The 63,850-nt window shown below is 46.8% G+C and overlaps 3 protein-coding genes across 5 annotated transcripts; 1 reads left to right on the top strand and 2 right to left on the bottom strand.

Annotated features, from left to right (window-relative positions):
• Positions 1 to 3,567: 3,567 nt before the first annotated feature.
• On the bottom strand, positions 3,568 to 28,477 carry LOC120036099 (inversin-like; the record flags this gene model as incomplete). The annotated part of the gene is made up of 4 exons (XM_038982573.1): positions 28,282 to 28,477; positions 27,160 to 27,264; positions 3,805 to 3,904; positions 3,568 to 3,734 (listed from the first exon to the last, which is right to left on the bottom strand). Coding segments are annotated over exons 2-4 (270 nt in total), but the record flags the coding sequence as incomplete, so codon positions are not given.
• Positions 28,478 to 28,652: 175 nt separating this feature from the next.
• Positions 28,653 to 43,492, top strand: LOC120036096 (endoplasmic reticulum resident protein 44-like). Of its 3 annotated transcripts, XM_038982569.1 has the most exons (12): positions 28,653 to 28,791; positions 32,668 to 32,740; positions 33,052 to 33,091; positions 33,401 to 33,516; positions 37,682 to 37,866; positions 38,217 to 38,332; positions 38,459 to 38,633; positions 39,495 to 39,606; positions 39,854 to 39,995; positions 41,763 to 41,865; positions 41,975 to 42,103; positions 42,175 to 43,492. In XM_038982569.1, the coding sequence occupies exons 1-11, from the start codon at positions 28,735 to 28,737 to the stop codon at positions 42,077 to 42,079; spliced, it is 1,224 nt and encodes a 407-aa protein (XP_038838497.1). In that variant the 5' UTR covers positions 28,653 to 28,734; the 3' UTR covers positions 42,080 to 42,103; positions 42,175 to 43,492. The 3 variants fall into 3 exon arrangements, with proteins under 3 accessions (XP_038838497.1, XP_038838496.1, XP_038838498.1); XM_038982568.1 differs by having other exon boundaries at positions 41,975 to 43,492; XM_038982570.1 differs by lacking the exons at positions 28,653 to 28,791; positions 32,668 to 32,740 and adding an exon at positions 32,744 to 32,762 and having other exon boundaries at positions 41,975 to 43,492.
• A 58-nt stretch (positions 43,493 to 43,550) lies between these two features.
• On the bottom strand, positions 43,551 to 62,284 carry LOC120036097 (syntaxin-17-like). The gene is made up of 8 exons (XM_038982571.1): positions 62,122 to 62,284; positions 61,337 to 61,520; positions 61,131 to 61,196; positions 58,205 to 58,397; positions 57,887 to 58,005; positions 57,683 to 57,733; positions 49,366 to 49,452; positions 43,551 to 45,156 (listed from the first exon to the last, which is right to left on the bottom strand). Exons 2-8 carry the CDS (start codon positions 61,457 to 61,459, stop codon positions 44,908 to 44,910), a joined length of 888 nt encoding a protein of 295 aa, XP_038838499.1. The 5' UTR covers positions 61,460 to 61,520; positions 62,122 to 62,284; the 3' UTR covers positions 43,551 to 44,907.
• Between the last annotated feature and the right edge of the window lie 1,566 nt (positions 62,285 to 63,850).

The raw sequence follows: 63,850 nt of genomic DNA, 5'->3' as shown, positions 1-63,850 counted from the left end.
GTGTTTCCTTTAGTGTTCTACAGGTTAACTCAAGTGTTCTGATGGTTCCACTACATGTTCTAGTGTTGCTTTTAGTGTTCTACAGGTTAACTCAAGTGTTCTGATGGTTCCACTACTGTTCTAGTGTTTCCTTTAGTGTTCTACAGGTTAACTCAGTGTTCTGATGGTTCCACTACTGTTCTAGTGTTTCCTTTAGTGTTCTACAGGTTAACTCAGTGTTCTGATGGTTCCACTACTGTTCTAGTGTTTCCTTTAGTGTTCTACAGGTTAACTCAATGTTCTGATGGTTCCACTACTGTTCTAGTGTTTCCTTTAGTGTTCTACAGGTTAATCCAGTGTTCTGATGGTTCCACTACTGTTTAGTGTTTCCTTTAGTGTTCTACAGGTTAACTCAGTGTTCTGATGGTTCCACTACTGTTCTAGTGTTTCCTTTAGTGTTCTACAGGTTAACTCAGTGTTCTGATGGTTCCACTACTGTTCTAGTGTTTCCTTTAGTGTTCTACAGGTTAACTCAGTGTTCTGATGGTTCCACTACTGTTCTAGTGTTTCCTTTAGTGTTCTACAGGTTAACTCAGTGTTCTGATGGTTCCACTACTGTTCTAGTGTTTCCTTTAGTGTTCTACAGGTTAACTCAGTGTTCTGATGGTTCCACTACTGTTCTAGTGTTTCCTTTAGTGTTCTACAGGTTAACTCAGTGTTCTGATGGTTCCACTACTGTCCTAGTGTTTCCTTTAGTGTTCTACAGGTTAATTCAGTGTTCTGATGGTTCCACTACTGTTCTTGTGTTTCCTTTAGTGTTCTACAGGTTAACTCAGTGTTCTGATGGTTCCACTACTGTTCTAGTGTTTCCTTTAGTGTTCTACAGGTTAACTCAGTGTTCTGATGCTTCCACTACTGTTCTAGTGTTTCCTTTAGTGTTCTACAGGTTAACTCAATGTTCTGATGGTTCCACTACAGTTCTAGTGTTTGCTTTAGTGTTCTACAGGTTAACTCAGTGTTCTGATGGTTCCACTACTGTTCTAGTGTTTCCTTTAGTGTTCTACAGGTTGACTCAGTGTTCTGATGGTTCCACTACTGTTCTAGTGTTTCATTTAGTGTTCTACAGGTTAACTCAGTGTTCTGATGGTTCCACTACTTTTCTAGTGTTTCCTTTAGTGTTCTACAGGTTAACTCAGTGTTCTGATTGTTCCACTACTGTTCTAGTGTTTCATTTAGTGTTCTACAGGTTTACTCAATGTTCTGATGATTCCACTACTGTTCTAGTGTTTCCTTTAGTGTTCTACAGGTTAACTCAGTGTTCTGATGGTTCCACTACTGTTCTAGTGTTTCCTTTAGTTTTCTACAGGTTGACTCAGTGTTCTGATGGTTCCACTACTGTTCTAGTGTTTCCTTTAGTGTTCTACAGGTTAACTCAGTGTTCTGATGGTTCCACTACTGTTCTAGTGTTTCCTTTAGTGTTCTACAGGTTAACTCAGTGTTCTGATGGTTCCACTACTGTTCTAGTGTTTCCTTTAGTGTTCTACAGGTTAACTCAGTGTTCTGATGGTTCCACTACTGTTCTAGTGTTTCCTTTAGTGTTCTACAGGTTAACTCAGTGTTGTGATGGTTCCACTACTGTTCTAGTGTTTCCTTTAGTGTTCTACAGGTTAACTCAGTGTTCTGATGGTTCCACTACTGTTCTAGTGTTTCCTTTAGTGGTCTACAGGTTAACTCAATGTTCTGATGGTTCCACTACTGTTCTAGTGTTTCCTTTAGTGTTCTACAGGTTAACCCAACGTTCTGATGGTTCCACTACTGTTCTAGTGTTTCCTTTAGTGTTCTACAGGTTGATTCAGTGTTCTGATGGTTCCACTACTGTTCTAGTGTTTCCTTTAGTGTTCTACAGGTTAACTCAATGTTCTGATGGTTCCACTACTGTTCTAGTGTTTCCTTTAGTGTTCTACAGGTTAACTCAAAGTTCTGATGGTTCCACTACTGTTCTAGTGTTTCCTTTAGTGTTCTACAGGTTAACTCAGTGTTCTGATGGTTCCACTACTGTTCTAGTGTTTCCTTTAGTGTTCTACAGGTTAACTCAGTGTTCTGATGGTTCCACTACTGTTCTAGTGTTTCCTTTAGTGTTCTACAGGTTAACTCAGTGTTCTGATGGTTCCACTACTGTTCTAGTGTTTCCTTTAGTGTTCTACAGGTTAACTCAGTGTTCTGATGGTTCCACTACTGTTCTAGTGTTTCTTTTAGTGTTCTACAGGTTAACTCAGTGTTCTGATGGTTCCACTACTGTTGTAGTGTTTCCTTTAGTGTTCTACAGGTTAATTCAGTGTTCTGATGGTTCCACTACTGTTCTAGTGTTTCCTTTAGTGTTCTACAGGTTAACTCAGTGTTCTGATGGTTCCACTACTGTTCTAGTGTTTCCTTTAGTGTTCTACAGGTTAACTCAGTGTTCTGATGGTTCCACTACTGTTCTAGTGTTTCCTTTAGTGTTCTACAGGTTAACTCAGTGTTCTGATGGTTCCACTACTGTTCTAGTGTTTCCTTTAGTGTTCTACAGGTTAACTCAGTGTTCTGATGGTTCCACTACTGTTCTAGTGTTTCCTTTAGTGTTCTACAGGTTAACTCAGTGTTCTGATGGTTCCACTACTGTTCTAGTGTTTCTTTTAGTGTTCTACAGGTTAACTCAGTGTTCTGATGGTTCCACTACTGTTGTAGTGTTTCCTTTAGTGTTCTACAGGTTAACTCAGTGTTCTGATGGTTCCACTACTGTTCTAGTGTTTCCTTTAGTGTTCTACAGGTTAACTCAGTGTTCTGATGGTTCCACTACTGTCCTAGTGTTTCCTTTAGTGTTCTACAGGTTAATTCAGTGTTCTGATGGTTCCACTACTGTTCTAGTGTTTCCTTTAGTGTTCTACAGGTTGACTCAGTGTTCTGATGGTTCCACTACTGTTCTAGTGTTTCCTTTAGTGTTCTACAGGTTAACTCAGTGTTCTAGTGTTTCCTTTAGTGTTCTACAGGTTGACTCAGTGTTCTGATGGTTCCACTACTGTTCTAGTGTTTCATTTAGTGTTCTACAGGTTAACTCAGTGTTCTGATTGTTCCACTACTGTTCTAGTGTTTCATTTAGTGTTCTACAGGTTTACTCAATGTTCTGATGGTTCCACTACTGTTCTAGTGTTTCCTTTAGTTTTCTACAGGTTGACTCAGTGTTCTGATGGTTCCACTACTGTTCTAGTGTTTCCTTTAGTGTTCTACAGGTTAACTCAGTGTTCTGATGGTTCCACTACTGTTGTAGTGTTTCCTTTAGTGTTCTACAGGTTAATTCAGTGTTCTGATGGTTCCACTACTGTTCTTGTGTTTCCTTTAGTGTTCTACAGGTTAACTCAGTGTTCTGATGGTTCCACTACTGTTCTAGTGTTTCCTTTAGCGTTCTACAGGTTAACTCAGTGTTCTGATGGTTCCACTACTGTTCTAGTGTTTACTTTAGTGTTCTGCAGGTTAACTCAGTGTTCTGATGGTTCCACTACTGTTCTAGTGTTTCCTTTAGTGGTTCCAGGTTAACTCAGTGTTGTAGTGTACCTTCTGTGCTGCCAGGTGCAGCGCAGTACGTTGGCTATGGTCAGTCTTGTTAACAGAGGCTCCCGCCTTCAGCAGTGTCTCAGCACAGTCCAGACGGTCAGCCAGGACACAGTACATCAGTGGGGTACGCCCAAACTGGTCCTCACGGTCACGCAGGGAGGGATCCACTGCACACAGTGGGTCAGGGGTTAAAGGTCAGGGGTCAGGGGAAAGTGTGTGTGTATGTGTGTATAGTACCTGTGATGAGTCTGAGGAGGACGCTCCGGTCTCCGTTGACGGCGGCTGCGTGGACCTGGGAGCCCAGAGGGGCGGGGCTTGGGGGTGAAGGGTCAGATGCCTACAACACATATAGTCCAGTCAGAGCCAGACACACACCTGGCCATACAGGTAAACACACTTGCTGTGCATGTGTTAATACAGGCTGATAGTAGTGTGTGTGTGTGTGTGTGTGTGTGTGTGTCACGTTCCTGACCTGTTTTCTGTTTGGTATGTGTTTAATTGGTCAGGGCGTGAGTTTGGGTGGGTAGTCTATGTTATGTGTTTTCTATGTTGGGTTAATGGGTTGCCTGGTATGGCTCTCAATTAGAGGCAGGTGTTTGGCGTTTCCTCTGATTGAGAGTCATATTAAGGTAGGTTGTTCTCACTGTTTGTTTGTGGGTGATTGTTCCTGTGTCTGTGTAATCCACATGGGACTGTTTCGTTTGTTCGTTCGTTTTAGGTAGTCTGTTCCTGTTCTTGCGTCCTTCGTCTATATGTAAGTTCGTTTGTTTCAGGTCTGTTGCCTTCGTTTATTGTTTTGTAGTTTGTTCTAGTGTTTTGTCAGTGTTTTCGTCTGTTCATTAAAGTCAGTATGTATTCATCACCCGCTGCGCCTTGGTCCGTTAATACACCACCAGACGAACGTAACAGAATCACCCACCAAACCCGGATCAAGCAGCGGGTTAACGGACAGCGCACGAAGCAGGATTTCTGGTCTTGGGAGGAAATCATGGAAGGAAAAGGACCATGGGCTAAAGTTGGAGTGAATCGCCGCCCATGGGAACAGCTGGAGGCAGCTCGGAGAGCGGAGGAAACCGGAGAGAGGAACCGGCGTTATGAGGGGACGCATCTAGCACGGAAGCCCAAAAAGCCCGCAAGTACAACCCAAAAAATTCTTGGGGGGGGGCTAAGAGGTAGTGGGTCTAGGGCAGGTAGGAGACCTGCGCCCACTTCCCAGGCTAACCGTGGAGAGCGGGAGTACGGGCAGACACCGTGTTACGCAGTAGAGCGCACGGTGTCTCCTGTACGTGTGCATAGCCCGGTGCGGGTTATTCCACCTCCCCGCACTGGTAGGGCTAGATTGAGCATTGAGCCAAGTGCCATGAAGCCGGCTCTACATATCTGGCCACCAGTACGTCTCCTTGGGCCGGCTTACATGGCACCAGCCTTACGCATGGTGGCCCCGGTTCGCCTACATAGCCCGGTGCGGGTTATTCCACCTCCCCGCACTGGTCAGGCGACGGGGAGCATACAACCAGGTAAGGTTGGGCAGGTTCAGTGCTCAAGGGAGCCAGTACGCCTACACGGTCCGGTATATCCGGCGCCACCTTCCCGCCCCAGCTCAGTACCACCAGTGCCTACACCACGCACCAGGCTTCCAGTGCGTCTCCAGAGCCCTGTTCCTCCTCCACGCACTCTCCCTGTGGTGCGTGTCTCAAGCTCAGTGCCTCCAGTTTCGGCACCACGCATCAAGCCTCCTGTGCGTCTCCAGAGCCCTGTACGCACTGTTCCTTCTCCCCGCACTCGCCCTGAGGTGCGTCCCCTCAGCCCGGTACCTCCAGTTCCGGTACCACGCACCAGGCCTATAGTGCGCATCGAGAGTCCAGTGTGCCCTGTTCCTGCTCCCCGCACTAGCCTTGAGGTACGTGTCTCCAGTCCGGTACCACCAGTTCCGGCACCACGCACCAGGCCTACTGTGGGCCTCAGCAGGTCAGAGTCGGCTGTCTGCCCAACGCCGCCTGCACTGCTCGTCTGCCCAGCACCGTCTGAGCCATCTGTCTGCCCAGCACCGTCTGAGCCATCTGTCTGCCCAGCACCGTCTGAGCCATCTGTCTGCCCAGCACCGTCTGAGCCATCTGTCTGCCCAGCACCGTCTGAGCCATCTGTCTGCCCAGCACCGTCTGAGCCATCTGTCTGCCCAGCACCGTCTGAGCCATCTGTCTGCCCAGCGCCTTCTGAGCCATCCGTCTGCCCAGCGCCTTCTGAGCCATCCGTCTGCCCAGCGCCTTCTGAGCCATCCGTCTGTCCCGAGCCATTAGAGCCGCCCGTCTGTCCCGAGCCATTAGAGCCGCCCGTCTGTCAGGAGCCGCTATAGCCGTCCGTCAGTCAGGAGCTGCCAGAGCCGCCAGCCAGTCAGGAGCTGCCAGAACCGCCAGCCAGTCAGGAGCTGCCAGAGCCGCCAGCCAGTCAGGAGCTGCCAGAGCCGCCAGCCAGTCAGGAGCTGCCAGAGCCGCCAGCCAGTCAGGAGCTGCCAGAGCCGCCAGCCAGTCAGGAGCTGCCAGAGCCGCCAGCCAGTCAGGAGCTGCCAGAGCCGCCAGCCAGTCATGAGCTGCCAGCCAGTCATGAGCTGCCCTACAGTCATGAGCTGCCCTACAGTCATGAGCTGCCCTACAGTCATGAGCTGCCCTACAGTCATGAGCTGCCCTCCAGTCATGAGCTGCCCTCCAGTCATGAGCTGCCCTCCAGTCATGAGCTGCCCTCCAGTCATGAGCTGCCCTCCAGTCATGAGCTGCCACTCAGTCCGGAGCTGCCACTCAGTCCGGAGCTGCCACTCAGTCCGGAGCTGCCACTCAGTCCGGAGCTGCCACTCAGTCCGGAGCTGCCACTCAGTCCGGAGCTACCTCTTTGTCCTGAACTACCTCTCTGTCCTGAGTTGTCTCCTCTATTGTAGAGGGGCGTTGGTGAAGGTTCCTGGACCATGGTCGGGGGCGAGGGTCGCCACTCAAGGGACGCTAAGGAGGTGGACAAAGACAGTGGTGGAGTGGTGTCCTCGTCCACCGCCGGAGCCGCCACCGCGGACAGATGCCCACCCAGACCCTCCCCTTGAGTTTTAGGGGTGCGCCCGGAGTTCGCACCTTGAGGGGGGGGTTCTGTCACGTTCCTGACCTGTTTTCTGTTGTTTGGTATGTGTTTAATTGGTCAGGGCGTGAGTTTGGGTGGGTAGTCTATGTTATGTGTTTTCTATGTTGGGTTAATGGGTTGCCTGGTATGGCTCTCAATTAGAGGCAGGTGTTTGGCGTTTCCTCTGATTGAGAGTCATATTAAGGTAGGTTGTTCTCACTGTTTGTTTGTGGGTGATTGTTCCTGTGTCTGTGTAATCCACATGGGACTGTTTCGTTTGTTCGTTCGTTTTAGGTAGTCTGTTCCTGTTCTTGCGTCCTTCGTCTATATGTAAGTTCGTTTGTTTCAGGTCTGTTGCCTTCGTTTATTGTTTTGTAGTTTGTTCTAGTGTTTTGTCAGTGTTTTCGTCTGTTCATTAAAGTCAGTATGTATTCATCACCCGCTGCGCCTTGGTCCGTTAATACACCACCAGACGAACGTAACTGTGTGTGTGTGTGTGTGTGTGTGTGTGTGTGTGTGTGTGAGCCCCTGCAGTGGGAGTTAAATCTCTTCCTGCCCTCACTTAACCAGACAGGAAGCAGCTGGGGGGGATCCCCGACAGGGAGTGGGGGGTTCTCTGCTCATGCCTTTTCATAACTCATCAATACTGCAGAACGCCTGTGTGTGTGTGTGTGTTGGTTAGCCCAGGGGGCCCAAAGTACAAACTCTATTACTGCCCCTAACCGAGTCAATTCATAAACCATGAGAAGCCCATTCAAGGCAGGGATCATTAATGCTGGTTTGAAATGTAACAGTGCAGATATGCAGTCAAAGATCTGTTGCATTACAAACTGAACATTGAGGAAGTTGTCCGGACACTGTTTTCTACATCCTGCCAACCCTGGTCCTGGGAAGCTAGTGAGAGGCAGAGGTTGGGGGGGGTACTATGCCCCCTTCACCCCGTCATTGCACCCTCCTCGTAAAATGCAGACACTGCGTGCTGCACGGCAATTACCCATCATGTACAGTGCTTCTCACGCTCTGCCAAGTAGCCTTGCTCCGACACAGGGGGTAATAGAGGTTACTTACTGTGGAGGGTGTGTGTGAGAGATATGATGTGTATCTGCAGGTACTGTGTGTGTGTGTGTGTGTGTGTGTGTGTGTGTGTGTGTGTGTGTGTGTGTGTGTGTGTGTGTGTGTGTGTGTGTGTGTGTTAGCCATATTGTGGGAAGTGATTTTCCGTGACAGAGTTTTTATGGGGGCTTCACTGGGATCCACCACAAACTCCCATCATTTCCTAATTTCCAAGGATCAAACACACACACACACACACACACACAAAGTAGACTGACACAATGCATACGAACACAACACAGATACTTAATGAATGCTAATATGTAACACATGCTGTGGTCGTACAGATGCCATCTGGCAGCACCTTCAAACAAAACATTATATTAACAAGAGTAATATCCTTCTGTGACTGCTGCTAACTACCCCCCTCCACCCCCCTGCCCACTCCACACACACACACACACACACACATACACACACACTTCTGAAAAGGATGAGTTCCAACAAAGCATGACAGGAAAAACATGATGTTCTGTACAGAATTGAGGAAGTTATTAATTCAGCCATTCATCAGTGGTACTGAAGAGTCAACCTGTAGATTAGCATGCAGACAACACACGGTGGAATGCATCGACCAGGTTCACTCACACCGTCATTATTTAGGCCCAGTCTTTATTCAGTGTTATATTGGAGGATTTCAATGCAACAGAAACCCCCGCACAACCTTTCAGAGACACTGCGGGAGCATTAGACAGAGTACACACACACACACTCCTCCAAAAAACACACATACAGAAAATACACATATTCAGGAGAGACAGGGAACACACACCAGGTCTCTGCTGGGACAGAGTGAATAGCAACCGCTGAGACATACAGACAGAGACACGGAATCAAAGTGTGTGTGTGTGTGTGCGTGTGCGTGTGCGTGTGTGTACATGCGTGTGTAGGCGTCTGGTTTGATGGAGGACAGAGTTGAGGCATGCTGGGTAAGCAATGGGGGGCGGAGCCTGAAGCCTTTCTTGATGTTTTTCCTTTTTGGCGACACACACACACTTTGGCGACACACATACACACTTCGGCACACATTAGATTCTGAGGATCAAACTGTAATAAAACCACCCTACACCCATTCCTGAAATTGAAATGTAAGTTTTAAACTGAATGCAATATTTATTCAATTCAGTTTCAAATCAATGAATTCAATGATTCAATTTGAGCATTATATATTCAAAAATATTTAATTGAAATTCAATGTCTTAATACAAATGCGAAAATATTGAATTCAAATACAGTTTCAATCGCTCCATATTAAAGACCGACCCACCCACCTGTGTGTGTGTGTGTGTGTGTGTGATCTGATGGCAGGGCAGGCCTGAGGGACTTCTATGTAGTTTTGATAGACAGGTAAAGAGGCGGGAGGAGAGATAATATCAGCCAATAGGGACTCCCTGTCTCCTCGCACAGTCTCTGGGGCACTTCCTGGTTCCCCAGAGACCAATAAGCTGCTCTCACTCGGCTGGGGGTCGGGCCTTGGGGCGCAACACAGCCAATCAGCAGGGAGAGAGAGCTGAGTGACACATAGTACCCATGGTGCACCCTGACAAATGAGCCCCCAGGGCCGGGAGCCAATCACAAGGGAGGGTAATGCAATTAGGTGGGACTACAGCTGTCAATCAGACCACTACTGGGGTCAGAGAGTTACGCCTGTGGCTAACACACCACAGCACGGGGTTACACAGATGCGCACACTCGCGGGTGCGTGCACGCACACACACAGATTCGAGAGCCTTCTCAAGGGGATTCTCAACATTAGACATCCTGAGGCATAGAGACTGTGCATAAAAAAGTGTGTGTGTGTGTGTGTGTGTGTGTGTGTGTGTGTGTGTGTGTGTGTGTGTGTGTGTGTGTGTGTGTGTGTGTGTGTGTGTGTGTGTGTGTGTGTGTGTGTGTGTGTGTGTGCGTGCGTGTGAGGGGGTCGTTTCACTCTATCTCTCCAGAGGTGTGAGGAGGGGGAGAGAGGGAGAGAGGTGAGTGGTGTATGTGAGACCATCTAGGGACATTGATATTGACTGTGTTGTCTCTAAGGGCTTACACCTGAGAGTGAATGTACATGTATGTGTGTGTGTGTTCTGAGTGCTGGTATCCATTGGGGGGTCGGTGTTGTTTGTGCTTCTAGCCTGAGAGCTCAGAGAGGGAGGGGGTGGAAATGTAGAGGTTTGGAGGGGGGGAGGAGTGTAGAGGTTTGGAGGGGGGAGGAAAAGGAGGGGGTGTAGAGGTTTGGAGGGGGGAGGAAAAGGAGAGGGGTGTAGAGGTTTTGAGGGGGGGAAAGGAGAGGGGTGTAGAGGTTTGGAGGGGGGAGGAAAAGGAGAGGGGTGTAGAGGTTTTGAGGGGGGGAAAGGAGAGGCTGTAGAGGTTTGGAGGGGGGGAGGAAAAGGAGGGGGGGGTGTAGAGGTTTGGAGGGGGGAGGAAAAGGAGGGGGTGTAGAGGTTTGGAGGGGGGAGGAAAAGGAGGGGGTGTAGAGGTTTGGAGGGGGGGAGGAAAAGGAGAGGGGTGTAGAGGTTTGGAGGGGGGAGGAAAAGGAGGGGGTGTAGAGGTTTGAAGGGGGGGAGGAAAAGGAGAGGGGTGTAGAGGTTTTGAGGGGGGGAAAGGAGAGGCTGTAGAGGTTTGGAGGGGGGGAGGAAAAGGAGGGGGTGTAGAGGTTTGGAGGGGGGGAAAGGAGAGGGGTGTAGAGGTTTGGAGGGGGGGAGGAAAAGGAGGGGGGGTGTAGAGGTTTTGGAGGGGGGAGGAAAAGGAGGGGGGTGTAGAGGTTTTGGAGGGGGGAGGAAAAGGAGAGGGGTGTAGAGGTTTGGAGGGGGGGAGGAAAAGGAGGGGGGGTGTAGAGGTTTTGGAGGGGGGAGGAAAAGGAGGGGGGTGTAGAGGTTTGGGTGGGTGTAGAGGTTTGGAGGGAGGGTGGGGTGTAGAGGTTTGGAGGGAGGGGAGGGGGGGTGTAGAGGTTTGGAGGGAGGGGGAGGTGTAGAGGTTTGGGTGGGTGTAGAGGTTTGGAGGGAGGGTGGGGTGTAGAGGTTTGGAGGGAGGGGGGGGGTGTAGAGGTTTGGGTGGGTGTAGAGGTTTGGAGGGAGGGTGGGGTGTAGAGGTTTGGAGGGAGGGGGGGGGTGTAGAGGTTTGGAGGGAGGGGGAGGTGTAGAGGTTTGGGTGGGTGTAGAGGTTTGGAGGGAGGGGGAGGGGGGGGGGGTGTAGAGGTTTGGGGGGGGGGGGGGGAAAGGAGGGTGGGGGGGTGATACACTGGCTCACATCACACTATACAAAAACACACTGCTCTCCTCTGAGGAACTCATCAAACACAACCACCATCATCACCTCCACCATCACCATCATCACACAGACTTAGTTTGTAGAAATAGGTGTGATTGGTGCAGTTTCAGGCCATGTGGAGTAGAGTGAAGCGGGCGCTGGAGATGGGGGTGTGAGTAGGTGGGTCTGGGCAGGTGTGATTGGTGCAGTTTCAGGCCATGTGGAGTAGAGTGATGCGGGCGCTGGAGATGGGGGTGTGAGTAGGTGGGTCTGGGCAGGTGTGATTGGTGCAGTTTCAGGCCATGTGGAGTAGAGTGATGCGGGTGCTGGAGATGGGGGTGTGAGTAGGTGGGTCTGGGCAGGTGTGATCTCCTTGATGTTTGTATGCATCTGTATGCTGTCATTTGTATGTGGATGTTTTGTATTGTTAAAAAATATATAATCGTACAAAAAAGAAATAGGTGTGATTTTGACTGGCATGTTATGGAGCCTCTGGTGATATCTGGTGATATCTGATCTGTTGTTTGTGTTTCTAAAGGCTTATCTCTGCCTCATTAGCTAGTGATATTATACCAGAACATTCCACTGAGTCAATACCATTCTGCACCACAAGACACTAACCTCACACTCTGTGTGTGTTGATGTGTGATTATGTGGTTGGGGTGTGTGTCTGTGTGACTAATCTACATGTCTGTGAGCAGGTCGATGTCTCACTGACTGGCAGTCTGTCAGCTGTATTGAAGATTAATCAGAGCCATCGACAGCAATAACACCCCGGCTGTGTCTCATATCACACCCTGGTTATTCCACATGTAGTGCACTACTTTTAACAAGAGCAAGAAGTGGAGCCTGAATTAGCAGACTGTATGTGAAATATGGTAGTTTTGTATTACATTGTTATTGATTATTGCATTGTTGTTGTTGTTAGAACTTGCAAGAAAGGCATTTTGACTGTACTTGTGTATGTGACATTAAACCTCTAAACTTGGTATTATTTGACTATCAGATCAGGGCCCCCCCCCCCCCCCCCCCCCCATGGCTTACTAATAGTGAGGTCTTAGCCCTGGCACTAGGTCTGTGGGTGGTACCACTCAGGGAGTAACACAGGGGGAGGGTTGCTGTGACAATCACCCGTTATATCACTAATGAGACAGACCCTGGAGAGAGAGAGAAGCGAGAGAAAGAAAAAGAGAGAAGAGAGAGACAGAGAGAGAGAGAGAGAGACAGACAGACAGAGAGAGCGTGAGAGAGACAGAGACAGAGAGAGAGTGAGAGAGAGAGAGAGAGAGACAGACAGAGAGACAGAGAGAGAGCGTGAGAGAGACAGAGACAGAGAGAGAGCGAGAGAGAGAGTGAGACAGAGAGACAGAGAGAGAGAGAGAGAGAGAGAGAGAGAGAGAGAGAGAGAGAGAGAGAGAGAGACAGAGAGAGCGAGAGCATGACAGAGACAGAGACAGAGAGAGAGAGAGAAAGAGAGAGACAGACAGAGCGTGAGAGAGAGAGCGAGAGTGAGAGAGAGAGTGAGAGAGAGAGAGAGCTCGATCTCCCTTTCCCCTTTGGCCCCTCTACTCTCCTCCTCCCCCTCAGAGTCTAATTGGCTAAAACTGTGATCTAATTAAATGTCCAATTAGAGTGCAGAGAGCCGCGCCCGCCGGCGAATCAGAGCACAGGGACATAATCAGCTGGAAAAACAAACAAAAAATCAATGAGAGAAAAAATAGATTGAGAAAGATGGAGAGATGGAATGAAGAGAACAGCATGTGACAGGGATGACTCTGAGCATACAGAGAGTTGGTATAGACTAAGGTTTAATATTATCCCAGTATTTTACAAATGTTCCATCCCGAGAATAAATCACCTTTCTCCCGGGTAACCCGGTATTTCCCGCCAAAACCAGAAGTGTCATTCTAAAGCATATAAAACCATCGGACAGAATGATGTGCTATTCTAAAGGTCAAATTATATACAGCCGAGTCTGACAACAATCAGATTAGTTTCCAACACCTCCAGGATCAACTCATCAAAAAGTACCTAGCCGGTGGGGATTCCGGTGGGGTGCCCCCACCCAGGCAGTGGCAGTGCTGGCAACACTAGCTGCAGTAACCCATGGGGAGGGGGTCACACTCAGACATTCAGAGAGGTGGTATATTATTGTGACCCTGGTGGCACAAAATCAAAGTCTGACTGCATGGAGATGCTTGGGAATATGGTCAATACGGGTGACCGTATTGCGGGTGTTTCAGGGAAAAGGTGTACATTTGACCTCCATCATCTAGGACGTGACAATGCTTATAAAATCTCTCAATTTCTGCCCATTTTTTGCACGGTCTTGCAGGCCTTCTCATGCAGCTGCAACTGTAAGTGCATTTGTAAAAGACCTATCTTGAGTAGGGCTCTGGGATGGTGCAATTGTTGAGAATGTGAGCTTATGGTTGTGTGGGGGTAAGGGTTGAGTGTGTGTGGGTGGGTGTATGTGTGTATCCCACAACTGTTGCGAAGGAGTAAAATATGTTAGGGACAATAGAGGATGATCCACAGCTATATATAATACAAATCGAGGTGAGGGCGATGGAAATGCATTTGGCAGTTGATCTACTTCAAATCGGTAAATGGCACTGTGTGCTCTTTTCAAAGGATGGATCCCAGTCTTTTCAGGGCTATAGGATACGGGGGTCAGGGGTGGTCTGCCGGGCATTGGGATGACAACCCAACTCGGGATGAGGAGGGCTTTTAGCGGGTGGAATAGTAGGCACCAATTGGAGGTTTACTTAGTAGCAATGCAATATCATGGTACAGCTATATAGACACTCAATCATCATGTTACTTTTTAATGGTACGTTTACAAACATATATTTTGATAAAAATAATTAAAAGTTGTGTCTCATTATGATAAGTGGTGAAATAAGTATAGCCAGTTACAATTGTAATGGCTTAGCAGATAATAAGAAAAGACGATCAGTATTTACCTGGCTAAAAGAGAAGGAATATGATATCTATTGTTTACAGGAAACCCATTCAACAGTTTTAGAAGAAGTTTTGTGGAAAAAGAACTGGGGGGCGAAATATATTTCTCCCATGGGCAAAGAAATTCAAAAGGGGTGATGGTTTTAATTAACAATAATTTTGATCCAAATGTGCAAATTGTCCAAACAGATCCTCAAGGTAGATGGATTATTTTAAATATGTTATTGGACAATAAACAGATATGGCTTATTAACCTATACGGTCCGAATAATGATGATCCAAGCTTCTTTGTAAATATATATAAGAATTTATCAACTCTACAAGCAACACTAGACTCTATTATTAAGGTGGGAGATTTTAATACGGTCTTAAATACCTCTATGGACCGGAAAGGAAATCACACTACAAACTATCACCCTCAGGCACTTAAGGAAATCATGAATGTGTCACGATCGTCGTATGAGTGAGACCAAGGCGCAGCGTGGTATGCGTACATTCTCTTTTAATGAATGAAACACTAAACAAAACAACAAAATCAATGAACGAAACGTGAAGCTATACAAATAGTGCAGACAGGCAACTAAACATAGACAAGATTCCACAAACACAAAAGGGAAATGGCTGCCTAAATATGATCCCCAATCAGAGACAACGATAAACAGCTGCCTCTGATTGGGAACCTTATCAGGCCACCATAGACATACAAATACACCTAGATAACCCACCCAAGTCACCATCACGACCCAACCAACACAGAGAAAAACAGCTTACTATGTTCAGGGCATGACAGTACCCCCCCCCCCCCCAAAGGTGCGGACTCCGATGGATGGATGACGCAGGGCGTCGGGGGCGGCTCCGGCGCGGGGCGCATCACCCGAAACTCTGGACCGTGGGTCGTCGCCGGAGGCACCGGACCGTGGATCATTGCCAGAGGCTCCGGACCGTGGATCGTCGCCGGAGGAACTGGACCGTAGATCGTCGCAGGAGGCTCTGGACTGAGAACTCCTGCTGAAGGTTCTGGACTGCCGACCGTCGCTGGAGGCTTCGAACCGCCGACCGTCGCTGGAGGCTCCGAACCGCCGACCGTAGCTGGAGGCTCCGGACCGCGGACCGTCGCTGGAGACTCCGGACTGTAGACCGTCTCAGGAGGTTCCGGACTGTAGACCGTCTCAGGAGGTTCCGGACTGTAGACCGTCTCAGGAGGTTCCGGACTGTGGACCGTCGTTGGAGGTTCCGGCCTGTGGCCCGTCGTTGGAGGTTCCGGACTGTGAAACGTCGCCGGAAGCTCTGGACTGGGAACTGTCGCCGGAAGCTCTGGACTGGGAACTGTCGCCGGATGCTCTGGACTGTGGAGGTGCACTGGAGGCCTGATGCGTGGGACCGGTACAGGTGGCACCGGGCTGATGACACGCACCTCAGGGCGAGTGCGGGGAAGAGGCACAGGACGTACTGGACTGTGGATGCGCACTGGAGACCTGATGCGTGGGACCGGTACAGGTGGCACCGGGCTGATGACACGCACCTCAGGGCGAGTGCGGAGAGGAGGCACAGGACGTACTGGAGACCTGATGCGTGGGACCAGTATAGGTGGCACCGGGCTGATGACACGCACCTCAGGGCGAGTGCGGAGAGGAGGCACAGGACGTACTGGACTGTGGAGGCGCACTGGAGACCTGATGCATGGGACCAGTACAGGTGGCACCGGGCTGATGACACGCACCTCAGGGCGAGTGCGGAGAGGAGGCACAGGACGTACAGGACTGTGGAGGCGTACTGGAGGTCTAGAGCGCAGAGCTGGCACAACCCTTCCTGACTGGATGCTCACTCCAGCCCAGCAAGTGCGGGAAGCTAGTACAGGACGCACTGGGCTGTGAAGGCGCACTGGAGACCTGATGCGTGGGACCGGTACTGGTGGCACCGGGCTGATGACACGCACCTCAGCACGCCCGCTCTGCAGCGCTCTCAATGCCAGCACCTCTCTCCGGAATTTTGCGTCAAACTCCTCACTCGACTCCCTGACTGGCTCTGGTTCACTCCGCGGCTCCGCCGACTACTCCATGTTGCCCCCCCAAAAACATTTCTTGGGGTTGCCTCTCGTGCTTGCTCCGTTGAGCTATCTCCTCGTATCGTCGCCGTTCCGCTTTCGCTGCCTCTATCTCCTCCTCAGGACGGCGATACTCCCCGGCCTGCGTCCAGGGTCCTTTTCTATCCAGGATCTCCTCCCTAGTCCACTCCTCCTGTACACGCTGCTTGGTCCGTTTTTGGTGGGATCTTCTGTCACGATCGTCGTATGAGTGAGACCAAGGCACAGCGTGGTATGCATACATTCTCTTTTAATGAATGAAACACTAAACAAAACAACAAAATCAATGAACGAAACGTGAAGCTATACAAATAGTGCAGACAGGCAACTAAACATAGACAAGATCCCACAAACACAAAATGAAAATGGCTGCCTAAATATGATCCCCAATCAGAGACAGCGATAAACAGCTGCCTCTGATTGGGAACCGTATCAGGCCACCATAGACATACAAATACACCTAGATAACCCACCTAAGTCATCATCACGCCCCAACCAACACAGAGAAAAACAGCTTACTATGTTCAGGGCGTGACAGAATGTCATGGATATATTGGAATTAGTGGATATATGGAGACTTAAATACCCTGACCTAGTGAGATACACATGGCGGAGGCTTAATCAAGCTAGTCGTCTTAACTAATTTCTTATGCCATTCTCTCTGGCACCAAAAGTTTAAAAAGTGTTGATAGGGGCCTCCCGGGTGGCGCAGTGGTCTAGGGCACTGCATCGCAGTGCTAGCTGCGCCACCAGAGTCTCTGGGTTCGCGCCCAGGCTCTGTCGCAGCCGGCCGCGACCGGGAGGTCCGTGGGGCGACGCACAATTGGGCTAGCGTCGTCCGGGTTAGGGAGGGTTTGGCCGGTAGGGATATCCTTGTCTCATCGCGCTCCAGCGACTCCTGTGGCGGGCCGGGCGCAGTGCGCGCTAACCAAGGGGGCCAGGTGCACGGTGTTTCCTCCGACACATTGGTGCGGCTGGCTTCCGGGTTGGAGGCGCGCTGTGTTAAGAAGCAGTGCGGCTTGGTTGGGTTGTGCTTCGGAGGACGCGTGGCTTTCGACCTTCGTCTCTCCCGAGCCCGTACGGGAGTTGTAGCGATGAGACAAGATAGTAATTACTAGCGATTGGATACCACGAAAATTGGGGAGAAAAGGGGTTAAATAAAAATTAAAAAAAAAATTAAAAAAAAGTGTTGATAGGGGACAGAATGCGGTCGGATCATCACATAATTGGCATATATATTACTCTTACAGAATTTCCACGTGGGCGAGGATATTGGAAATTTAATCAAAGCCTACTAGATGATAAATTGTTTAGAACTAGGACAGAAGAATTTATAACTGACTTTTTCAGACCTAACATAGCAGATCCCCGTATTGTATGGGACACTTTTAAGTGTGCCTTTAGAGGCCATGCAATTCAGTACTCATCTATAAAACAAAAGTAATTTAGATCAAAAGAGTCCATATTAACAAAGGAAAGTGAAGGACTAACAGTACAGTTAGATAGCAATAAAAATGGTACCATAGAGGCACAGAATAAGTTAGAGGAAAAACAAAAAGAAATGGAGGAACTTATTCAAGAAAGATCCAGTGTAATATATTATAAAAATAAAGCGAAATGGATGGAATATGGGGAAAAATGCACCAAATTCTTTTTCAATCTTCAATATAGAAATGCTACCAAAAAAAAGTATTAAAACTTGTTACAAATGATGGAGTCACACATGATTCACCAAATTATATTTTGAAAGAGGAAGTAAAGTACTTTAAGAATATGTTTTCGTTTCAGGCTCCTCCATCTCCACTAACTGAAACTAATTGTATGGATTTTTTCCCTAATAATAATGTAAAATTAACATCTGTACAGAAAGACTCATGTGAAGGCCAAATTACAGAGGAGGAACTGCTTGATGCAATTGGGGCCTTTAAGGATGGGAAAACTCCAGGGCTGGATGGCATACCAGTGGAAGTATACAAAACTTTTTTGGATATACTCAAAGGACCATTATTAGCATGTTTTAACCACTCCTATATAAATGGTAGATTATCAGACACGCAACAAGAAGGTCTGATATCATTATTACTGAAACAGGACCCAAGTGGTATATATAAAGATCCAGTCCATTTAAAAAATTGAGGACCTCTTACACTTCAGTGTTGTGATGCAAAAATCCTCGCAAAATGCTTGGCGCATAGAATTAAAAAAGTATTGTCAGATATTATTCATCCTAATCAGACAGGTTTTTTGCATGGACGATACATTGGAGATAATATAAGACAAGTACTGGAAACAATAGAATACTGTAACGATTGTCGTTTGGAGAAGGAGAGGAGGACCAAGGTGCAGCGTGGTAAGTGGTCATATTTTTTCATAAAATACGAAAACACTTGACGAACAACAAAAACGACAAACGAACAGTCCTGAAAGGTGAAACAAAACACTAAACAGGAAACAACCACCCACAAACAAAAGTGGGAAAACAGGCTACCTAAATATGTCTCCCAATCAGAGACAACGATAGACAGCTGCCTCTGATTGGGAACCACACCAGGCCAAACACACAGAAACAGAAAACCTAGACTTACAACATAGAATACCCAGACATAGAATACCCACCCACATCACACCCTGACCAAACTAAAAATAGAAACATACAAAGCAATCTATGGTCAGGGCGTGACAGTACCACCCCCCCCCCCAAAGGTGCGGACTCCGGCCGCAAAACCTGAACCAATAGGGGAGGGTCTGGGTGGGCATTTCACCGCAGTGGCGGCCCTTACCGCCAACCCCGTACCGGGGACCCTCACAGCGGGCCCCGGACAGGAGGGAGACTCTGGCTGCTCCGGACAGGAGGGAGACTCTGGCTGCTCCGGACAGGAGGGAGACTCTGGATGCTCCGGAGAGGAGGGAGACTCTGGATGCTCCGGAGAGGAGGGAGACTCTGGCTGCTCCGGACAGGAGGGAGACTCTGGCTGCTCCGGACAGGAGGGAGACTCTGGCTGCTCCGGACAGGAGGGAGACTGGCTGCTCCGGACAGGAGGGAGACTCTGGCTGCTCCGGACAGGAGGGAGACTCTGGCTGCTCCTGACTGAAGCCCGTCGCTGGAGGCTCCGGACTAAAGGGCATCGCTGGAGGTTTCCCGGACTAGAGGACGTCGCTGGAGGCTCCGGATTAGAGGGCGACGCTGAAGGCTCCGGACTAGAGGACGTCGCTGGAGGCTCCGGACTAGAGGGAGACGCTGGAGGCTCCGGACTAGAGGGCGTTGCTGGAGGCTCCGGACTGACGTCCTTCGTTGGAGGCCTCGTGCCATAACTCCTCACTGGAGGTTTCGTGCCATGGATCCTCACCGGAGGCTTCGTGCCATACAACATAGAATACCCAGACATAGAATACCCACCCACATCACACCCTGACCAAACTAAAAATAGAAACATACAAAGCAATCTACGGTCAGGGCGTGACAAATACTATGAAATATCGGGGACACCAGGCCTGGTTTTCATAGCTGATTTTGAAAAGGCTTTTGATAAAGTACGACTGGAGTTTATATATAAATGCCTAGAATATTTCAGTTTTGGGGAATCTCTTGTAAAATGGGTTAATGTTATGTATAGTAACCCTAGGTGTAAAATAGTAAATAATGGCTACATCTCAGAAAGTTTTAAACTATCTAGAGGAGTAAAACAAGGTTGTCCACTATCGGCATATCTATTTATTATTGTCATCGAAATGTTAGCTGTTAAGATTAGATCAAACAATAATATTAAGGGATTAGAAATCCGTGGCTTAAAAACTAAGGTGTCATTGTACGCTCATGATTCATGTTTTCTTTTAAAACCACAATTAGAGTCTCTCCACGGCCTCATAGAGGATCTAGATACTTTTGCTATCCTCTCTGGATTAAAACCAAATTATGATAAATGGATATTATTGGATCACAAAAAAATGCTAATTTTACATTACCATGTAGTTTACCAATTAAATGGTCTGACGGAGATGTGGACATACTCGGTATACAAATCCCAAAAGAAATAAATGATCTCACTCCAATAAATTTTTATCGAAAGTTAGCAAAAATAGATAAGATCTTGCTACCATGGAAAGGAAAATACAAAAGTTATACTTAAATCCAAACTGGTTCTCTAGTAAATTGGTACGAATGTCTCATCCTATGTTCAAGAAGGGCCTTTTTCCCTTTATTCAGATTACACCTGCTCACTTCGGTTGTTTGAAAAGGAAATAATCTCCAAAATATCTTTATTTTTTAAACAAGCCTTAAAAAGTTGGTTGCGATTTAAGTTTAATCCACCTGAAAAGGCTGAACAAATAATACAACAAATATTGTGGTTAAATTCAAATATACTAATTGATTAAAAAAACTGTATTTTTCGAAGACATTTAAAAAAAAAAAAAGGTATAATTTTAGTGAATGATATCATAAATAGGACTGGTGGAGTTATGTCACACATGCAGCTAACACAGACATATGGAAATGTCTGCTCTACCCAAAATTACAACCAATTAATTGCAGCACTACCACAAAAATGGAAGAGGCAAGTAGAAGGGGGAAAAAGTAAGGAACTTGTATGTCGGCCCTGTATTAAAGAACATAAATGGTTAAAGAAAAGTGTGATAAATAAAAACATATACCAATTTCATTTAAGGACCAAAAAACTGACAGCTGTGCCATATAAATTGCAAAATAGTTGGGAAGAGATTTTCCATGTACCCATTCCATGGCACATGGTTTATGAATTGATACGCAAAACAACGCCGGATACAAAACTTGGAATTTTTCCATTTAAATTACTATACAAAATTCTTGCAACTAATAGAATGTTATATATATGGGGGATACAATCTTCCCAGCTCTGCAGATTCTGCTGTGAGGAGGCAGAGTCATTAGATCATTTATTTTGTTATTGTCTGTATGTAGCTCGTTTTTGGTCACAGGTCCAGGAATGGCTGAAGAATTGCAACATTTGCCTAGAACTAACGCTATAGATAGCAATACTGGGGGATTTGAAAAGCCATAGTCAATCAATCAATAATATAATAATTATTTTAGCAAAAATGTTTATTTTTAATTTACAATCTGTAGAAGCTATGAGAATAGAAAGGTTCAATTATTTTGTGAAGCATCACAGCACAGTTGAAAAATATATGGCAAATAGAAATCCGAAATGGATGATGTTGAGAGATAGATGGGAGGGGTTGAATGGAGCTGAAGGTGGGACTAATAACAAGATAAACAATGTAAAACATACGAGATCAGTAAAATGTATATAGGTTCGGAACTTTTGTGAAATAGCACAGTTACAAATAGAAATCAAACTGGATGGACATCAGAAATAGAGGAAGGACTAAGAACAAACAAGAGAGAACTATTGTAAAGTAGACTGTGTCTGTAAAATGTGTATAAGATGTATAAATTGAAGGTAAAAGCCGAAGTGTTTATTAGTTTACTCCAATTGGGGGATCGGTGGTAGGGTTTGCGGGGAATAATAATAAAGGTATATTCTTTAAAAAAGTATGTATGTCTATATAGGTATGTGTATGTATATATGTGTATATGTATGCATGCATGTATGGATATATTTACCCCAAAATATATGGGGGATTGGAAATGATGCAGACAATTACATTGATGGAAACAACATTCTTTCCGCAATATTAAGCTGATCCCTTAAAGAAAAAAGAAAAACTCATCAAAAAGCCCCCACCCCATGGCCCAACAATTAAAATAAGTCAGATGTGCTCCTGATAGCACACAGGGTAAAAAAGGAGCAGGGCCCAGGGGGCAGGACATCTTAAATATACAGTATCTGGATTAGCTTGGATCCGCATGAATATTCAAGCTAGATGCTACCTGAACAAGACGAGCCTTACATTAAAGAAATGTTATGAGTCCTACACTAAAGACCTTTTATGAGCCCAAGCCCAAAAAAGCCCAAATGATTATGCCTTTATCCAATACATATGATAGGCTATACCGCACATTACACTCTACAGAAAAACAGAAAAGCACATAGATGTATGCTCTCTTTGTCACGTTCCTGACCTGTTTTCTGTTGTTTTGTATGTGTTTAGTTGGTCAGGGCGTGAGTTGGGGTGGGTATTCTATGTTGTGTGTCTAGTTCGTCTGTTTCTGTGTTCAGCCTAATATGGTTCTCAATCAGAGACAGCTGTCAATCGTTGTCCCTGATTGAGAATCATATAAAGGTGGCTTGTTTTGTGTTGGGGATTGTGGGTGGTTGTTTCCTGTCTCTGTGTTTGTGTTCTGCACCAGATAGGACTGTCTCGGCTTTCACGTTTGTTATTTTGTTATTTGTTAATGTTCATTGTTTATTGTTTAATTAAACATGTTGAACACTAACTGCGCTGCATTTTGGTCCTCTCCTTCATCCCAGGAAGAAAGCCGTTACAGAACCACCCACCAAACAAGGATCAAGCAGCGTGGCAACGGGCAGCAGCGACAGCAGCAGCGGTACCAGGAGGAATGGTCATGGGAGCAAATATTTAACGGAGAAGGACCCTGGGCTAAGGTTGGAGAAGATCGCCGCTCTCGGGAAGAGATGGAGGCAGCTAAAGCCCAGGAGCGGTGGTCTGAGGAGGCAGCACGGAAGCGGGGCTGGAAGCCCGTGAAGAAACCCCAAAAATTTCTTGGGGGGGGGGCTAAAGGGTAGTGTGGCGAGGGCAGGTAGGAGACCTGCGCTCACTTCCCATGCTTACCGTGGAGAGCAGGAGTACGGGCAGACACCGTGTTATGCGGAAGAGCGCACGGTGTCTCCTGTACGGGTGCATAGCCCGGTGCGGGTTATTCCACCTCCCCGCACTGGGCGGGCTAGAGTGAGCATTGAGCCAAGTGCCATGAAGCCGGCTCTACATATCTGGCCTCCAGTACGTCTCCTCGGGCCGGTGTACATGGCACCAGCCTTACGCATGGTGTCCCCGGTTCGCCAACACAGCCCAGTGCGGGTTATTCCACCTCCCCGCACTGGACGGGCTACGGGGAGCATGCAACCAGGTAAGGTTGGGCAGGCTCAGTGCTCAAGGGAGCCAGTACGCCTGCACGGTCCGGTATATCCGGCGCTACCTTCCCGCCCCAGCCCAGTACCACCAGTGCCTACACCACGCACCAGGCTTCCAGTGCGTCTCCAGAGCCCTGTTCCTCCTCCACGCACTCTCCCTGTGGTGCGTGTCTCCAGCCCAGTACCTCCAGTTCCGGCACCACGCACCAAGCCTCCTGTGCGTCTCCAGAGCCCTGTACGCACTGTTCCTTCTCCCCGCACTCGCCCTGAGGTGCATGCCCTCAGCCCGGTACCACCAGTGCCGGTACCACGCACCAGGCCTTTAGTGCGCATCGAGAGTCCAGTGTGCCCTGTTCCTGCTCCCCGCACTAGCTTTGAGGTGCGTGTCTCCAGTCCGGTACCACCAGTTCCGGCACCACGCACCAGGCCTACTGTGCGCCTCAGCAGGTCAGAGTCGGCCGTCTGCCCAACGCCGCCTGCACTGCTCGTCTGTCCAGCGCCGTCTGAGCTGCCTGCCTGCCCAGCGCCGTCTGAACTGCCTGCACTGCTCGTCTGCTCAACGCCGCCTGCACTGCTCGTCTGTCCAGCGCCGTCTGAGCTGCCTGCCTGCCCAGCACCGTCTGAACTGCCTGCACTGCTCGTCTGCTCAACGCCGCCTGCACTGCTCGTCTGTCCAGCGCCGTCTGAGCTGCCTGCCTGCCCAGCGCCGTCTGAACTGCCTGCACTGCTCGTCTGCTCAACGCCGCCTGCACTGCTCGTCTGCCCAGCGCCGTCTGAGCTGCCTGCACTGCCTGCCTGCCCAGCGCCGTCTGAACTGCCTGCCTGCCCAGCACCATCTGAGCCATCCGTCTGCCCAGCGCCGTCTGAGCCATCCGTCTGCCCAGCGCCATCTGAGCCATCCGTCTGCCCAGCGCCGTCTGAGCCATCCGTCTGCCCAGCGCCGTCTGAGCCATCCGTCTGCCCAGCGCCATCTGAGCCATCCGTCTGCCACGAGCCAGAGCCGCCAGCCAGTCAGGAGCTGCCAGAGCCGCCAGCCAGTCAGGAGCTGCCAGAGCCGCCAGCCAGTCAGGAGCTGCCAGAGCCGCCAGCCAGTCAGGAGCTGCCAGAGCCGCCAGCCAGTCAGGAGCTGCCAGAGCTGCCCTCCAGTCATGAGCTGCCCTCCAGTCATGAGCTGCCCTCCAGTCATGAGCTGCCACTCAGTCCGGAGCTGCCACTCAGTCCGGAGCTGCCACTCAGTCCGGAGTTGCCATTAGTCCAGAGTTGTCCCTCTGTCCTAAGCTACCTCTCTGTCCGGAGCGATTTCTCTGTCCTGAGCTACCTCTCTGTCCTGAGCTACCTCTCTGTCCTGAGCTACCTCTCTGTCCTGAGCTACCTCTCGGTCCTGAGTTGTCTCCTCTATTTAGGAGGGGCCTTGGTGAAGGTTCCTGGACCATGGTCGGGGGCGAGGGTCGCCACTCAAAGGACGCTAAGGAGGGGGACAAAGACAGTGGTGGAGTGGTGTCCTCGTCCACCGCCGGAGCCGCCACCGCGGACAGATTCCCACCCAGACCCTCCCCTTGAGTTTTAGGGGTGCGCCCGGAGTTCGCACCTTGAGGGGGGGGTTCTGTCACGTTCCTGACCTGTTTTCTGTTGTTTTGTATGTGTTTAGTTGGTCAGGGCGTGAGTTGGGGTGGGTATTCTATGTTGTGTGTCTAGTTCGTCTGTTTCTGTGTTCAGCCTAATATGGTTCTCAATCAGAGACAGCTGTCAATCGTTGTCCCTGATTGAGAATCATATAAAGGTGGCTTGTTTTGTGTTGGGGATTGTGGGTGGTTGTTTCCTGTCTCTGTGTTTGTGTTCTGCACCAGATAGGACTGTCTCGGCTTTCACGTTTGTTATTTTGTTATTTGTTAATGTTCATTGTTTATTGTTTAATTAAACATGTTGAACACTAACTGCGCTGCATTTTGGTCCTCTCCTTCATCCCAGGAAGAAAGCCGTTACACTCTTGGGGAAATAAAGGAAACAAGCTCCAGTAATATTTTTGAGTGTGGACTGTATTTATGTACTGTATTGTATAATGGACTGTATTTATGTACTGTATTGTATAATGGACTGTATTGTATAATGGACTGTATTTATGTACTGTATTGTATAATGGACTGTATTTATGTACTGTATTGTATAATAGACTGTATTGTATAATGGACTGTATTGTATAATGGACTGTATTTATGTACTGTATTGTATAATGGACTGTATTTATGTATTGTATAATGGACTGTATTGTATAATGGACTGTATTTATGTACTGTATTGTATAATGGACTGAAATTACACACCTCTTTCAAACCATGAAGAACGCGCAATGCTAGTGCAGGACATGCATCCTACAAATGTATAGGCTAGAGAATTTATTTACATTTTGAGTAATAATAGGGCCTATTTTACATTTTAATAATTAGTAGGCTGATGCATTAACTGTTCATAATATTTCCCCACATTTTGTGCGTACTAGTCTACCTCCTACTTTCTCTATTGTTGCTTCATTCCTTCCTCGCTCTCAACAGTTAAAGGAAATACGTTTTGTTGTCCTTATCTTCATTATTGTAATGGCATGTTTGAATAATATAGTAGACTACCAGAGAAGGATGCAGGCGGCTTTCACTTCACTAGGATTGAATGGTAATGGGTCTGAATAAATAACTGCTATAGCCTATCACCATCGTGCGTTCTCTTCCTTCTATTAACATTCAGCAAACAAGAGCAAGCTTGCATCCCTCTTTGAATAGTCTCTTAGTATAAGTAATGCTGGAAAAAATGGCCAACAAGCTATTCTAGCTTTTCCTGGGACTCCACAAAAGTTAAGAAGGAGAGAGGCCAGAGGAGAGCAGCTGTGTAATTGCCGAAGAGAATGGTGAACTGTCCAACAATCTTGAGGACGATCTATTTTAGATGCAATTTGAATGGAATTGATTGAAAGAGAGAAAGACTTTAACAAAGAGTGCTCGCCTCCGCACTGATTTAAAGCAAAGATATTCGAGTGATAGGCTGTTTTAAAATTCTGCAGCTGCAAAAAAAATATGTTTATCTATACAATAAGGTGACCCCGAAAGCCAGATGGAGATGTGTAAATTAGCAACACATTCATATTAATCTATCATTCAGATGTATTAGGCCTAATATTACTGTACCATAGGCTATGTTGAAGCAAATTTCCCTGTCTCAAGAAATAAAGTTACCAGCTGATGAGATGATACATGCATTCATTGTGAACTATGCTCCATACAGCGCTGTTTGCCCCCACCCTGAGCGTTGATTATTGATCATGCAGATAGGAGAGCACAGAAGGCCGTAGATAAGCCATATTTAGACATTGCATATAATTTAACAGTTCCATTTCACATAATGCTGTTCATAGAAATAATGTATTATAATTCACCGGTTTCTCACAGTTTTTTATCCCGGGAAATGGGAGTGGGTATGGGTGGGAAATCTCGGTAACCCGGTTCCTGCTATTAAACCCCAGTATAGACATGAGAAGATCTGCTTATAAAACATTATTAATAGTTCAACTATTACAGTAAGCACACACACACACACACACACACACACACACACACACACACACACACACACACACACACACACACACACACACACACACACACACACACACACACACACACACCTCCACACACGTCTCCATGGGAAGTGACACAATGGGAAGTGGGCACCCCCTATGGACAGCTTTACCACATCAAATATTAATGTTGGGATTCAATTCATCATTTAATCTACTTAACAATTATGAAATACACACACACACCACACACAGTCAGTGTCTCACACACACACACACACACACACACACACACACACACACACACACACACACACACACACACACACACACACACACACACACACACACACACACGCACATACAGGCAACAAAAAACATGGTTTTACATGACCCCTTAGACAGTAGTGAGAAGGATAACACTATGGTCACATTAGAATGAATCATTGAGAGGAGGATGTATGCGCTGGTTTGTGAGTGTATGGGTGTGTGTTTTGGACTCTTACCATGGCAGTGCTAGGGGGAGGCCACAGCAGATGTTCCCCAGCTCAGTGCATCCTTGGTGGGCTTGGCTGCACGTCCAGGTCCCCTGCCTGCCCTGATCCTAGATCCTACGGAGAGAGAGAGAGAGGATCTCTCACACTGAGACCTGCCCACCTGCTCACAGCAACGCTGCCAACATACACAGACACCCTGCCCGCTCTATGCCAACTACAGTGCTCTATGATAGACTTGGTTAGAGCAGGAAGGGCAGAGGGAGAAATGGACAGAGACAAAGAGAGACAAGGTGATAGAGAGAAGATAGATAGATAGATAGATAGATAGATAGATAGATAGATAGATAGATAGATAGATAGATAGATAGATAGATAGATAGACACTCTCTGCTACATCACAACTGCTCAGACACAGAGTCCCTGTCTTTCTATCCCACAAGTCTCTTGTCTGTCCACTTCCCATCCAAACAACAGAGGTAGCGCATACTAAGCTACTCTGAGAATTACATTTTTGTATCAAGCAGTGTCTGCTACCTGTATGTTGTTACACCCCTTACAAAAAAATATTTCAGTTTTGAAATTGCAGTTAAAGAGCAGTAACTACAGCCGACTGTGGTATTTTGGACGCTGCACTCTGACTGTTAGTTTTAGGACAGAACATCGGGAGTCTGTCTACTGGGTACACAGTCTACCGTTGTTCTGTCCCAAAACTATCTGACTGTAATCTTTTTTCTACTACTGTAGTAACTTGTGAAGTGTTAAGTAATAACTGTGTAATAAGTAACACAACATACTGTATTATTTCAGTAACTTAGCAGTTGTTAGAATGATTTTTTTTCATATTGTAGCCTCGGTAAAGATTTGGTAAAAATACACAAAACAACTGAAACAGCTGGAGAGTCAATAACAGACTACAATACAGTTGATATCCTGCCTGAATCTGTGTACCTGCCATGGCTTTAAGCAGGCGAAAATATTAGATTTAGATTAGATGAGTTTATTAGTCACATGCACAGGGCAAAATCAGCATGTCACTAACAGGTCAATAAGAAATGACTATCGGTGCATTGAGTTTGATAGTTAGCTAGCAGGGTAGCCTGCATAACTAACGTTAACGATGATGCAACTTACCTTACTTACTCTGTTAGAAATCACGGAATAATTGAGAAAATATGCATTTAGCAACTGTCAACATTAGGAAAATGAATGTATATTTTTTAATAGTTATTTGTTCCTCTGATCAGTATCTTCCTGACTCTCTCACTCTCTAACGCTAGAAGTTTTGTCCCAGAAAGTGTTCCGTCAGACCACAAACATCTGGGTCGCAAAATATTTAGAAAAATACAACTCCCAACTTCCAATTCTTCTAACCTCCAAAGAAATACGCCATACTTGTAGTTTAAGCCTAATTGGGAATCATTGCTAAAGAAAACTACAAAACTACTACTCCCATAAACCACAACGTTAAACACGGAAAGATCGCTCACGTTACCGTGGTCACCCATCCGTTTCCTGCCTCAGCAGCAGAGTTGTGTCTAGAGACAGGGAAGACCGAACAACACCATAACCTCAACCAACTCTACAATGAAACTACCACCAATAGTATCCTCTCTCGAGGTCGGCTTCTTCACGATACTGCTGGTAAGGAACTTCAATTGGGCTTCGACAGCTAACTTACACGTCCTCGTATTTGAAGTGCGGTCGGTCCGGTTTCACAAACAGTTAGCTAACATTAGAATTATGGGCATTCGTTTTTCAAAGTGATAGCTACTTTTGTCAATCACAAATTAAAGATGTATTGAACATGAATATAGTCTTTACATTACTGTACCTAGCTAACGTTAGCTGGCTAAAATAGCTAGTCGGCAAACCAGGTTAATTGAGATCAGCTAGCTGGCTAGCTAAGCTTGGTAACGTTAGCTAACTGTTAGTTAGCAATGTAGAGACATGAGTCATGACCCTCCTTTTCTGTGATCACTTGCCTTACTCTGCCCTGTTATGTTAACTAGCTAGCTAACGACTGTGCAAGTCCAAATCAGTATCTTATTCTAGATGCATGGTGAATCTTAAATCCACGTATCATTGATTGTGTGAGCTAACGTTAGCTATCAGACTTGGCTATATTTGCTGTTTGTTTAACTAGCTAGCTAGCCAACAGCTAATGTTGTAGTTGTCTTGCTTGCTAACATATGTAGCTAGCTAGCCAGGTCGTGGGACGGTACCACAAGTTAGTGAATTTAGCCATAATCGTGTTGCGGAATGATGGAGCCGGTTGGTGAATTCCTCTGTTGTGGCTCATTCCTATTGGCTGACAACCCGGAACTGATCAAAGCTCTATTCTGCTGCTCAGGATATCGGCCTATTACAGTGTAAACTTTCTTTACAGTCAGTCAGGGATTTAAACTGTCATATACTTTTATAATGGCTTCTAATCTAGAAACTGGAAGATCTCTAGAAAGTATCTACAAATATGTCTGTATTCATATTTTTTTTTTTAGGGAATAGGCCTGTCTCGTCACCGTCACATAGTTAAACCAGAGACAGTGGAAACATTTAATTACTGAAATATCTCTTGTTAAACTGAAGCTGTTGTCGCCCAGCAGACATACAGACGAGTGTCACAGCCAGGCTGCTGTGAGATGACCTCACTATACATAATACCACTAGTCCTGTATTAGTTGACCCCAGAAATAGTGTGTGTACATTTTGTACATACAACCACATCCGCCACCACTCAGCCTTCTCTCTTAAGTGCTATATTACAGTGCATATTACAAACCACAGTAAAGACAGCTTCTCCTGTTAACACTGACTGTCACCTTAAACGCATACTGTACATACATATACAGTGCCCTCTGTAATTATTGGGACAGTGAAACATTTCTTCTTCTTTTGGCTTTACACTCCAAAAGTTTGGATTTGAGGTTATTTCATTTGAGGGTATTTTCATCCATATTGGGTGAACTGTTGAGAAATTACAGCACTTTCTGTACATGGTCCCCCCAAATGTTATTTGTCACATGCGGCGAATACTTAAAAAATGTAAATAGAGCCGCACACTCTAGGAGCTCAGATGCAATAATTTAATAACCTAATATTCAACGTTTTGACAGACAAACTGTCTTCAGCAGGGTATAATCACAAACACTGCGGGGTGACTAGTTTATATAGTGTCAAAGGACACACACACAGGTGTTTGTAATCATGGTGTGGCCTGATATCATTGGTTCATTCTCATATATAAAAATAACATACCAAAAACATGAATGGATAGCATTCCATCATAGATACAATTTGCCTACCTAGGCCTACAAAACATTTACAATAGCAAAATCACAAGAACGGCTTCAGATCAAAGTCTACGTTGAAACCGAGAGGAGCAAGGGTCTTTAAATTAAAGATCCAGGCAGCCTCTCGTTTTAACAATAAATTGTCGAGGTCACCCCCTCTCCTAGGGAGGGTGACATGTTCGATGCTGATATAACGTAGTGACATGCGCCGAATACAACCGGTGTAGACCTTACTGTGAAATTCTTACTTACAAGCACTTAACCACACAACTACTGATCACTACTACTGACCACAACAACAAAACAATTGACCACAACTACAGGCCACAATCATACAACTACTGATAACTACTGACCAAAACTACCGACTACAACTACTGAACCCCACAAAGTATCACCACAACAACACAACTACTGACCACAACCACACCATTACTGACCACAACCACACCATTACTGACCACAAAACTATGGACCACACAACTACTGACCACAACTACTGATTACAACCACCCACAGGTTTACTGACCACAACAACACAACTACTGACCAAAACTACTGACCACAAAACAGAACAGTCTATGACTTGGGTGACTTTAGCATTTTGGGGTGGGTGTGATATTTGTGCGTCTAACTTTCTCACCCATTTTATTATTCACGATTGATTCAGGATTATCTGTAATCGTGGTAGCATCCACATTAATGTAAAGGGTTTAGAAACATATTCTATTCTTATTTTCAATTAAAGCAACTCCAAAATTACACACTACATTATTTACCATTCATTTCTATTGGGCACAAAATAATCTGAAAATCAACCAAAACAAACAGCAAATGCATCCAACAAATGTGTAGAGTCACAAGCTTGATGTAGTCATTGCGTGCTAGGAATATGGGACCAAATACTTAACTTTGTAATACTTTAATACACATATAAGTGAATTTGTTCCAATACTTTTGGTCCCCTAAAAGGGGGCGAGGCGACTATGTAGAAAAAGTGCTGTAACTTCTAAACGGTTCACCCAGTATGGATGAAAACACACTCAAATGAAAGCTCACGATCTGCACTTTAACCCCACAGTCATTGTTTGATTTCAAACTGTTGGAGTTTACAGCCAGAAGAAGAAAACATGCTTCACTGTCCCAATAACTACGGAGGGCACTGTGACCGTGTCTGTGTCTCTCGTCTTAGAATACACACCTTTGAAAGCTACTTAAGAGGGTGTGTCTTCCACCACACACACCCTGCTGATTTGGATGAGTCAAACGACTGATGTTAGATAAAGCTTAGTTATCTGAATGTCCTCATTGACAGGATGCTACTGAGACACTGGTTTAGAGGGGTTCCCTTAGTATTAATACATGGGAAAGTCCAAGGCCATGCTTAACTTAGCCCCAGTCTATATCCTAGCCACAGCCCTGTCTTCTGTCCTAAGCTCAACTATCAGTCTAGTGACTGGCTCTTGTTGCTGTTTTTGTGTGAAGTTATGGTGGTAGCAGAGAATTGGATTGCGCTGTCATAGGACTCGGAAATGCTTGCTGAGATACAGAGAATTACGTTTGATCTTCCAGGGAATGTGAGACTCGGCGTAGTAGAGCATCTCCAGTAACACCACTCTCCATCAAAGATGGTGGATGAATGAAGATGTCTTACTCAGGCCATTTACCATTGGAAAAAATTGTCACAGTTCCAATCTGCTTAAGGGGTGGCTATCCCATAGACACAAATGCGATAGCAGCTGGGTCTGGTCTGCTTAGTTCATGGACTGTATATGAACCAGAAAATATTATGCAATGTGATATCTCACTTCTACTTCTTTCTCTGCCTCCGTGTCCAGTGTATGACACTGTCCTGGTCGCTCTAGTCCATGGGGAAGTTTGACTTTGACCCTGAGAACAGAGTCCTCTGTTCCACGTCAACGTCCATCAGAGAACTGAGATATCTGGATCTCAACAGGACTCATATGGATCAATTATAAATAAATAATAGAAAGGGAGGGAGCCAAAGAGAAAGACAGATGGTTTCTCACCTGTTTGCCTGGTCTGGAAACAGCAACAAGGGAATTCATGGAAACAATAGGACAGCAGCTTTAGAACTTCCTCCGTTAACGCTGCAAACACTGACTGTCTAGTGGTTGTTTTTGGACTGGGCTCATGTCACATCTGTGTGAGGGACAGGTTCTAGCCATATCATCACCCTCATTAACCCTTTCTTCTCCGGCTCTAGGTGACTGGTCTCTCCACTCCAGGCCAGGCTGAAATTACCAGTCTAGACACAGGAAACATTGAAGACATCCTCAGTAAGACATTGTCTGTGACAGGGTATAGAGACATCTCTGTGGTTCTCATCTATCCCTCTTTCTCTCTCCATCTCTGTGTCATTTCCTCCCTCTTGCCATCCTCTCTCCCTCTCTCTTATCATCTCTCCCTGTATTGCCCTATCTTGTGTTGTCTCCTTCCTCAACGCCTCGTGGCTGTTTGACTGTATGAATAACACTAATGATTCACCCACGAACCTCCCTTGTCTATGAGTATGTGTAAATGTACTTTAATTCCTGTGTGTTTGACGTTGTTGTAAAACAGTGGGTGTAACGTGTTTTTTTCCTCACAGACAATGCTGGAGTGGCGTTGGTTAATTTCTATGCAGACTGGTAAGTGTGTTAGTTCTCCTGTGAACATTTGTCCTCTCCTACTCAATTGTCTGTTTGCATACATTTTCTTTGTGTCCACATCAGTTGTTTGCTGTGTGTGTGTGTGTGTGTGTGTGTGTGTGTGTGTGTGTGTGTGTGTGTGTGTGTGTAATGAATTAGAATTCCAACATGCTTTAGTGGCATCATGGCTGGAGAGTAATGCAATGTGGCCAAAGCAATTACAGTATGACAGTTCCTCCAAAGGGTAACAATATCAAATCTAATTTGGATAAGCAAATTATACCCACATTCTCCCCACTCTCCTCCCAGGTGTAGATTCAGCCAGATGCTCCAGCCTATCTTTGAGGAGGCATCGAACATCGCGAGGGAGGAGTTTCCTGATGTCACTCAGGTGGTGTTTGCGCGCGTCGACTGTGATCAGCACTGTGAGTGACACGCTCGTACACACACAGGATTTTAATCCATAACATAACTTTTGGTTTTCCTAAACTCTGTAAAGTAATCTGATTACTTTTAGTTCATTTTACGTTACTTTCCCCTTAAGAGGCGTTAGGAGGAGATAAAAAAATGTATGTTGCATTTTACTTTATGGGTTATGTAGGCTTCTTCTAAACCATTGCTTTCTACTTCAATACAGATAATCATACGATTAGGCTATATCTTTACATTAAAATCCATAGTCGGTCAGATTTCCGGTCATTCCAATTCATGTAATTCTCTTGATCTTCAAGAATAGGATATAGCAATATAGATAAACCAAATTGTTTAACCTGAGCATGACCCTAAAACCAAGGACTTATTAGCCTACTCTGTTGTTTAACCTGAGCATGACCCCAAAACCAAGGACTTATTAGCCTACTCTGTTTATGATTTTGTTGTCATTGAGGACTGATTGGGCTCATTGCTTCAAGTTGAAAAGGAAATTCTGCTCTCATGGAATGGCGTGCTTTGAACACTAACGAAAAGTGTGTGTGTAAAAATGAATAACATATGCTGCATTTGCTATAGGCCTATTGTTTAAGCTTTTGTTGGTGACACTCTGATATCTCTATCATTTGCTATAGGTCTATTGTTTAAGCTTTTGTTGGTGACACTCTGATATCTCTATCATTTGCTATAGGCCTATTGTTTAAGCTTTTGTTGGTGACACTCTGATATCTCTATCATTTGCTATAGGTCTATTGTTTAAGCTTTTGTTGGTGACACTCTGATATCTCTATCATTTGCTATAGGTCTATTGTTTAAGCTTTTGTTGGTGACACTCTGATATCTCTATCATTTGCTATAGGCCTATTGTTTAAGCTTTTGTTGGTGACACTCTGATATCTCTATCATTTGCTATAGGTCTATTGTTTAAGCTTTTGTTGGTGACACTCTGATATCTCTATCATTTGCTATAGGTCTATTGTTTAAGCTTTTGTTGGTGACACTCTGATATCTCTATCATTTGCTATAGGTCTATTGTTTAAGCTTTTGTTGGTGACACTCTGATATCTCTATCATTTGCTATAGGTCTATTGTTTAAGCTTTTGTTGGTGACACTCTGATATCTATATCATTTGCAGCTCTTTAAGTTGATCAGAAGTGTGCGGGTTTGAGCATGTGTCCAATAGGCCTATGGACATTTTTTTTCATCGGCATGAATTAGATAGAGCAATAAAAGCCCCACTTGTGGTCTTGTTAAATGAAACTTGTTTTTGACAGCATGTGGAGCACAATACCATGGAGGATTTTAGAATGGAGGAGCCCCCTCAAACGTTTATTCCACAGACTGATCCACACTATGCAGCTGCAAGAGCGCATTTTTCACTGGCTGTCCACTGGTCGCAAAAACATTGATTGATAGGCAGCTTTAACTTCTTCAATTCAACCATTATTGGGTTAAAATTCACATGTTCGTTTGCCACAGCCATCCCCAACAACCACAATCCGTGAGGATAGCTAAATGAGAGAGCAGCAGTGTGATTCACATCATTGCGCTGTGTAGATATCAATAACACTAGGAGGTACGACATCCTTACCTCCAAGTGTTTATTCAAGTCAAATGTAGCATCTTTGGATGCCAACAGCAGTGAAATCAAAATCACATTTTATTTGTCACATTTTTTGTAAACAACAGGTGTAGAGCCACTGCCTGTTCACCCCGCTACCATCCTGAAGGCGAGGTCAGTAAGGTGCATCAAAGCTGGGACCGAGAGACTGAAAAACAGCTTCTATCTCAAGGCCATCAGACTGTTAAAACAGCCATCACTAACACAGTGACTGCCTACATACAGACTTGAAATCCTTGTCAACTTTAATAAATGGATCACTAGTCACTTTAATAATGCCACTTTAATAATGTTTACATATCTTACATTACTCATCTCATATGTATATACTGTATTTTATACCATCTATTGCACTTTCCCTTTGCCGCTCGGTCATCGCTCATCCATATATTTATATGTATATATTCTTATTCCATCCCTTTACATTTGTGTGTATTAGGTAGTTGTTGTGGAATTGTTAGATTACTGTTAGATATTACTGCACTGTCGGAACTAGAAGCACAAGCATTTCGCTACACTCACATTAACATCTGCTAACCATGTGTATGTGACCAATAACATTTGATTTGACTTGATAGACTAACAGTAAAAGGCTTACTTACGATCCCTTCTCAACTATGCAGAGACAAAAATAGAAAACATATATAATAACACAAGGAATAAATACACAATGAGTAAGGATAACTTGGCTATATACACGGGGTACTAGTACTGAGTGGATGTCCAGGGGTACGAGGTAATTGAGGTAGATATGTACATATAAGTAGGGGTAACGTGACTAAGCAACAGGATATATAATAAACAGTAGCAGCAGTGTATGTGAGTCAAAAGAGTTAGTGCAAAAAGGGTCAATGCAGATAGTCCGGGTAGCTATTTGGTTAACTATTGATCAGTCTTATGGCTTGGGGGCACAAGCTGTTCAGGTCCTGTTGGTTCCAGACTTGGTGCATCAGTACCGTTTGCCATGCGGTGGCAGAGAGAACAGTATATGATTTGGGTGACTAGAGTCTTTGAGAATTTTTATAGGGCCTTCCTCTGACACTGCCTTGTATAGAGGTCCTGGATGGCAAGGAGCTCGACCCCAATGGTGTACTGGGTCGTACGCACTACCCTCTGTAGCGCCATGTGGTGGGATGCCAAGCAGTTGCCATACCAAGCGGTGATGCAGCCAGTCAAGATGCTCTCAATGGTGCAACTGTATAACTTTTTGAGGATCTGAGGGCCCATGCCGACTCTTTTCAGCCTCCTGAGGGGGAAGAGCCGTTGTTGTGCCTTCTTCACCACTGTGTTGGTGTGTGTAGACCATGTTATTACCTTATTGATGTGGAGGAACCTGAAGCTCTCGACCCGCTCCACTACAGCCCTGTCGATGTTGTGCCTTCTTCACCACTGTGTTGGTGTGTGTAGACCATGTTAATACCTTATTGATGTGGAGGAACCTGAAGCTCTCGACCCGCTCCACTACAGCCCTGTCGATGTTGTGCCTTCTTCACCACTGTGTTGGTGTGTGTAGACCATGTTATTACCTTATTGATGTGGAGGAACCTGAAGTTCTCGACCCGCTCCACTACAGCCCTGTCGATGTTGTGCCTTCTTCACCACTGTGTTGGTGTGTGTAGACCATGTTAATACCTTATTGATGTGGAGGAACCTGAAGTTCTCGACCCGCTCCACTACAGCCCTGTCGATGTGGATGGCGGCGTGCTCGGCCCTCTGTTTCCTGTAGTTCATGATCAGCTCCTTTGTCTTGCTCTTAATAAAGCCTTCATTTTTTTGTTGCAGTCGCACCATTAGAAGGACTGTATGCTACAAAAGCCTATTCCTGCTCTTTTCCTGCAAACCATCAAAATGCATTTGGTGTGTCATCATAGTGGTCTTTGATTTGTGGTCCAACAAACTTAAACTGGTTTTTCAATGCTGATTTGAATGTCGTTGAGAAAACAGAAAGGTGTCATCATCCTTTCTGAATTTAAAAGTAATCCTAGAAGTAGGATTTTTCAAAAATCTGTAATTTGATTACAATATTTTAGCTGGTAACGGATTACAGTTCGTTTTTTGTAATCGGTTACTCCCCACACACACACACACACACACACACACAGACGTTTGATAGGCACATCCTTTGAGATAAAGCAAATTAAAGGGAATTATTGATGACCTGCAAACCGTTTGAAGACTAATGACAAAACTGCTGCTGCCTGTGAAGACTGGAGCTTAGAGACACCCTGCAGTGAGACTGACACCTGCCAAACACACAGCACTATGAGAATATTTACTCTCAGTGGGGGGCAGCTTTCATCTGAGGGATCAGGGGCTGACTGACGGCTGTGTCTTTAGACAGCTTTAAACACCCTCTATCTGTCTTTTACTCTTTCACCTTTTTTCCATCCCCGTTTCTATCCATCCTTTTTTCTGATTTTCTCTACCTGCCTCTTTTCCTTCATTCCCCTTTCCTTTGTCCGCCTTTCTCCCCCTCTACCTCATTCTATATTAAACTCTGTCTTTATTCACCCCTCTCTCCCGCTCTCTGTCTCTCTAGCTGACATAGCTCAGCGGTACAGGATCAGTAAGTACCCTACGTTGAAGTTGTTCCGTAATGGGATGATGATGAAGAGGGAGTACAGGGGTCAGAGGTCAGTCACAGCCATCGCTGACTTCATCCGCCAGCAGAAGGTTGATCCCATTAAAGAGATACACAGTCTGGAAGAGGGCAACACTGTGGATGTGAGTATCAGGCACACACAAATCAGTGTGTTGAAAATGTAAAAGGTGTGCCTCAGGGATCTGTTCTAGGACCATTCCTAATCTAAATATTGAATAATAATAATAATTTATTACATTTGTACAGCGCTTTTCATTATACAGAATAATCTCAAAGTGCATAAAAGTAAAAAATGTAAACCAAATAGAAGAAAAAAAAGACAACTATACAGGGCAACTGATACAAAGAACACAGCTGACGGGACAATGACACCAAGGACCTATCAACAGAAAGCCTCCTAAAGATTTGAATATGACTGTCCTCAAAAATGAATTGGTACTGAACCAGGAAATATGTCTCTCTCTCTCTGCAGAGGGACAGGCGTAACATTATTGGTTACTTTGATCAGAAGGATTCTGAGAACTACCACACGTTTGAGAAGGTGGCCAACATCCTCCGAGACGACTGTGTGTTTCTCGCTGCCTTCGGGTGAGTCAAGCCTCTTCAGACCAGCCACTGCACTTAGGGTCTACGAAACATTTATAATATAGTTTATATGTTTTTGGTCTGGCATTTGAGTAATCTTTTAATCTTTCCTTTCCTCTGTCCCTCCAGTGACGTGTCCCAGACAGAGAGGTTCAGTGGTGATAATGTGATCTATAAACCGATGGGGGAGACTGTTCCTGACATGGTGTACCTGGGCTCACTAACCAACTTTGACCTCACCTACGCTTGGGCGCAGGACAAATGTGTCCCTCTGGTCCGCGAGATCACCTTCGAAAACGGAGAGGTGCGTTCTCTCTACCTCTTTTTCTTCTCTCCATTTGATCCAGTCTAAATTAATTCATTTAGGTTTTGGGCTAGCCCCGGTCTACACTCCGCTGGGAGTCGTCTTCCAGGTCTGGCCTGGCTTCTTCCCCTACAGCAGCCCCACCCTAATGTTATCCTGTCCTTATCTCTTTGCTCATTCATTATCATATGAATAGAGGGGTGTGCTTTTCCCATTGTTACTTGGCCTGGGATGGCATCCACCGACAGCTACGCCATTTGCCGACAACAAGGCATAGACACACACACCTGAATCTCCCACTGACCCGTTAAGGCTTCCGGATGCTTCCCAGCCGAAACAGTTTCTGAACAGTTTGTGCATACATTACATTTTGTGACGTTTTTGTTCATTTTGGACCCCGGCAAGGGTTTTATCTGCTGTTTTGGGCACACTATTTCTTTTCTTGAGGCAATCCGAAGTCGGTAGCCAAAGTCTACGCCCCCTAGTCACAGATTGGTCAACAGTAGGTATTCTTCAATGAAGTGCCTGTTGTCATTCAACGAGATGACCCGTCCTCATACTACACCAAACATCTTAGTCAGATGCAAAATTGCGCAACTATGATCTCCTCTGCAAAAATGTCAACATTAATGACAGATTTCTTGAGTTATCTTAGATTAACTTTGACTATTGAAGAAGTGTATAGGGGCGTCTCAAAATGGACAAACAGTACTATTTCTTTTTTTCTCATTTTTCAAGCGAAGGTCTTTTAAGGGAGTATGCGAGCCCATCGTTTGGTTCGGCTCGGTGCCAGACGAACTGAAGCATGCTGACGCCTTCACTCTTCTTCCTCTTCCCTGTGTGTATGTGTGTGTGTTCCAGGAGCTGACTGAAGAGGGGATCCCATTCCTCATCCTGTTTCACGTGAAGGAGGACACAGAGAGCTTGGAGAAGTTCCAGCACGAGGTGGCACGCCAGCTCATCAGCGAGAAAGGTAGTGTGTTTGTCTTAAAAGTCTGTTTGTGGCCCAATCACCTGGGGAAATAACAGGGTGTGCCACAGGGTTCAGTGCTGGGACCATTGTTACTCTCTCTCTTTGTTCTATTTATTTGTGTTGTGTTTCATCCCAGCCAGGGACAGAGTTGCATTATATTTGTTAGATAACTGTACTATTATAGTCATGGTAATATCTTCTTAATAAATAATATAAATTATATTAATTACTATCCCCTCCTGCCTAGGATCTATAAACTTTCTGCATGCGGACTGTGAAAAGTTCCGTCACCCACTGCTGCACATCCAGAAGACGCCAGCAGACTGTCCTGTCATTGCTATAGACTCCTTCAGACACATGTATGTGTACCCTGAGTTCAGAGACATTGAGTAAGTACAACCTCTCTACTTTCTTTCACCTGTCTCTGGTAGATTTTTTTTTTTTTTTTTTTACCTCTTAGCCATTTGGCCAACTATTTAGGGCACCTTGAGTGGTTCTCGACCGGTTCCAACCGACATTTCTGTGTTCAGCATGCTCTGTGTATGGCGCAGCATCAATTAATGTGCACTCTGTGAAAGGTCTGGTTGTCCCGCTTCGAACGCCGTCTCCGATGACATGCAGTATGTGAAATCTGACACATCATTTACATGGAGAGCGACATGTCACATTTTCTGGCCTGTCCAGACAAAGGATAGATTTGCTCTGGCTGTGGAGCTCGCAGCTCCAATTGTGATACGGCTTATGGAACGTTTGTCAGACCATGAGACATTAATTGTTCATCCAAAAGTATATATTTTTGATACTTCAAGGGGTCTTACAATTCAAACTCAAATAGTAAAATGATCCTTGGTATTGCTTTCTTAAAACCAGAAAAACTGACTTTCTTGTAGTCAGTGGCCTTTTATTGTACCTTTTATTGTACCCAGCACAAGGTGCACCTGTGTAATGATCATGCTGTTTAATCAGCTTCTTGTTATCCCACGCCTGTCAGGTGGATGGATTATTTTGGCAAAGAAGAAATGCTCACTAATAGGGATGTAAACACATTTGTGAAAAACATTTGAGAGAAATACGCTTTTTGTGGGTATGGAACATTTCTGGGATCTTTTATTTCAGCTCATGGAACCAACACGTGTTGCGTTTTATATTATTATTCAGTGCAAACCCCCCCCCCAGTTTAGACAGGACTTAGACTCTTATGGGTTAACAAATCAATAATGAATGATCTTTGTGATGGTGTTTATTTAATGGATTTTAACAGTTAAATTGTGTTGTTTGTGTCTTTTCGTTTTTACATAGTCTACAGTTACATAAACAAATGACAATCCTATTGTTTTTATTTGAAATGCATTTTCTTTTGTATTTTGTTACCTTCATAAACACAACCAAGTGATTATTTTTGCGATAGCATATATGAAGTGTATTTACTAGACTGTTAGAATGTTGATGTCCAAAAGGCTCGTCATTGGCTTGAGGGGTTGTCCCTCGAGGCCAGGCTTTTCTAATGTTCATTTGTGTCTGACTTGAGTGACAGTATTTGAGATGGCTCATTATTGTTGTCATTAGATTATTTAGATCTGTATGTTGAAAATCTGCATTTGTCAAATATAATACATTCCATTACACACACACACACACACACACACACACACACACACACACACACAGTCCACAGATTATAATAGAAATGTCACACCTTCTAGATAATTCTTCTATTGACGGCCCTGGACACCGGAGCTAATGTGACATGACTTGGCACGTGCAATTAGTGTTAACTAATCGAATGTAATTTCATCTAATCTATTTTACCCCCCATCTAAGCCCCTCCCCCACCACTCCCCCTATCACCTCTGTGATCAGACAGACAGAGCCCTGAGGTCTGACACCCGCTTCAACTAATTACATTACATCACATTCACTACCTCCTCCTCTGGATGTCTGTGGCTGTGTTTGCGTTCTCCCTCCCTCTGTCACCGAGATCAAATTATTTCATTAGCTGTGTGTGTGTGTGGTGTCTGCAGCCACCTCTAACATGCAGAGACAGCTTTGATATGGGACCAGCTCTGATGTGATATCAGTTTATGACCTTCTGTCATCAACCACACTTCAGTAATGTCATTGGTAGACCTAATGATTATATTAATGTGTGTGCGTAGGATCCCTGGGAAGCTGAGGCAGTTTGTTCTGGACCTCCACTCTGGGAAGTTACACAGAGAGTTCCACCACGGCCCAGACCCGACAGACAGCACACCTGGACAGGTCAGAACACCTCACAAGCATACTAGTACACCGTCATTATGTGTGTATAAAACGGTGTCATTGCAGTAGTAGAGGGAGGTGTGTGTATATAAATGTGTTATTTCATCAGGAGGAGATCGGTGAGGTGGCCAGTAACCCACCAGAGAGTTCCTTCCAGAAGTTAGCCCCCAGTGAGACGCGCTACACACTCCTCAGGGACCGTGATGAACTGTGACCTCAACGACTTTACCACAACCCTGACCTATGACCCACGACCCCATGGCATGCCCCTGAGTCCGTGTCCAGAGTCAGGACAGGCCAGCGGGATGGGACAGCAACACCCCAACTTACCCCCAACACCCTTAATGGAGAGAGAGGATAAGGAAGACCAGAGAGTAGGTTAAATCCATGACAGCCGTGTTGGAATAACCTATATTTTCATAACTCTTACGTGTACAATTTTTTATTTTAGATAAAAAGGATGAAACCAGAAGAAGAAAATGGTGTGGGGGGGGATTAGGACAAAAAAGAAGCAAAGCGTTTTAACTTTTATTTTTGGAGCTTGTAAATAATAATAGTGCTTGTGCTGAGTGAGCGTTGGTCTATGTCATCCTGATCTAAATTAAAAACAGATTACTTTAGGTTCAAAAACATGTAGCACCCTTTTTTTCCCTTTTTTTGACGAGTGAGATCCCTTGCTCCGGTTTTTCAGTCTCATTACGGTTCTTATCTGTGGGTAGTCCAGCTCAGTCCCGTTTGGGTGAGAGAGGGTCCTGGTCCTGGAGGACTACAGTGTCTCAGCTGCATCTCAATAGTTTACCCTCCTCGTCTCCTTTCCTTTATTTAAACTGACGTGAAAGCATATTTCTGGCAGGTATCCACCATGCTGCTTCCACCTATCCTATGATTTCAAATAGGAGTAATGAGAGGAGACGAGGAAAGGAACACATTGTAGAGTATTGAGATGCAGCTTTCTTCTCCCTGGTACTAAACTCATGCAACTGATTGGCCAGAGAGCCTATTCACCTAAGTCACGTTCAGGATGCACAAAATGTTTAGAAACAATGGAGGTACTACCATAAACTGTCCAATAGTTAAATGTTTGTTTTCATTGTCAGTCAGAAAAGCATTTTCTCCCTTTTGTACTTGAACGTGCCCCAGATCTGCAATACTGACTCAGACGGTAGTTCCTAAAGGCTGAGAGGTGTCAGTCAGACACTGCTGCTCTAGAGGACAGGAGGGGAACCTCACACTGAAGGAGAAAAATCAGACTCTGGGCTGCATCTCAATCCTCTACAGTAGCTTCTTCTCTATCTGCACTGGTCTGACACAGGCCAGGCCATGCCCACTTAGCAACAAGTCCAGGTGACAGCAATATGGAAGAAGCTGACCTGGAAAGTATCCTTATTTCACCTGTCACTCAAATCAGTTCAGATGGAGCAATGAAAGGAGACGAGGAGTATTGAGACGCATGTTGTGTGTTTATTTATAGTACTGTGTGTAGTCCCTCCCTAGAACCCAACTGTACCCTGATCTGACCAGTCACGGAGGGAGGGAGGTAGGGTTAAAGGGGGAGAAATCTCATTTCTAAATCAGTCATCTCGGAGAGGGAGAAAATTAAACAAGTAAATGAAACCATTTTACAGGACGTTGTGTGTTGAGTCTGTTTGTTCAGTTCTACAGAGAAGACTCTTGACACACACACACACAATTCCTTCATCAGAAGCAGATTTTATTGGTTTTCTTTGGCAATATAAAACCCCAGTAAATCATCACATAGATTAAGAGCATCCATATTTAGTTGGTCCCGGTCTGAGTTCAGAGGTCACTGTTGTAGTAGATGGCATCAGGTGTGACCTGTTTCTCTGGTGGCACTTTTAAGAGGGGAAACTTTGTCCTCACACACATCACAACTTTCTACCTGGTACACCCAGGACAGCTGTGTTTATCCTCCTAACCTTTCTCAATCACAATCACTCATTCTCTGGTCCCCAGTCTGTCAGGGGGAGCAGGCCTCTCCTCTCCAGCAGGGTTCAGACCAGGACACAGTCTTGACATTTACTGCTGTTTATACCTCCCTCTCTCTTCTCTCCCTCCTCCCTCTGTTAATGAGCTGCAGACTCAGATCAACACAGAGACAAACATCAATAAGTTCATGAGAGAGATGGGTGACTCCTCGACCCAGGCAGTGTCTGGCTTTGGCACTGAGTGTGTATTTGATAAAGACTGAGGGTAGTTAAGACAGTCTGTCCAAGAAACACAGTATAATAACATGACTTTAAAACTACCATCTCTCCGTCTGTACTAAAAGGCACCAAACAGCATGACTTATGTTACAAAACTAGGCAGGCTGTAGTGTTTGCTACTAATAATGCACATCTTTTCATAATATATAATCATACACATAAAGTAACTGTGCAGTGAAAGTTCTGTAATCTCATACCCAAATAATGTTGACTCATCCTATACTCGTATTTGTGGGCAAAATATTAATTGTAGAACAAAAAAAACGTATCTCAAAATTTGCTGTTTCCTCAGAGGATGATGTCATCCGGAGGAGGATGAGCTGGCCAATCAGCGGTCTACTCGCATTAATATTTTTAAGATCAGTATACGTCCACACCATTCCAACACAGAAAAGCTGCTTTTTAACATATTTAAAAGATTTTGGAAGGAAAACTATTTCATTTATATTGTAAAAATGTGTAGGTCATATTTAATAGAAATCTGGAAACACTGGACAGTTGCTTTAAAGTTTTAAATACAAAGCCAACAGACCCATCATATATACATACATCACACTCAACTAACACAGCATTCACACTCAGGTCCTTAACAAGGCTCTCCTACGATGTTTAAAAGTCTTATTGATTGGGAAGTGGTAGATCCCAGTGGCAGGCTTCTCTTCACAGTAGGCCTCTCCTCGGTCTATTGGCAGCGAGAAGGAGTTCCTTATTACCACAGTAAAGAGACGCTCTAGCATGCGTCTGCAATGTAGTCAGGCAGTACCTGGACCAGTGTAAGCTTCTGGAGGTCAGAGGTCCCTTCACGACCAATCAGAGGTCACTTGTTCTTGTCCAGCGGTGGTTCTGGTTCTGTAGGGGGTGCAGTGAGCTGGTTCATCTGGGACTCTACTCTAGCTCTGCGTTTCTTCTGGACCAGGTTCCCCCCTGCAAACCCCAGAGCCCCCCCTCCAAGCGCTGCTGCCACCCCCGCTGCCTTGAACCCCACCAGTAGGCCCAGCGGCCCACCCAGCACCCCCCCTAACACTGCCCCCGCCACGGGTAACACTGCCAGCCTGTAGCCCACCGCCTGGAGAGAGGACAGAGGGATAGACGAGTCACTACATGCATTGACAGTCTAGGTTTCTTCACTTTTTATGCCAATAAAGATTCTTAAATTCAATTAAAAAGACAAAGAAATAAGAAGAAACTTTGCTTGGGACAAATCAACGCACATATAACACACACACACTCAGGGGGGGTTATTCCTTTGATGTTCTAAGACACACAGTAAGCGAGAAGTCTTCAGATCTACCTGGCCTTTCATGATCACACACACACACACACACAAATGTATACACACAAACAGCAACACATGCGCACACACCATCATCAAAGCTGTACACTTTAATTACCCACATTTATTAAAATGGGAGAAATGAGGTGTGTGTGTGTGTTTATTAATACTGTTATCTTCAGAGAGGAAGACGCTCCTTCAGACTGATGGCTGGAAATGAGTGACTCCTCTGAACATTCCGCCACACACACACTACCCCCTCCCACGGTTGATTAACAGATTAACAGTTAAATGGATCCAGTTCAAACGCCCTCCCACCCCCTCACCTCATGGCAACGAAGGTCATTTTAATTAACCAGAGGTAAGTTGAAAGTTCAGAGTACAGGGTGTTGGTAAAGCAGGGGTGTGTGTAATGGCACCTGGCCTGATGACATAACACACACGGCTGTGTCTGACTCTCTTCTATGTACACACACTGCTTCTAAAGGCCTCAGCATGCTTCAGTTTGGCTGACGCCTAGCCCAACGAGTGTGCACGCATACTACCTTAAAAGACCTGAAAAATGAGAAAAAAGCAGCAATAGTACTATTTGTCCATTTAGAGATGCCGTAGCCAGAATACACTTCCTCAAAATAGTCGGAATTAATCTAAAATAACTCAAGAAATCTGTCACTAATTTTGACGTGGAGATCTTTGTTGCGGAATTTTACATCTAACTAAGATGTTTGGTGCGGTATTTTACATCTAACTAAGATGTTTGGTGCGGTATTTTACATCTAACTAAGATGTTTGGTGCGGTATTTTCCATCTAACTAAGATGTTTGTTGCAGTATCTAAATGAAAAAATGTGCAAGAAAACGAGTTGTCTCGTTGAATGACAACAAAGACTTTATTGAATAATCCCTACTGTTGACCAACCACCGACGAAGGAGCGTAGACTTCGGCTTTGAACTTCGGGTTGCCGAGCAGAAAAAACATTGTGCCCGAACAGCCCAAAAAACTCAATCCAAAACGTCTAACCCAGACAACGCTGGGCCAATTGTGCGCCGCCCTATGGGACTCCCGATCACAGCCGGTTGTGATACAGTCCAGGATCGAACCCGGGTCTGTAGTGATGCCTTTAGCACTGCGATGCAGTGCCTTAGACCGCTGCGCCACTCAGGATCCCTTAACAGCACAGCCACACCCAAAACCTTAGAATATTCTGGACCTCAATGTGGGCTCAATCCCATTTCAACTTCATCAATTCAGGAAGTTGAACTGAGTTGAAGTTCCATTTAAAACATGGGGTGAGAGGTGGTACATTTACGCTTAAATAGACCACATTTTTAAATATTGTGATATTTTGGCTGCAACTAGACTCACAAACGGGTGTGTACGCGCAGCGTCTGTTCAGCTGTATAGAACTCACACGACATACCACACTGAGCTTGTAATATGTCTGTGGGTATTGAGCTGTCAGTCTGACTTTATTCTGAGGGGGGGGGGTGTGTGTGTGTGTGTGTGTGTGTGTATTGAGCCAACAGTGGGAGGCCAAACGCTGCTCCTGAAGAGCTATTAAATAGCCCTTCATACCTCTCCTCGCCTCCTGCACCCACACACACACCTTGCACTCTCCATTGACATCAACCCCTCTCTATCACTGTACCTCTTAACCCCTCTCTCCCTCCCTCCATCACTGTACCTCTAACCCCTCCCTCCCTCTATCACTGTACCTCTTAACCCCTCTCTCCCTCCCTCTATCACTGTACCTCTTAACCCCTCTCTCCCTCCCTCCATCACTGTACCTCTTAACCCCTCTCTCCCTCCCTCCATCACTGTACCTCTTAACCCCTCTCTCCCTCCCTCTATCACTGTACCTCTTAACCCCTCTCTCCCTCCCTCTATCACTGTACCTCTTAACCCCTCTCTCCCTCCCTCCATCACTGTACCTCTTAACCCCTCTCTCCCTCCCTCTATCACTGTACCTCTTAACACCTCTCTCCCTCCCTCCATCACTGTACCTCTTAACCCATCTCTCCCTCCCCCTATCACTGTACCTCTTAACCCATCTCTCCCTCCCCCTATCACTGTACCTCTTAACCCATCTCTCCCTCCCCCTATCACTGTACCTCTTAACCCCTCTCTCCCTCCCTCCCTCTATCACTGTACCTCTTAACCCCTCTCTCCCTCCCTCACTGTACCTCTTAACCCCTCTCTCCATCACTGTACCTCAACCCCTCTCTCCATCACTATACCTCTTAACCCCTCTCTTCCTCCCTCCATCACTGTACCTCTTAACCCCTCTCTCCCTCCCTCACTGTACCTCTTAACCCCTCTCTCCATCACTGTACCTCTTAACCCCTCTCCCTCCCTCCATCACTGTACCTCTTAACCCCTCTCTCCCTCCCTCTATCACTGTACCTCTTAACCCCTCTCTCCCTCCCTCCATCACTGTACCTCTTAACCCCCCTCTCCCTCCCTCTATCACTGTACCTCTTAACCCCTCTCTCCCTCCCTCTATCACTGTACCTCTTAACCCCTCTCTCTCCCTCCCCCCATCACTGTACCTCTTAACCCCTCTCTCCCTCCCTCCATCACTGTACCTCTTAACCCCTCTCTCCCGCCCTCACTGTACCTCTTAACCCCTCTCTCCATCACTGTACCTCTTAACCCCTCTCTCCCTCCCTCCATCACTGTACCTCTTAACCCCTCTCTCCCTCTATCACTGTACCTCTTAACCCCTCTCTCCCTCCCTCCCTCTATCACTGTACCTCTTAACCCCTCTCTCCCTCCCTCACTGTACCTCTTAACCCCTCTCTCCATCACTGTACCTCTTAACCCCTCTCTCCCTCCCTCCATCACTGTACCTCTTAACCCCTCTCTCCCTCCCTCCATCACTGTACCTCTTAACCCCTCTCTCCCTCCCTCCCTCACTGTACCTCTTAACCCCTCTCTCCCTCCCTCTATCACTGTACCTCTTAACCCCTCTCTCCCTCCCTCTATCACTGTACCTCTTAACCCCTCTCTCCCTCCCTCCCTCACTGTACCTCTTAACCCCTCTCTCCCTCCCTCACTGTACCTCTTAACCCCTCTCTCCCTCCCTCCATCACTGTACCTCTTAACCCCTCTCTCCCTCCCCCTGTCACTGTACCTCTTAACCCCTCTCTCCATCAGTGTACCTCTTAACCCCTCTCTCCATCACTGTACCTCTTAACCCCTCTCTCCCTCCCCCTATCACTGTACCTCTTAACCCCTCTCTCCCTCCCTCACTGTACCTCTTAACCACTCTCTCCCTCCCCCTATCACTGTACCTCTTAACCCCTCTCTCCCTCCCTCCATCATTGTACCTCTTAACTCCTCTCCCCCTCCCTCCATCATTGTACCTCTTAACCCCTCTCTCCCTCCCTCCATCATTGTACCTCTTAACCCCTCTCTCCCTCCCTCACTGTACCTCTTAACCCCTCTCTCCCTCCCCCTATCACTGTACCTCTTAACCCCTCTCTCCCTCCCTCCATCATTGTACCTCTTAACCCCTCTCTCCCTCCCCCTATCACTGTACCTCTTAACCCCTCTCCCTCCCTCCATCATTGTACCTCTTAACCCCTCTCTCCCTCCCCCTATCACTGTACCTCTTAACCCCTCTCTCCCTCCCCCTATCACTGTACCTCTTAACCCCTCTCTTCCTCCCTCCATCACTGTACCTCTTAACCCCTCTCTCCCTCCCTCCCTCCCTCCCTCCCTCACTGTACCTCTTAACCCCTCTCTCCCTCCCTCCATCACTGTACCTCTTAACCCCTCTCTCCCTCCCTCCATCACTGTACCTCTTAACCCCTCTCTCCCTCCCCCCATCACTGTACCTCTTAACCCCTCTCTCCATCTATTCTCTCTATTTCTTTAATTGCAGCTTTCCTCCGTATTCTGCTGGATCAATAGGGACAAACGTTGTAGAATGGCTGGGAGGCAAAGTGCCATCGATCTCCCAAACACCACACACACACACGTGTACACGCTCACACGCACCTTCCCGAGGCTCCTGGTCCCCTCCTCCACGTTGGCTGCTGCTGTGTTGACGTTCTCCTCTATGCTGTCAATCTTCTCCTGCTGGGACTGACACACACACACACACACACACACACACACACACACACACACACACACACACACACACACACACACACACACACACACACACACACACACACACACAGGGTTTATACACTGGAGACACACCCCGCTGACTTGGTCCCTCTCGAACACAGCAACACAGATGTGTGTGTGTGTGTCTGTATGTGTGTCTGTATGTGATGCAGGTATAAAGTAGAAAAGGTAGGGTCTGGGGAAGATTATATTGGGGCAGGAGGGGGTCTGGGGAGATTATATTGGGGTAGGAATGGGTCTTGGGGGGGTTATATTGGGGCAGGAGGGGGTCTGGGGGGGTTATTGTGAGGAGCTCATGAAATATTCAGAGTGGCAGATGTCCCTCTCTCCCTGTGTGCTGGACACCATCCATCCTTCTCTCCTTCCTTATTGTAGTTGTTGTTGTTATATGTACATACTATATACATTTTATGGACATGGTACCTTTTTACATTAGCTACTTATTACATATGGATAGACAATATTCAGACAACAGGTATACATTTTCTGTAGCGGTTTCAGTCGTAACTATGATCAATCCTGAGCTTTTTTAAGTCCCTCGTCTCTCTTACTGCCCCCTAACTCCCTCCCTCTCCCTTACTGCCCCCTAACTCCCTCCCTCTCCCTTACTGCCCCCTAACTCCCTCCCTCTCCCTTACTGCCCCCTAACTCCCTCCCTCTCCCTTACTGCCCCCTAACTCCCTCCCTCTCCCTTACTGCCCCCTAACTCCCTCCCTCTCCCTTACTGCCCCCTAACTCCCTCCCTCTCCCTTACTGCCCCCTAACTCCCTCCCTCTCCCTTACTGCCCCCTAACTCCCTCCGTCTCCCTTACTGCCCCCTAACTCCCTCCCTCTCCCTTACTGCCCCCTAACTCCCTCTCTCTCCCTTACTGCCCCCTAACTCCCTCCTCTCCTTTACAGTCCTCTCCCTCCCTCCATCATTCTCCTCTCCCTTACTGCCCCCTAACTCCCTCCCTCTCCCTTACTGCCCCCTAACTCCCTCCCTCTCCCTAACTCCCTCCCTCTCCCTTACTGCCCCCTAACTCCCTCCCTCTCCCTTACTGCCCCCTAACACCCTCCTCTCCTTTACAGTCCTCTCCCTCTCTCCATCATTCTCCTCTCCCTTACTGCCCCCTAACTCCCTCCTCTCCTTTACAGTCCTCTCCCTCTCTCCATCATTCTCCTCTCCCTTACTGCCCCCTAACTCCCTCCTTCTCCCTTACTGCCCCCTAACTCCCTCCTCTCCTTTACAGTCCTCTCCCTCCCTCCATCATTCTCCTCTCCCTTACTGCCCCCTAACTCCCTCCTCTCCTTTACAGTCCTCTCCCTCCCTCCATCATTCTCCTCTCCCTTACTGCCCCCTAACTCCCTCCTCTCCTTTACAGTCCTCTCCCTCCCTCCATCATTCTCCTCTCCCTTACTGCCCCCTAACTCCCTCCTCTCCCTTACTGCCCCCTAACTCCCTCCTCTCCTTTACAGTCCTCTCCCTCCCTCTCCCTTACTGCCCCCTAACTCCCTCCCTCTCCCTTACTGCCCCCTAACTCCCTCTCTCTCCCTTACTGCCCCCTAACTCCCTCCTCTCCTTTACAGTCCTCTCCCTCCCTCCATCATTCTCCTCTCCCTTACTGCCCCCTAACTCCCTCCCTCTCCCTTACTGCCCCCTAACTCCCTCCCTCTCCCTTACTGCCCCCCAACTCCCTCCTCTCCTTTACAGTCCTCTCCCTTACTGCCCCCTAACTCCCTCCCTCTCCCTTACTGCCCCCTAACTCCCTCCCTCTCCCTTACTGCCCCCTAACTCCCTCCCTCTCCCTTACTGCCCCCTAACTCCCTCCCTCTCCCTTACTGCCCCCTAACTCCCTCCCTCTCCCTTACTGCCCCCTAACTCCCTCCCTCTCCTTTACAGTCCTCTCCCTCCCTCCATCATTCCCCTCTCCCTTACTGCCCCCTAACTCCCTCCCTCTCCCTTACTGCCCCCTAACTCCCTCCTCTCCTTTACAGTCCTCTCCCTCCCTCCATCATTCCCCTCTCCCTTACTGCCTCCTAACTCCCTCCTCTCCTTTACAGTCCTCTCCCTCCCTCCATCATTCTCCTCTCCCTTACTGCCCCCTAACTCCCTCCTCTCCTTTACTGCCCCCTAACTCCCTCCCTCTCCCTTACTGCCCCCTAACTCCCTCCTCTCCTTTACAGTCCTCTCCCTCCCTCCATCATTCTCCTCTCCCTTACTGCCCCCTAACTCCCTCCTCTCCCTTACTGCCCCCTAACTCCCTCCCTCTCCCTTACTGCCCCCTAACTCCCTCCTCTCCTTTACAGTCCTCTCCCTCCCTCCATCATTCTCCTCTCCCTTACTGCCCCCTAACTCCCTCCTCTCCCTTACTGCCCCCTAACTCCCTCCCTCTCCCTTACTGCCCCCTAACTCCCTCCCTCTCCCTTACTGCCCCCTAACTCCCTCCCTCTCCCTTACTGCCCCCTAACTCCCTCCCTCTCCCTTACTGCCCCCTAACTCCCTCCCTCTCCCTTACTGCCCCCTAACTCCCTCCTCTCCCTTACTGCCCCCTAACTCCCTCCTCTCCCTTACTGCCCCCTAACTCCCTCCTCTCCCTTACTGCCCCCTAACTCCCTCCCTCTCCCTTACTGCCCCCTAACTCCCTCCCTCTCCCTTACTGCCCCCTAACTCCCTCTCTCTCCCTTACTGCCCCCTAACTCCCTCCTCTCCTTTACAGTCCTCTCCCTCCCTCCATCATTCTCCTCTCCCTTACTGCCCCCTAACTCCCTCCCTCTCCCTTACTGCCCCCTAACTCCCTCCCTCTCCCTTACTGCCCCCCAACTCCCTCCTCTCCTTTACAGTCCTCTCCCTTACTGTCCCCTAACTCCCTCCCTCTCCCTTACTGCCCCCTAACTCCCTCCCTCTCCCTTACTGCCCCCTAACTCCCTCCCTCTCCCTTACTGCCCCCTAACTCCCTCCCTCTCCCTTACTGCCCCCTAACTCCCTCCCTCTCCCTTACTGCCCCCTAACTCCCTCCCTCTCCTTTACAGTCCTCTCCCTCCCTCCATCATTCCCCTATCCCTTACTGCCCCCTAACTCCCTCCCTCTCCCTTACTGCCCCCTAACTCCCTCCCTCTCCCTTACTGCCCCCTAACTCCCTCCCTCTCCCTTACTGCCCCCTAACTCCCTCCCTCTCCCTTACTGCCCCCTAACTCCCTCCCTCTCCCTTACTGCCCCCTAACTCCCTCCTCTCCCTTACTGCCCCCTAACTCCCTCTTCTCCATTAATGCTCCCTAACTCACTCCTCTCCCTTACTGCCCCCTAACTCCCTCCCTCTCCCTTACTGCCCCCTAACTCCCTCTCTCTCCCTTACTGCCCCCTAACTCCCTCCTCTCCTTTACAGTCCTCTCCCTCCCTCCATCATTCTCCTCTCCCTTACTGCCCCCTAACTCCCTCCCTCTCCCTTACTGCCCCCTAACTCCCTCCCTCTCCCTTACTGCCCCCTAACTCCCTCCCTCTCCCTTACTGCCCCCTAACTCCCTCCCTCTCCCTTACTGCCCCCTAACACCCTCCTCTCATTTACAGTCCTCTCCCTCTCTCCATCATTCTCCTCTCCCTTACTGCCCCCTAACTCCCTCCTCTCCTTTACAGTCCTCTCCCTCTCTCCATCATTCTCCCCTCCCTTACTGCCCCCTAACTCCCTCCTTCTCCCTTACTGCCCCCTAACTCCCTCCTCTCCTTTACAGTCCTCTCCCTCCCTCCATCATTCTCCTCTCCCTTACTGCCCCCTAACTCCCTCCTCTCCTTTACAGTCCTCTCCCTCCCTCCATCATTCTCCTCTCCCTTACTGCCCCCTAACTCCCTCCTCTCCTTTACAGTCCTCTCCCTCCCTCCATCATTCTCCTCTCCCTTACTGCCCCCTAACTCCCTCCTCTCCCTTACTGCCCCCTAACTCCCTCCTCTCCTTTACAGTCCTCTCCCTCCCTCTCCCTTACTGCCCCCTAACTCCCTCCCTCTCCCTTACTGCCCCCTAACTCCCTCTCTCTCCCTTACTGCCCCCTAACTCCCTCCTCTCCTTTACAGTCCTCTCCCTCCCTCCATCATTCTCCTCTCCCTTACTGCCCCCTAACTCTCTCCCTTACTGCCCCCTAACTCCCTCCCTCTCCCTTACTGCCCCCCAACTCCCTCCTCTCCTTTACAGTCCTCTCCCTTACTGCCCCCCAACTCCCTCCTCTCCTTTACAGTCCTCTCCCTTACTGCCCCCTAACTCCCTCCCTCTCCCTTACTGCCCCCTAACTCCCTCCCTCTCCCTTACTGCCCCCTAACTCCCTCCCTCTCCCTTACTGCCCCCTAACTCCCTCCCTCTCCTTTACAGTCCTCTCCCTCCCTCCATCATTCCCCTCTCCCTTACTGCCCCCTAACTCCCTCCCTCTCCCTTACTGCCCCCTAACTCCCTCCCTCTCCCTTACTGCCCCCTAACTCCCTCCTCTCCTTTACAGTCCTCTCCCTCCCTCCATCATTCCCCTCTCCCTTACTGCCCCCTAACTCCCTCCTCTCCTTTACAGTCCTCTCCCTCCCTCCATCATTCTCCTCTCCCTTACTGCCCCCTAACTCCCTCCTCTCCCTTACTGCCCCCTAACTCCCTCCCTCTCCCTTACTGCCCCCTAACTCCCTCCTCTCCTTTACAGTCCTCTCCCTCCCTCCATCATTCTCCTCTCCCTTACTGCCCCCTAACTCCCTCCTCTCCCTTACTGCCCCCTAACTCCCTCCCTCTCCCTTACTGCCCCCTAACTCCCTCCTCTCCTTTACAGTCCTCTCCCTCCCTCCATCATTCTCCTCTCCCTTACTGCCCCCTAACTCCCTCCTCTCCCTTACTGCCCCCTAACTCCCTCCCTCTCCCTTACTGCCCCCTAACTCCCTCCCTCTCCCTTACTGCCCCCTAACTCCCTCCCTCTCCCTTACTGCCCCCTAACTCCCTCCCTCTCCCTTACTGCCCCCTAACTCCCTCCTCTCCCTTACTGCCCCCTAACTCCCTCCTCTCCCTTACTGCCCCCTAACTCCCTCCTCTCCCTTACTGCCCCCTAACTCCCTCCCTCTCCCTTACTGCCCCCTAACTCCCTCCCTCTCCCTTACTGCCCCCTAACTCCCTCCTCTCCTTTACAGTCCTCTCCCTCCCTCCATCATTCTCCTCTCCCTTACTGCCCCCTAACTCCCTCCTCTCCTTTACTGCCCCCTAACTCCCTCCCTCTCCCTTACTGCCCCCTAACTCCCTCCTCTCCTTTACAGTCCTCTCCCTCCCTCCATCATTCTCCTCTCCCTTAAGGTGTCTGCATGCTTCCCAGCCGCGCATATATTATGACTGCATTTTGTAACGCTTTTGTTAGTTTTGGTCTTCGGTGAGGGTTTTTCCGGCCGTGCTAACAAAACATTTTCTCCAGGCAAGCCGAAGTCGGTAGCCGAAGTCTACGCCCCTTCATCTGTGATTGGTCAACAGTAGGGATTCTTCAATTAAATGTTTGATGTCATTCAAGGAGACTGCACCAAACATCTTGGATGTAAAATTGCGCGACTAAGATCTGCTTGGTATTTCAAACAAAGGTCTTTTAAGGGATTATGCGAACACACTCGTTCTGAACCGAAGCATGCTGACGCCTTTACTCCTCGCCTCAGTCCTCACATCTCTCCCCCACTCTCATGTTCACTTCGGTTCCCATTTCTTCACCCTCCCTCCCTTTAAACCCCAGATGTATGTATGGTTGTTGGTGGATGTGGAGCTTCTAGGCTCCAGCCAGTGTAACAGGGGGAGATGAGTGCTTCAGTCAGACACTAGCAGGCTGCGTCTGAACATCTCAACTTGCCTGTCTCCGTCCGCCTCTCTCCCTCCCTCTCTCTCTCAAACCCCCAGGCAGGTACAAACACCAACACACAGCAGTGTTTACCCTGTGGTTGAGAGGCTGAGTATTGGTCCCTGAACGACACCAGTCACCCCAGAGAGACCACAGCACTAAAACATCTTTATGCTCTCTCCTTCAAAACAATCTCCTCTCGGTCTCGTCTCTCTCTCTCCCTCCCTAAATCTCTCTCTCTACACCTCTTTCTGCCCTCCTCTCTCACCATGTTTAAGCCCTCCCTTCCTCCCACTCTCCCTCCTATCGCTCTTTCGTTCCCAGAGGATAGAGTGATAATCGGAGTTGTCTGTTTTCCTCCTGGCCCACCATACGCCCTGTTGCCTGGGTTCTCTCCCACGGCACTCTCCTCTCTTCTCCCCATGGACACACAGCCCCCTTCTCTCCTATCCTCTCTCATCTCCCACCTCTCCCCTATGGCCCATTTTCTACCATCCCCCCTCCCCCAGCAGTACACTTGCCTGCAGCCCCACTCCAGTAACCTGTGCTGTGACCTGCTCTCTAAGGAGCCCCAGCATGAATCCAACCAGACAGACAGACGCTAGGCTAGCTGTCGCTCACTACACTGTCTGTCAGTGCCCTCACTGCCCTGTGTGCTAACAGCATGGTTAGCGTAGCCGCAGCACGCTATCTGTGTTACGTAGCCCTGTCCCTGTCATTCATCCTGTCTCATTAGACACCAGAAAGGCATTGTCTGCTGACCTTGTCAGCACTCAATCACACACACAGTACATACAGTGCATTCGGAAAGTGTTCAGACCCCTTCTCTTTTTCAACATTTTGTTATGTTACAACCTTATTCTTAAACGGATTAAATTTAAAAAATTGTCGTCATCTATCTACACACAATACCCAATAATGACAAAATGAAAAGTTTTTTAAATATATTTTTTGCTAATTTCATAAGTATTCAGCACCTTTGCTACGAGACTCGAAATTGAGCTCAGGTGCATCCTGTTTCCATTGATCATCCTTGAGATGTTTCTACATCTTGATTGGAGTCAACCTGTGGCAATTTCAATTGATTGGACATTATTTGAAAAGGCACACACCTGTCTGTATAAGGTCCCAGAGTTGACAGTGCATGTCAGATTAAAAACCAAGCCATGAGGTTGAAGAAATTGTCCGTACAGCCCCGAGACAGGATTGTGTCGAGGCACAGATCTGGGAAAGAGTACCGAAACATGTCTGCGGCATTGAAGATCCCAGTGGCCTCCATCATTCTTAAATGGAAGAAGTTTGGAACCACCAAGACTCTTCCTAGAGCTGGCCGTCCGGCCAGCCAGCCAACGTGAGCAATCGGGGGAGAAGGGCCTTGGTCAGGAAGGTGACCAAGAACCTGATGGTCACTCTGACAGAGCTCGAGAGTTCCTCTGTGAAGATGGGAGAACCTTCCAGAAGGACAACCATCTCTGCAGCACTCCACCAATCAGGCCTTTATGGTAGAGTGGCCAAACAGAAACCCCTCCGCAGGAAAAGGCACATGACAGCCCACCTGGAGTTTGCCACAAGAATTTCGCTACACTCGCAATAACATCTGCTAACCATGTATATGTGACCAATAAAATTTGATTTGATTTGAAAAGCACCTAAAGGACTCTCAGACCATGAGAAACAAGATTCTCTGGTCTGCTGGAATAAGATTGAACTCTTTGGCCTGAATGCCAAGCCTCATCTGGAGGAAACCTGGCACCATCCCTATGGTGAAGCATGGTGGTGGCAGCATCATGCTGTGGGGATGTTTTTCAGCTACAGGGACTGGGAGACTAGTCAGGATTGAGGGAACGATAAACAGAGCAAAGTACAGAGAGATCCTTGATGAAAACCACACAGCCAAGACAACACAGGAGTGGCTTCGGGACAAGTCTCTGAATGTCCTTGAGTGGCCCAGCCAGAGCCCGACTTGTACACGATCGAACATCTCTGGAGAGACCTGAAAATAGCTGTGCAGCAACGCTCCCCATCTAACCTGATAGAGCTTGAGAGCATCTTTAGAGAAGAATGGAAGAAACTCCCCAAATAAAGGTGTGTCAAGCTTGTAGAGTCATACCCTAGAAGACTTGAGGTTGTAATCGCTGCCAATGGTGCTTCAACAAAGTACTAAACAAAGTATTCTTAAGGAAATGTGATATTTCAGTTTTTATTTGCAAAAATGTCTACAAAACAGTTTTTGCTTTGTCATTATGGGGTATTGTGTGTAGATTGATGAGGAAAACAATTGAATCAATTTTAGAATTAGGCTCCAACGTAACAAAATGTGGAAAAAGTCAAGGGGAATACATTCCGAATGCACTGTACATAGCATACTCACATGGACCAGCAGAGAGAACTCTGTCACCAAACCGCTAAGCTCCTTCAGGTCCTGACAAAACAAACTCATATTAACACAGCAACAATAACACACAAACAAAAACCTACTATATGACATATTAAAGACATTAATAAATATTATGATCTCTTAATCTATTATTAAGACAATTTGTGAAAACAGTACAAGGGGCTCAAATATTCCCACCTCCTCCAGGGTGTCCCAGGACTCGGCAGCACTCTCGTTGAGGGGGATCACTGGGAGGAGGAGCTGCGTTTGATTGACAGGAGGAGGCTCCCTGCCCACATCATCACCATGGGAACCATCTAATGGACAAGGTGAGTGAGAACCAGAGTGACCAACTTTACATCTGGACATGTTACTGCTTCTGAAATTCTCAAATTCATAATGAGCATTTAGATGATTTATTAGTTGGTTTATTGGTCAATAAAGGAAGAGCTAACATGGCTGCCATAGAATGGAATAAACTGATATATTGAATAGAGGGGAAGGGGGCGGTGCTACCTGCGGATGAGTGGTCTGGGGGGCGTGGTGCCTGTGGCAGAGGGGCGGGGTTAGAATGCAGCAGTAGGAAGTCTTGCGCGGCAGCAGATGCTCGGTCTCTGATTGGCTGAACCATCCTCTCCAGGGCGGGGCCGTCCTCCGGGCGGACACGTCCACACAGTTTCTCCATCTCTCTAACATTAGCCCTCAACTGCTACAGAGAGGGAGAGAGAGTGAGAGAGAGGTTCAACAAGTAATTCAACTTCCCAACAGATAGATTAAAAAAAGAGGCACGAGAGAGAGAGAAGTACACCCTCATACAGATAGACAGGTTCCAGTGTCTCTGCTGGGAGGAGGAGTGAGAAGGGGGAAGTAGGAGGGTGTCAGATCGCCTCCCCTGGTTGTACCCATCAGCCCCAGGGCAGATCAGAGCAGGGATCAGGAGGTTATGACCAATAGATGCTCCCACGCTAATTAGACATGATGAATAAACATACACACACAGCTGCAGACTGGATTAGCATTGAGCCGCTATGGCCACGGGGAGACACACCTGTCAGAACGCTAAAGACCTGTTAGCATATGCTTCACAGATAACACACACACACAGAGACACTCACACACACACAAAGAACACAACACAAAGATCAACAATAAGAACATTAACAGGTGAATGAACTCTCTGCGCTGCTGGAGAAGGTTGGTTAAAACCTCTTAAATGTAATCTACTTAATCCCCTAAAGTAATGATTTACCATGAGAGGGCCATAAACAATAACTAGTAATGCTGCAAACTCTAAGGTTCAATTGTCACCTTTCTGGTAAAACAGTTAGACTGGTGAGGTATAGTCACTTTTCAAGACACACGATCAAGTAAACAGCACAAACATGATACAAATATGTTATATGATGGATATCCTATAACTAAACTGTATAAATAAGGCTTGAAATGACTTTTTTGTTCTAAATATCAAGTATCATCAATTTATAAAACGACTAACTATAAGATTTCTGTATAATACATATTTGTATAGTTATTGTTAGAGAAAATGGGCAGATTTTCTAAAGGTCTCTTGATCAAAACGTCTGCCCCCACCACTGTGAATATTTCCTGAACTCGTTAGGCTTTTCATCTCATATAAATAGTGTCAGTCTATCACAAACAGAAAGTGGGTTTTGTTTAAAATCTATTCATTATTTTAGACTACTGGCTATAAATCGATCTGAATGTGGTACAGTGATGAAACCACTCCCCCTCGCTGCATTACGGTGTAAGGATTCCAGGCATATGCTGCTTCATACAGGCAGAAGAGACATACTACTGTGTCTGTAAGAATCAGGGCTACTGCTCAATGCAAGCCAACTCGATCGATTTATAAGCAAACATTTCAGTCAGAACCGGTATCAGAACCACGCAGGTCCCCTAAACAGGGGACTTTACATCGAAGAGGATTTATTAAAAATCAGTAATTTTTTGGGGCAAAAGGTGTTTACAGAACTAAGGGCTACTGATTGAAAGGTGTGTAGGAGTGTGTAACTGGTCCATATGTGTGTTTTCAGGCTGTTGTCGTCTCTGGGGGGAAGGGGATATGGAGGGGGGGGGCCCCTGAGACCGCTGTTTGTTAGTCAGTCACTCAGCCAGCGGAGTGTGTGTGTGACTGTGTGTGTCAGCCAGTCAGTCAGTGGGGGACAGACAGGCACGTGAAGCAGCAGGACTCCATCTCTGCAGACAAACACACAGTAAACACCAGGGAGAAAGTGAAACCAGGCACACGTTGTTAAATAGGCCCTGCCACACCAACACACACACAGGGCGTTACGAAACCGATTCACTAGCCTGCTAATATTGTTGCACTCACTAAGTCTAGAGGGTCTTAGGACTAGTTAACTGGTCTGTAACCTGATTTGACGTGTGTCTGTGTGAGAAATCAGCGTATACGTCTAGGTGTGAATGTATGTACCCAGGAGACAGCTACCTTACCGTAGGTCCAGGGCCAGCTCCGTCTTCACCTCTTGGTCGGCCGGTCCAAGTGGATTATTATTTGTTCAGATGGTGACTAAACATAAATATGTTCAAGAAGGAAAAATAGCAAAGGCACGCCCAAACTAAAAGACCCCAAAACAAACCAGCAGGCTCTCCGAGCTGGTACTCTGACTGACGATCACCCTAATTGACAGCACCGAATGTGCTTATCAACCACCTGGACAAGGTTGCTGCTGCCCCCTGGGGGAATGGAGTGTGGAAGTGATCTGTAGTGTGCCGTCTAAACTACCTAACCTATTCCCTCAAAGGGATGAGCAGCAGAGAGGGGGGTCTATAATCATATTCACAGTTAGGAGAAAGGGATGAGTAGATGAGTGATGGATGAAAATAGAGGTGTGCAGACAGAAATACAGAAAGCAGAGGAGGCCACTTCCTGCTAGAGACTTCACTTCCTGCCTAGAGAGTGGGTGGCAAGAAAGGCTCTCTCTCTACTTCTCTTAGGCTCTATCTGTGCTGCATGTCCTTGTGTATCATCACCCATCTTCAGCTTCCTTACACACACCCAGCCCAGCAGACAGAAACACACACACGCCACACAGGAAAGCACTCTGCCCCTCCCAAGGGGTTTGAGGGAATGGTGTGTTTTGAGTGTGTGTGTGTGTGCGTGTGTGTGTGAGGGAAGGAGGTGGGGGTGAATCCTTCACTTCCAGAGACATGGTGGTGTCATTGTGAAAACACACTGTGCAGCACTTCACACACACACACACACACACACACACACACACACACACACACACACACACACACACACACACACACACACACACACACACACACAGACCCTTTTAAAACACACACTCAATTTGACATACACACTCCTGATCTCCTGCAGGCACACAGCACACAGTCACAACATAGTGTATATACTCAGCACAAGGCCAGTGTGCGTGTGTCTATGTTTTACCTGCACAGTGCGGCTGGCATTGATGTGCTCCTGATGAAGGCGATCCCATTGTCCACTATGCTGGAACTGTAAGACAATAACAAGCTCAGTTGCTGCTTCTCTGTGTGTGGTTCTTCAGTAACTTCCAATGGTCGGTGATTTTAGTTTGCGTGTGTATATATGTGTGTATATGTTTGCGTGTGTGTGTGTGTATATGTGTGTGTTACCTTCAGTATATTGCTGTGGTGTCTCTGTAGTCTTTCTAGGTCTGTCGGCAGGGCTACTTTAGTGAACTTGTGGATCGGCCCTTCAAGACGCCTCAGCGTCAGCTTGCCCCCTTCCTCTGACATCTGACCCCGGGTGGGTTCTCACATCTGCAACCATACACACCTGCTCCTCTTACTCAGCTACCTGGAAGACAGGAGGGAGGAGGTATACATCAAACATCAGCGTGCCACACACAACCACGTGACCTGTTTTACACACACACACACACACACACACACACACACACACACACACACACACACACACACACACACACACACACACACACACACACACACACACACCTCTCCTTGTAACCCAATGCCAAACACATCACAACATACCATTGTTGGCTAGTAGGGAGCTGACTCCCTACTTTGCTGACTCCCTCGTGCCCAAGGTTTGAATAACAGGGTCTCAGAGTCTGGCTCGAGCTGTTAGCTCGCTAACTAATGACGTTAAACGACAACATCCGGGAACAAATGAAAACAGAAAACTTTGCTTGTTCCAGAGAGAAGAAATGTCTGTAATTATGACACATTAAAACACATTTTGACCGAGGTAGCTAGCTGGCAGTTATAACGTTATATTGTGCTCTTAAAGTAACAATATAACGTTATAACTGCCAGAATCAGATGTCTGTCAGGTGAGTTAACGTTAACAGTATGTTAGCAAGCTAACCAGCACAGCTGACTATTCAAACTTTAAATCATATTTAATTTTCAAATCGTAACATATTACTTACTTAAAGTAAAAACCCATGAGTGTAAAACTTGGGTGATGCATTCTTCTAGGCTATTTCGTAACTGTTTGTCTCGAGTTAGCTACATGTCCAACTTTCTCTTCTGTTTGTAAACAACTCTCTTCCTTGCGCGCAGACGAATTACTTCCGATCTAAAACCTTAGCCCACAGAGAGGACGGTCCGCCCCTTGAGGCTGAATCTACAGCAGTCCTATAGAGCAACCTTTCTGATTAATTGAACGTTATTGAATGAAGTTCAATAGTGAATATTATAGCAAGAGATGAGTGACTGATTTCATATACATTTTTGTAAAAGCGGGAATTGAACTTCCGCCAAGTTGTACATCTATATTGATTGGGTAGACAATATTGATCATGTCAGGCAAATAACATCGACCAATGTGTGACGCGCGAGAACAGCTAGAATTTCCACTCAGTCAGACTATCACCACATGCATGCACGCACATGTACACACACACACACACACACACACACACACACACACACACACACACACACACACACACACACACACACACACACACACACACACACACACACACACACACACACACACACACACACACACACACTGGGAGTCCTGCTGGGAGATAAGCAGATCTATAGCAAGCCTCTGTACCTCTGTCATCACCTTTAACATTTAACACACACACACATACACGCACACACACATACACGCACTTCCTGTGCTGTTTGGAAAGCGTTTGAGGAGGCCTCTCTATTTATGTCATTGGGCCTCAAACACCAAGCCTGCAGGGGGGCTCCCCTGGTGTGTGTCCAGTCCCACAGGGAAACTCCCGCAGCAGAAAGGTAAAGCCACAGCAGACTGAGGGGGAGGAGCTGAGCAGACAGTGAAAGTCTGGACACCCACATCGCACCACAACATTGTGTTGTTTCAGATGTGTGTCTCCCATAAAACTTCAATTAAACGCAGAGTCTCAAATAGTTGCCATCCCTTTTAATAGCCGGGCATCGGCACACATTTCAGCAAATAACACCTGTTTTAAATAGATGCCGTGTCTAAATGAATTGTTTGCGAGTGAACTTCAGTGAGTACCGCAAGATTGCTCAAAGAAGATAAAGAAGAGCCATGGATGAGACAGCAGTGTGGTTTGACATGGTCGGCTCAACTACGGTGGATACAAGAGGTGCAACGAGGGAGACAATGGTGCTGAAACGTGAAATCGGGGGTGTATGATAGGCAGGCTAGTCTTTGCATGTCTGATCTGCGATGGATTTGTTATTACGATGTTTATACTGGTCATACTGGTCACAATAACCAGTATGGTAGTCTTTTCAACATTTGTTTGAGCAAGAGCTGTGTGCAAATCCGCCCCTTTTTTAAAATGTTCACCTAAAATGACATACCCAAATCTAACTGCCTGTAGCTCAGGACCTGAAGCAAGGATATGCATATTCTTGATACCATTTGAAAGGAAACACTTTGAAGTTTGTGGAAATGTGAAATTAATGTAGGAGAATATAACACATTAGATCTGATAAAAGATAATACAAAGAAAAGAAGCATGCATTATTTGTATTTTTTTTGTACAATCATCTTTGAAATGCAAGAGAAAGGCCATAATGTATTATTCCAGTCCAGGCACAATTTACATTTTGGCCAGTAGATGGCATCAGTGTATGTGCAAAGTTTTAGACTGTTCCAATGAACCATTGCATTTCTGTTCAAAATTTTGCATCAAGGCTGCC

This window comes from Salvelinus namaycush, unplaced genomic scaffold, assembly GCF_016432855.1.
Source record: "Salvelinus namaycush isolate Seneca unplaced genomic scaffold, SaNama_1.0 Scaffold1207, whole genome shotgun sequence".
Lineage (NCBI taxonomy): Eukaryota > Metazoa > Chordata > Actinopteri > Salmoniformes > Salmonidae > Salvelinus > Salvelinus namaycush.
This window is presented reverse-complemented; position numbering and strand designations above follow the sequence as displayed.

What these genes read in the sequence shown, in the direction of transcription:
- LOC120036096 (XM_038982569.1), top strand. Translation starts at nt 28,735, where the DNA reads ATGAAACTACCACCAATAGTATCCTCTCTCGAGGTCGGCTTCTTCACG. An exon ending in AAGAGGGCAACACTGTGGAT is followed by an intron (nt 37,867 to 38,216) that starts GTGAGTATCAGG and finishes CTCTCTCTGCAG; the next exon opens with AGGGACAGGCGTAACATTAT. An exon ending in GTGTTTCTCGCTGCCTTCGG is followed by an intron (nt 38,333 to 38,458) that starts GTGAGTCAAGCC and finishes CTGTCCCTCCAG; the next exon opens with TGACGTGTCCCAGACAGAGA.
- LOC120036097 (XM_038982571.1), bottom strand. Translation starts at nt 61,459, where the DNA reads ATGTCAGAGGAAGGGGGCAAGCTGACGCTGAGGCGTCTTGAAGGGCCG. An exon ending in ATGCCAGCCGCACTGTGCAG is followed by an intron (nt 58,398 to 61,130) that starts GTAAAACATAGA and finishes CCCTCTCTGTAG; the next exon opens with CAGTTGAGGGCTAATGTTAG. An exon ending in AGTTCTCTCTGCTGGTCCAT is followed by an intron (nt 49,453 to 57,682) that starts GTGAGTATGCTA and finishes TGTGTGTGTCAG; the next exon opens with TCCCAGCAGGAGAAGATTGA.